This window comes from Drosophila persimilis, unplaced genomic scaffold (assembly GCF_003286085.1).
Source record: "Drosophila persimilis strain 14011-0111.01,24,50 unplaced genomic scaffold, DperRS2 tig00000804-arrow-arrow-pilon, whole genome shotgun sequence".
NCBI lineage: Eukaryota > Metazoa > Arthropoda > Insecta > Diptera > Drosophilidae > Drosophila > Drosophila persimilis.
Genome location: NW_020825356.1, coordinates 301 through 56391, shown reverse-complemented (window position 1 = coordinate 56391; position 56091 = coordinate 301). Strand labels below are relative to the sequence as shown.

Sequence of the window (56091 nt, the reverse complement as noted above, 5' to 3'; positions counted from 1 at the left end):
TTTCGAGGCCTACAACGTTACAGCCCGTTATTTTCTAAGAATGTGTGGAAAACATGCAAAGTTTTCCACGAATTTTCCAGCTCCAGCTGCCATTTCATACGATACACTGTTTTATAACAGTTCTGATGATTACTCGCCCCACGAATTAGGAATGAAGAAGCTTTCGGAAGAAGCGTACTTAAAGATGGGTGAGGTCCAACCTTGGAACTGTATCGAAATTCCCTCCTGTTCTACGTTCTCCCAGACCATTACCCATTACTAATACTAGCCATTCGATTGGAATACAGTAGATTCGTCTTTATTGAATTTGATTTCTCTGTTCAGTTTTACATGCTATATAAACTAGTTTATTAATCATATTATTAATATTTATATTTGCATTATTTCGTGCGTCTCTTCACCGTCGCCTCCATCTCTTCCTTTGCCACTTTGTTAATATAATTTTTTTTTGATAATTGTTTTTGCAGCAGTGTGGGTTTCTGTTTTCATTTGATTTTATTTGCAAAATGCTCGTTTCGGGAGTACTCGTACTTTCAATGATTCAAATCAAAGATCAATTACGATTTAGCTTAGGTTTAAAAAAAAATATGCCTTTTTTTTATTCAATGCTCGTGTGCATTTATACAAGAAATGCTACAAAAAAATGTGTGTGTGTTCGTGTGTGTGTGTATATGTCTCGTTTATGCTTATTTTTGGGTAAATTTTCTTGTTGGATTGCTTAGATCTTAGAAAATGGTATCGAGGTTTGCCAAAAATTGTTTATTCTTAAGTTTAGTTTCTATGTATGTATATATATATAATATATATATATGTATATATATCTATGTATGGTTTTCTTGCATTTAATTTCGTTTATATGTATGTATATTTTTGATATTTTTGCTGCTTTGGTTTTTGTTTTTTTGGGCACATTTTGCTAATATTCTTTAGAATCTTAATTTTTGTTAGTTTTTATTCTGTCATCATCATTTTTTATTGCTCTTTTTGTTTTTGTTTTTGGGCGGATTTCAAACTGAAAAACGGAGCTGGTTCTCGTTAAGATCATTGTTGGTGGAAAACTTAGGGGTTGCCGGCTTTCGGAGAATCGCTGTGTGTTAACTACGGTTTTATCTTTCAACTATCTTTATATGTCTATAGAGATTTGCATGTATATACTATATCGGTTTATCAGTTGGTTAACTTTATCTGGCTATATCAAGACATGGTGCCCCCATGGGTTGGGTTCTGTTTCGCCTTTGCGTTCGGTTTCGTGTCTTGTAAAATAACTCGCATATTAATCGTATTATTAATTGTAATGCTTTAAACATAATATTGATATGGTCTGGTTTTTCTGTTTTCTTCTTAGGTTCTTAGGTTCCTCTCTTTTCCGGAGGTGAAATCTCAGGTTTCACTATGGTTTCTCATATGTACAGCTACAGGGGCTAAACGCGGGGTTGAACGAGGGGGGATACTTGGCATTGATTAAAAATTGTATATCCGTATCAGTATGTGTGTGTCTATTTTTGTGTGTTTATGTGTGTGTGTATATCACCATGGGCTTAAATTCATTCATATTCATATTCATATCCGTATCCATATAGATGTACATACATATGCAACCCTCCTTAGAACTTTCTACAAAAGTTGAGCTTAAAAAACTGCAATTGCTCACAATTAATTATCTTTTCATTTGGAGTATAAAAAGTAGAGCACATTCTCTCCTGTTCTCGTTCTTGTTCTTGTTGTTGTGTGTTTTTAAATTGGAAGGATATTTTTCATAATTTCATAATTACTAAGATCGATTTGCATATACTCGTACCATTTCATCTCATCTCATTTCATCTCATATAATTTCATAATTATTTTGTATATATTTACAGCTCATGTTTTGATTTAATCAATTGTGTTTTTATCTTCTTTTCTTGCTTGATCGAGTTTAAAATTAATTACGTATGTTTCTCCCTCTGCTCTGCCTGCCTAAGGATCTATGGATCTATGCAAAAAATTTCATCTGCCTACGTGACTATACCATATACCATATACCATATGTATATGTATTTGTGTGTTTGCTTCAATATATTTTGCTTTATTTATGTATTCTGTTGCTTTAATTTACTTGGCTAGCACCGCATATTATGTATTTATATGTGACTATTTATATATATGTGTGTATGTGTATGCATTTGCATAAAAATGCTGCTCATGCATATATTTGTATATATAAACATATGGCTCAGATGGCTTGTATAGCAGGAGAGCTCTCCTATTTCCATATCCCTAAAAGTATGCTATATCTGAGCCAATCTTTGCGTGTATGTATGTGTGTGCGTGCGAGTGTGTGTTTGTGTTTATAAGGGTGGGTTGTGGGCGGGTTCAGGAAGGGATACGAGATTTATAAGAGATTGCGAGTACTTTCGTTCCTCAGCGGCATCCGATTTGCTAAGTGAAATCAAAAGGCCTTTGGATTCGGAGCAAGGATTCGTTGGTTTTTCTTGTGGAAAATTTGTGGAAAATAAAAAAAGGATTCTCGATGGGTTTTTTTTTCGTTTAATAAAACATTTTTATTTGATAAAGTTTCGTTCATGTTCATGTATTATTGGTATGTTGTTTGCTTTTGTTTTTTCTTCTTTTCTTCCTTCCTTCGTCTATATATATATATCATATATATCATATACATATATATATATTATAATAATTACAATAATAATAATAATAATAATAAAAATACAAAGACAAAAAAGTTGTGTACTACGAAATAATTAGAACTAAAAGTTGCGAACAATTTCATCGTGTCGTGTGGGTTTTCTGGGGGTGGGGTCTTCTCAGGGGTCCCGGTCCCACCATCATTGTATTCCATATTTTGTATATATATTTTATATATATATTTACTTTCATATATATTGTTTATCATATCCATATTAGGTGTAATTTATCCATTAGCTAAAGCGTATGAAAATGCAAAGTATTTAACACGTTTACTTAAACACAAACAGGAGGAAAGGAAATGTCGATTGGAAAAACTATATATATGTACATATGTCTATATGTATATATATATAAATTAAAGAAGATCTCAACAGATTTGCTGACACTTGTCTTTTGCATATTTTTTAAATATTGGCTTAATATTTTTGCTTTACGTTTTTTTTTTGTTTTGTTTTATTCTTGAATAAATTTTGTTTGGAGACGCAAATTGTATTTTTTTAGGTATCTGAAATGTGTTTGGTATATGTTGGTATTTTTTCGTTTCCTTATTTCTTTCTTCTCCTTCTCCTTCCTTCTTCAAACTCTCCAATTACTTTTCATATATATGTATGTAATAATAATAATAATAATAATAATAACGCGGCAAATTTCGGGCCTATGCAAAAATGTTTCTTATTCTTGTGTATTTTTAATTTATTTAGTTTTGCTGTTGCTTTTATTTTAATATTTTCTTTTTGGTTTTGAGAAATTGATTTTTATGCTTAAATATTTAGCCTAAGAAAAAAAAGGTTGCATTAAATATTCTTAAAAATGGTTTGGTTTTTTCTTGTTGTTGTTCGTTTTTAGGAAAACAGATTCATTTTTTTTGTGGTTTTTTCTTGCTTTCGGTTTTTATTTTTGAAATTTGTTTAATTTTACGATTACCTTGTAAACTTAGGCTCTAGGCAAAAAAAAAATTGGCTCTCTTAGATTAGGGTTTTTAAATGTTTGTTGTTGTTGTTTTTTTTTTTGCTTTTTTTTGTTTGCTTTTTTATGTAATTTCTTTAGTACGATATGCGGTTTGTGTTTTAAAGTTTTTCGTGTTTTGTTTTCGCTTCCATCTCGAAATATATGAGTGTCACAGAAGAAATTGTTGGTATTTATGCTAGGGGTTTAATGCGAATTTAAATTATCGTTAGGCTACGTTGATAAACTCCCCGATTCTCCCTCTACGCATATGATTTTTCATCTAATCATATATGTATGTATATACTATATATATATGTATACATATATATATATTTATGTATATGCATAATTATATATAGAGTAAGTAGATTATAAATAATAATTTAGTGCATTTTGCGGTTTTACTTTTGCTATAATTATGAATTATTCAATTTGTTATCATTGTGTGTGTGTGTGGGGTGTGTGTGTGTGTGTGATTTTTACGTAAATTCAAAATTTACAAAATTTATTGTTATATATTTTACGTTTCGCTCTCGCTTCCCCTCTCTTCTCTTCTATTCTTTTCCTCACAATTTTTTTCCCTTCTTCTCAATGAACTTTGAATTAAAAAAAATGTATTAAAAAAAATACAAAATTAAAAGGGAAAGGGAAAGGGGACAAACATTTCCTCGCGGCATTTTTCTTGCTTTCAACTATCTTTTACTTTGGGTTTTCTTTTCTTATTTTGCTTTCGCTTCTGCTTTATCGCTTCTCGTTTCTCCTTTCGTTTTGTGTGTTTTGCTTGAGATCAAAAGATAGTTTAACAAGTCGGGACTCAGGGGGGATCGGGAGGATCTGGTGGAGTGCGAAGGAAGAACGAAATAACGAAAGAAAGATCATGCCTCGCGAGGAGTCTATGTACAGAACGGCTTCTCCGGTTCGTTTAGTCTGTATGTACACTCAACCATTGAATAATGTGCGTAGTCCTAGTCCAATATCATCATCATCATTATTCATAATTCATTATCATAATCGTAATCATATTCATAATCGTAATCGTGTTAATAATAGATCGACAAACAAAATATATGTATAGTTATCCATCCTACCGCCTTCGCTTACAGTCTTCAAGTAGAAACAAATCAAAAAAAATCTTTGCAAGATCTCTTTCGCTATCATTGGATCTTGGCTTTTGGTTAAAGTTCTTGGGCAAGTCAGTGGGGGCCTTGTTTTTGTTTTTTGGGTAGATGGGTAGATAGGGGACATGGGGGATTGGGTGCTTTTAATACTTTTGCGCTCCTCGCATAGCGTCTCTAAACTTTTAGCTACAATTATTACAACTCCGGGCAACCAGACCTAAGGCTATCCTATCCTAAGTCCCATAGGTATTGTATTGTATTGTATTGTATGTAATATGATAAAAAAAAAACAGAAAAAAAATAGAGTTCTCTACGATCTAGGTGCTATGTATCGATATATCTAGACCGCTCGAGGCGAGTCCTGGGTCTAGGTCTACGTCTAGGTCTAAACATCCAAACTTAATCACAAGTAAACGGTCGTCTCCATCGCCATCCGCATCTGCATCTGCCTCCCCATCGTTGATCATTGCACTGTCCTAGTAGTTCCACGCGGCTGCTGGCGCGGCACTGGCTACCGCCTGGCCGGCTGCCACAGCCCCGCTGCCAGCAGCTTCTGTGGCGGCGATACAGGCCGCTGACGACTCCTCGGAGTCTGCCTGGCCTGGGGCGCCGTTGCTGCTCAGGCGGCGCACGCGCACCAGACGCAGCTTCTCCTCGTTGATCACCTTCAGCTTCTTCTCCGCCTCGCTCGCGTCGCAGTCGAGGCCACCATCCAGGTGCTGCTGCAGCTGCTGGTGCTTCTGGTCCTCCTCCTCGTCGTCGTCCTCCTCCTGCTTGATGTGCACCTCGGGTTCCATGAACCGCTGGTCGATCTCCAGCTGGGCGTGCTCGTGCTCCGAGTCGCCGCCGCCAGCCTCCACGGACTTGCCATCAGCCTCGTCCCGACCGTAGTCGGAGGAGCCCTGTTGCATCACACAGACGCCGTTGATGATGCGCTCGCTCTCGCTGCCGGCGCCAGTCTGTGCCGCTACTGCGGCTGCTGCTGCTGCCGCTGCCACGGCTGCCGCTGCAAGTCCCGCATTGGGGGTGGTGCTGCCAGCAGGGTTCACCCACTGGGGGGCCGCAGGCTTGCGGCGGGAGCTGCGCACGGCGTTGCTCATGTAGGCGGCTGCCGCCGAGGCGAGGGCGGACTTCTGCAGGATCTTCTCGTACTCGGAGACGGCTTTGTCCTCCGCCTCCTGGCCCTCCAGCGACTCGTTGTCGCTCATGTTGTGACCGCTGGCGTCCATCTCCAGGTCGTCCTGGTAGTCGTCGCTGCGCTCGCGCTTCAGCGTCGGCATGGACAGGTCCAGGCCGCTCATCTGCTCCTTGAACGCCTGGTTGAGGGCCTGCAGCTGCAGTTCATCTCCGACACCAACGCCAGCCGCACCGACGGCAGCCGCAGCGGCGGCAGCACCGGCAGCAGCCGCGGCGCCCGGCATCCCCGCCAGACTGCGTCCGAGGATAGCGGCCGCCGCGAAGTACGGTGGGTAGGGGATGGGCGCTCCGCCCAGGCCCATGCGCTCCTTGTGCAGCTCGACGAGCCGCTGCTGGAGGAGGATGCGGAACTGGACGGGATCGAAGGGGGTCGCGTTGGTGTTCTCCCGACTCGGTATGGGGTTGTCCTGGCCGGGCTGGCCGTGGGGCACCTGCTGCTTGAGCCGCATGCGGTGGTTGTGGAACCAGTTCGTGATGGTCCGTGTGGCCAGGCTGAGCTCGTTGGCCAGGAACTCGATGGTGCCCACATTGGGGTACGGGTCGAGGGCGAACGCCAGGCGCAGAGCCTCCTTCTGCTCCTCGGAGAAAAGCACGCGCTGCTTCTTGCTGGGCGGCGCACCGCCCACGGAGCCCACGGAGCCGGGTCCGGGGCTGCTGGTGTAGAAGTCGTTGGTGTCGTTGCTGGAGGTGTCGCTGCTGTTGTCCTGCTGGTTGGGCCCGGTGCTGCGGCGCCGCTTGCTCGCCTCCCGCCGCTCGTTCTTGAGAAGCTGCAGCCGCTCCACATTGTTGGCGTCGCTAAGCCACAGCTGCATCCGGATGAACGGCTCCCGGCCCTTGATCGAGAGCATGTGCCAGGGCTTCGGTTTGCTGAGAAGCTCCGACACGGAGCCCTGCGACAGGCCCAGCACCGCCTCGCCGAAGATCTTCTGGCCGATGTTGTTCGCCAGCAGAGCCTCCTTGATCTTGGTGGTGATGTCGTGCGTGTCCAGGTCCTGGGTGAGGGCGGCCATCTCGTAGACGGTGGGCGACATGTGCTGATGCAGGCTGCGCATGGCGTTGGGCGCATGTGCGCCTCCGTGCACGGGCATCAGCATGGGCTTCTTCTCGCCCACCGGCCCTGAGGGTGGTCCAGCGGGTCCACCGGCATTGCCCTGGCCCCCGGGATTGGAGCCAACGCCGACGGCGGAGGCAGCACCACCCGAGGCTGGCAGGCTGATGGCATGCTGGGGAGGCAGGCCGGGGGACGTGAGCAGCATGTTCTGGTGGTGCAGGGCGGCGGCTGCCTGGGCGGCCGCGGCCGCCTGCTGGTGCTGGTGCTGCTGGTGCGGATGTGGATGGGGGTGCTGATGGGGATGCTGGTGCTGGCTCTGCTGCTGGGCGGCAACGGCGGCGGCAGCAGCGGCCGCCTGCTGCTGCTGTTGCATCGCCGCGGACATGGCCACGGCCTGCATCTGCTGCATGATGTGCTGCGCCTGGGCGGGCTCCTGCAGCTTCAGCTCGTTCATCATCTTCTGCATGGGCAGGGCGGCGGCCTGCATCTTGCTGGCCAGGCCCTGGGGCATCTGGGGGCTGCCGGAATAGCTACCGGTGCGCATCAGCTTCTCGGGCGCGATCTTGTACTGGCTGGCAACCAGCTTGTGCACGGCATTCTCGTCCTCGAGGAACATCTTCATGCGGATGAAGGGCTCGCGTCCCTTCTGGGTGAGCATGTGCCAGGGCTTGGGGCGGGCCAGCAGGTCGGAGACGGAGCCCTGGGACAGGCCCAGCACCGACTCACCGAAGAGGCGCTGCGAGATGCTGTACTGGGAGAGAGCCTCCTTCACGCGCCGCACAATGTCCTCCGTGTTGAGGTTGTTGAACATGTCGAACTGCTGCTGGGTGATGGGCGGTAGCACCGCCTTGGTGGGGCGTTGCGGAGTGCTGTGGTGCGGCGTAACCGGCGGCTGAGTGATCAGCGAATTGGTGATGGACGCCATTCGCTGCAGGGGGCTGGCGGTGGCCGCAAACTCCTCGCCCTGGTTGCTCAGAGCTGGCGGCAGGATCGAGTTGCTCAGCGGACTGGGGGCGGCCGAGTTGCTGGCATGGCTGCCGGCTCCTACGGATCCTGCTCCGGCTCCAACGCCGTCTCTGGCGCTGGAGAGGCTGTTGGCCGAGCCGGGCACGCTGCCGGCACTGCCCGAGGGAGGGGCTGGCGGTGCTGGCGGGGCCGGGGTGTCGGACTTGCGGCCGTGCAGCGACTGCGGATAGTCGCGTGGATCCTCGCGGTCACCGTCCTTGGAGCTGCTGCTGCTGTGCTCCAGCGAGCCGCGCTGCCCGTTCAGCTTGATATCCTTGACGGAGCCCAGCGAGAGGTCCTGGGCGCCATTGAGCACCTGCTGCTGCAGGGCCATCAGACTGGAGAAGTTGGGAAAGCCGGACACCGCCTGGGCTTGGGCCTGGGCCTGGGCCGCCTGCTGCTGCTGCTGCTGGTGCTGCTGCTGCAGTTTGGCGATCTCCCGCTCGAAGGCGTGGCGCATGTTCTCGTCGGGAACTGGGAATGCATTGGCCGCCCCGGGCATGCCGGCGGCCCCTCCAAAGAAGGGCGACAACAGAAAGCTATTTTCGAGAATAGACAAAGGGTCAGAGATTGTTCTCCCCAAGGATTCTCCATCGGTACTCACCTGGGGAAGGTTGCCTCGCGTGGTGTGCGGGCTATCAGCTCCTGGTAGAGGCGTGCCATCTTGTCCTGGGCTAGATCTTCGTGGCGGAGTCGCTGCTGCTGTTCGCGCTCCCGTTCGCGCTGCTCCCGCTGCTGCTGGTGCTGTTGGTGCTGCTGCTGGGCGGCGGCCACCACAGCGTCCCGCTGCTCGGAGGCCATGTGCTGCTGCTCCCGGTGCTGGTGCTGCTGCTGCTTCAGCTGCTGCTCCACCTTGAAGAAGGGCGATGTGCAGCTCTGGGGCGGCGACTTGCTGTCCTCGTTGCTGTGCGTGTCCTCGCCGGCGTGGCGACGCTGCTGGTCCTGCTGGTCCCGCTGCTGCTGGGCGGCGGTGCTCTTCATCAGGGAGGAGGCCTCGCTCAGGATGTGGGCAATGCGGTCCTCCGACATGGAGTCATCGCCACCGCCGCCGCCAGCGCCACGTCCCGCATACTGGGGCAGGCCCGAATCTGCAACAGCAAAGGAGACACAGAGAGAGAGAGAGAGATAGGATTAGAGAGGGCGATCGTAAAGACACTGCTGGGGATATACATCCCATTAAAGGTTGTAAAGTTTATGTGGCCTCCACTTGGGCTTTGAGGGCTCTGCTCATTTATTAAGGTTCGCTCTATTGGCTGTGACAGGACATGGACACAGACCCAGACCCAGACCCAGACCTCGAACAAGACCTCGAACCAGACCCCGACCCCGACCACGACCACGACTCCGAGTCCAACCGAAAACCAATTAAGCCATAAAGCGTTCAAAAAGCCAAAGCGAATTTGTGGCCATAAAGCGGCGCTGCAGTTGAAAGGGCCACCGCTCCCCATCAAGTGTCCCACCACTGAGAGAAAATCCCCGGGCAACATGCCCATGCACTGACAGAAATTGCAAGCGGTTCGCCATCCCATCCCATCCCATCCCAGAGGAGAGACTGCGCTGGGAGTGGGAGTGGATGAGGTTGGGGGTGTGTGAGTGGGAGTGGGAGTGGGAGTGTGGGTGCTCAATTATATCCAGCAACAAAAATGCCGAACGATGAATGGTCAACAAAAAAGTATTTGTGCCCGTTCCCCTTTCCTGCCTGCCTTCCTGTTATGCTTCCTCCATCCTGTTCCCCCCCCCCGCCTTAAATAGTTGTTCGATGCAGGAGAGCATTGCGCTAATTTGGCACGCGCCTGGTCCCACGAGGCCCCCACCACCCTCTGAGGGAGCTGCTCATCGAAGCGGGAGTTTGGTCACAGGGCCAGCGCCCAGCGACCAGAAACCAGGAGTTGAATAAACGAAATGAATAAATGAATGAATTCAATTGCAATTGAGAGCGGAGGATGCAAAAAAAAAAAAAAAACAGCAGCTAAAAAATATTTCATGTGCGGCACAAAAAACGATGCACACGAAAACTGAAAAATTGTTTTGCAGAAATTCAATTGAAATGGAGAAGCGTTTTGCTTTTTGGCTTTTTACTTTTCACGTGACACAGCGACAGAGACAGAGAGAGAGAGAGGAAGGGTGAGAGGTACAGAGAATCGAGTGGTAAATTGCAAAATAATCACACAAGTGGTTCGCCCCGAATACAAGGACCATAGAATTTCCTGTGTGATGTCCTGCGGCATGTTTTGTGGCTGCCACAGCACAAACATCAATCAGCCGCACACGTTCAACGCGAACAAGGGGGCGAGGCGGGGCGCGGCGGGGCAGCAATGGGGCCATGGACGACTGTGGACTGCGAAATGAAATAACTGAAAATCGCTTTACAATTGCCAAGCATAATCGATGCCCAAAGGAGCAAACACTTGAATGCCAAATAAAACTGCAAGAATCGCTCCAAAAAGCGGAAACGGAAATCAACACATGAATGACAAATGTGCTCCCTCCCCTGCCACAACAAACAAAGAAACAAAAAACACAGCCCCTCTGGACAGAGCCATTGAAGCGAGAGATTCATAGATTCAGGGAAAGAGAGACAGTGGAAGGGAGATGTGGTAGCCCTAGCCACAGGACCACAGGACCACCGACCACACAGATAGATGGATAAAGGCGATAAAATGGCCAACTACAATAGATCGGAGCCCTCTTAACGTGGTCCAGTGTCCTGTCCAGAGTGGACTCCTCACACACACTCCGCCAATCGCTGTGAGATTCGTTGCCATGTTCTCTACTTCCATTTTTTTTTTTGGCGAATAAAAATTGGAAAAATGATTTTTGTGTGAATTTTTTCCTTATGTGACTCCTTGTCGTCGCTTCATTTGGGGATTACAAAGTGTTTTTGTGTTATAAAGTCGAAGATGACATTGATGACACCTGGAATGACCCAGGCCATAGAATACCACGGGTAGATCCGGGCCAGACCCACAGATTGGAACAGGATATAAAAGAATAGACTGAAATGGAAATGAAAGTGCGGCGTCTGGGATGGGTATCGAATGGACAGACACAGACAGCTTAAGCGGTCTTAGTGGAAGACTGTGGCGATGGGGAATGGGGAATGGGGTTTGGAATTCGGAGTTCATAGATTAAAGCATTCCCTTTGGAGTGTAGTTTTGGGTAACATAAGCCCCAAAAGAACTACTTTAAGAAACGATTGACTGTGCCCGATCGATCGTTGCTGCTGTATTGCCAAGTTTCGTTGGTGACTGCACTTTAATCTATAATTTAAGAGTCTCGTGTGGCGCATTTCCGAGCAGACAAAGCTCTTGCCCCCAGCCTTCATAACGGATTCGTCGCCCGCAGTTTTTTGGCCCAACTTTCGCTGCCTCCGCGAATGGCCATCCTTTATGGCCATCATTCAACTTTTTACTCTACCGATGCAGATATTTATATATAGAAATATATATGTAGATATAGATATGGATGGCCACTTTTTTGTCTGCGATTTACATTCTTTATTTTTTGTTTTGTTTTTTTTTGTATGCCCCAATCCCCATTTTTTTTTTGGTTTTTTTTTTGTTTTTTATTTTTTTTTTTTTTGTAATTTATTAGAGAGGAACATGTTGACCAAATTGTCATTCAAAGGGATTTCGGATTTGTGCCGGACGCCAGATATGAGCTATCATATTTGTCTACCTTCGTGAAGAGAATACAGATGTGTTGGTGTTGTGTACCAGGATATATGTATATGTATACCAATACGAATGCGAGTGTATATTATATGGATAAGATATATTTGTATTTGTATATTTTTATATATGACAATCTATCCTAACCCATCTCGGTCTTCTCCCGCTCCAGCAATTTGCCTGATGAATATTTGCCTTTTATAACAAATCAGAGAGGAGGGAAGGAGCCCGCCCAGACACATGAGTGGATGGATGCTTCAGCTTCAGCTACAGCTCCAGGAGGTACTCCTCCCACCTCTGCTGTCTTTGGCTTTCTGTCTGTGTGTGTGTGTGTGTGTGTGTGGGGGATGGGTGGTTGCCATGTGGGGCTGATTCGTTTGTTTTTTATTCTAATACAATAAATATTTGCCAGCACACAAATATGTAATCATACTTCAACATGTCGCGCCGCACCGAAAGGGTTTGTTTCTCCCATTTCCATTCCCATTCCCATATTCATTCTAGAACCGAGTCAGTGTGTGATGGTGGGACGGGGGAACGGGTGGAATTGAACGGCACATTGAAATTGGCACACGCACGCAATTTGCATTAATTGCAAGAAAAATTTTCTAATTAAAATGCCAGTCATTTGTATTTCTTTTCTCCCCATTCGAATGAGGACTCCTCCACATGCCCACATACCCCTCCACACAACCCCATGCCCCATGCCCCATGCCCCGCTCCTTTTCCATTCTCTTTCCTTTGTCAGTTATCCATTTGTTGTTGCGTGGTATTAGCAAAAGTGTCAATTAAAACAAAAAAAAAACACACGCACAGAGAGAACACACATCAAGGAAACAAAGGGCCTAGGAGAAGGATCTTGATGAGGAGTAGCTGGAGGACCAGGATGAATTGGTAGCTTCTTATCCTTCTGGGTGAACAGAGGGCAAACGTAGCATGGAAAATTGAAGAGCTTCGACAGCGTTGGGACTGGGGCTGGCACTGCACGGCAGAGTCTCACCTGTTATCAAAAAACGTTTCACCTTCAAATTCTCCATCACTCACTCTCTCTGTCCCTCACTCTTTGGCTCTGTCGCACTCACACAATGTTTGTATTGCAATTAAGCAGAAAATATGAGAGAAGGAAGAAGTGATGGCAGAAGAGTGAGAGAGAGAGCGAGGGAGGCCGATGACAGGAGAGAGTAGAAGGCAGCAGAAAGGGCAGAAGAAGGAGCTTAAGCGAGAGGGAGAGGGAGAGGGAGAGAGGGGCTAAATGAGACAACAGCTGTGTGTCTGTGTGCAGGTGGTGGAATGAGCGGAATGGCTACAACGCGTGGTTGGAATGTCGGGAATGGAATGGGGATGTGTGCAGCAGCAGCAACTTTGTCTTGCATTTTAATTTGTTTTCGTCATGATTTCGCTTTGTTGTTCCATCTCCATGCTTCCTCACCTCCCCCCTCTCCCTCTTTCTCTCTCTCTTGCGCTCTATATATTGCACTCTTTCTCTCTCACTCTCTCTCTCTCTCACTTTGGCTCTTGTCAAAGTTCATTACAAAGTAATTAGCTGCCTTATATGCAAAATAAGAAATACAAAAATCAAGAAGTAAAAAGCAAAAATAAGTAAAAGAACCGGCAACACGAACACGACATGTGCAACATTAATTTGCGGCAGGCAGGAGCCACCCAAAACTTTCCCCATTTACCTACCCCTATTTGGGGGGAGGAGGAGTGTCTGGTGCCTCGCTGGTATACATTTTTTATATATTCTGGTTTATAGTATTATTTTTTTTGTTCTTTCTGGCAACCCAATCAAATTAGCACCCCTTGATCGGAGGCCATTACTCTTCGATGTTCCCCAGCCCCAGCCACAGCCCCGGCCCAATCCTCCTCTCAGCAGACCCAATCCTCGTGCCCCTATGAAATGCCTGATTGCCCCATTTCGTTCATCACAAAAGATATCAAAGAAATGAAAAATAAAATAAATTTCACAAATTTTGTTTCCCATTTTCTATGCTGTTTTCATTTTTAAAATACGCCTTGAAGGAGGGGGTATAATGATCCTCTCGATCGGCGATATATTTCCCACTTCTACAGCTGAATCTAAGCAGCAGAGCTGCATAAATCATAGACATATCTAGGTGTTCCAGGGTATCTCATGGTTCGCGCCTGCAAGAATTTCCTTCAATCTAGCTTTTCGTACGTTTTTGGTAGGTGATCGCCAGATTTATGAAAATTGTTGAGCGAGCTTTATGCTAATTTATGCGTATTGTTTTGTCTGCCCACGCAGGCCATCCACTCCTCTTGCCATGCCGCTCTCCTGTCTCTGTCTGTCTGTCTGTTACCGCAATGAGTCGCCACACTTATGCGATGCCACTCAATGAACAATTTTAATGGCCGCATCGGGGCGTGTGAGTGTGTTTGTGTATAAATAAAATCAAATCAAATAAAATACAATAAAGATGAGGCCGAAAAATCGCGTAAAAGCAAAGGAATTGATACGCCCCGTTGGTCACTTAGTCAGACCAGATCGCATGCCTATGTCTCCTCTCTATCGAAGCAGCAGCAGCACGTGAGTGTGTTGGTAATATGCACACAGATACACACTCCTACATATACATATACTCATGCATAGCGCGCTTTATGGCTTGTGACAAATAATTTGTGAAGCGGCCGCAAATAAATGTGTGGCAGGCAGGCAGGCAGGCAGGCAGGCGGCAGGCAGGCAGTCGGACCGGCATCTTCTGGCGTTTGGAATGCTTTTGTTTTGTCTCTCACTTTTCCCGTGCCCCGTGCCCCCTGCCACAGGCCCCTACTCTCTCTTCTACTCGGCTCCCTCCCCTTCTTGCGCTTTCTTGCGGCTCTATTTTTGGCCACTCGCACTCTCCGCCGCTTTGGCCTGCGTTGGCCTGGCTAAAACAAATAGACGACAACGGCGATGTCTGCTCAGAAATTATGTGTTAATATGCTAGTATTATTAGCTGCTATAATGGCTGGCTCCCCCCTTAGTCCGTCTCCCGCCTCAGCTGTCCCCTTGCCGCAGCCCTCCATGCCACCGGCACCCCGCCCCCTTCCTGCATTATTCTTTTGTCATTACGTATACGCAGAGTAATTTTCCCTTTTTAACGTTTTTTGTGTGCTGTTTCTGTGTTTGGCTTTGAGCGTTGGCCAGGCTAAATGAGTTTCAATTGAGCACTTAACCCGGTCCTACCTCTACAGTCCCCCGTTTCCCACTTTCCCACTTCCCCTCTGTCCTCAACCGCTCTATTCCAAAAACTCCCATCCAGTGCCACTCCCAAATCCTCTGACATCGTGTTTATTCGGGCAAAGTCCTGTCAACTGGTTTTTTGTGTACTCTGACTAGAACTTTGCACTGAAGTGCAGGCACAGTGGAATGAGTTGGGTATTAAGTCATCGAATTTATATCGATAAGTGGACAGAAGAGCGAAGGCTGCAAGGCTACTATCAACAGGGAAAAGGGGCGATTAACGATCAATGGTGAAGGTAATCATGAATGATAGTGAAAGTCGATTATCGTTATCGTTGGTTAATGATGAATGAGACTGAAAATCGATTAATTATCGTTGGGGTAATCTTACATGAGAATGTAAGTCAATAGTTCGCTCTTTAAACCTAATCTTGCATCCATATTGTATTCGTTTTTCTATTCCCTTACCATTTGATCGATATGGCAGATATCAGTGCAGTGCACTAGCCCCGACCCCTGCACCGCTCACCACTTCCTTGGCTGTCATCCCCCTTCCTGTTCTCCAGTTTTACAGTTTAATATTCAACAATTGTCGTTAAATGTTACAAAAACATGAAGAACCTACAGAAAATAGAGGAAAAGCAAACCGAAAACGCAAAAACTTTTGCGTCAACCCATAGACGGGGCGCTACCCTCTCCTCCATGGCCCTACACACACACACACACACACACACACACACACACACACACAGAGAGAACCCTAGACGAATAACCATTCAACCCCTGCCACATAATCCTGCCACTGCCCCATCGCTTGGCAGTGCCTCGCGCCCCATCCTCGACCGACCACAAAGACGACTTCAAACGCTCGGCACGTCAACGTTTTGCATGCCTCGTTGAAGGCAGCGACTGAGGCAGTGGCAGTGGCAGCGGCAGCGGCAGCAACAGAGGCAACAGCAGAGGTAGCGGCAGTTGCAACTTGTTGTTGTTGCTGGTTCGTTATATATATATTTATATATATATATATATAAATACAATACTATATGGGGAGTATATATAGGAATTTTATTTTATGATTTTTTATTTCTGTTGTATTTTGTTTCAAGCCTTTCACAGACCAATTGTCACGGCAGTCGTCTGCTGCCCGTACTCCTCCCTCTTCCATCCCACTAGCCCACCCACTACTCTGCCACGACACCACCCTCCCCCCCCCACGTTTTACCGTTCGCCTCATAACGCGCTTTAAACAATTACAATTCAAAATTCATTGACGCGGATCCTGGGTTAACTTTTGCCACAATGACTTCAAAGTATTGTTAACCAACAGAGTTGACAGAAGGTAGTAGTGGCACAGCGGTACGGGTGGGGCAGGCACCACCCCCTGCAGGTGGCAGGTGGCTGCCCCTAGCAGTAGGCAAGGCTAAATGCTGTCTTCTGTCCCTTTTTGTGTGGTGGTGGTGGAATAATCCAAAGAACAGATCTGCTAATAGCTAAACCCCATATTTGCTTATAATTAGCATGGGACTGGAAAAAAGGGGAAAAAAACTGGACCCCCCCCCCCCCACACTCTCTATCAACAGAGTTACAGTTACATTTACAGTTACAGTTACAGTTACAGTTACAGTTATAGGCTACAGTTAGTTTAGCTTCCATGAGTAATCGTCATAAATTAATTGTCAACATTTGCCTGCACTTAGACCCCCTGCCAGCCCACACACCACACGCATATCCCTGTCCACCAGGTGGACGGGGTGGAACGAGTGGAATGGGCTGCAGCAATGTGTGGAATGAATGGAATGGGTATTTGAACTGGGTACGAGTATGCGTGCCCTGCCACTTTAAAAATACTTTTGCATTGACATACTCGTATTTGTTGGGAAGTGGAAATTGGAAGGGGGCTTTGGGGTTTGGGTTTCCATAAAATTGATGACTAATCAATAGCGGAACAGCGGAGTGGCCAGCAACCAAGGCAACAGATAACAAGAGAAGGCGGCTGATGATCATACCATTATGGGGATGGATGGATGGATGGATGGATGGGCAAGGGGAACAATGATATAAAAACGAAATTAAATGAAAAACGAAACGAAATTCCTGTTCATTTTCACGCCTAATGTGCGAATTTGGTGAAATTTATGGCGACAGGCAAATGGCCGCTCGAAATGCACTGAAATGTCTCTCTTCTTGTCTGCAGAGTGTCGTCCGTCTCTCCTGCCTGCCTGCCTGCTTGCCTGCCCCACCCGGTGGCAGTGGCAGCACCCCCTCCACGTCTTGGCGTTGCCGTTTGCCGCTGCGTCGTCAAGTTTGTCGCTGTGACTGTGACTCTGCGGCTGTGTTCTGTGCTGTTGGCACGTTGATTATACGCAAAAATCAAAAATAATTAAAATTTCACAATTTAATGTTTTGGCCGCGGGCCAAATGAAATGAAAAACGCCATAAGCCACGAACGGAGAGAGAGCGAGCGAGTGAGAAATGGAGACAGGGAGAGATTCAGATTGAGAGACAGATAGAGAGAGAGAAAAAGATAGAGAGAGCCAAAAGAATGAAAGAAGGAAGGGACAATGTTTTGAAGCTGAAGTTAAAGGGATTCATGCGGATGGATGGGACAATGATGGGGAATGGAACAATATTTGGCGAACTAGTTCAATGACGCCGGCACATGGAGTGGAACGGAATGGAATGGATATGAGATCACCTTTAAGTTATTTAAATAGCCTTTTGTTTGGAATACCCTTTTACCCCATTCCCATTTCGTTGGGAAAACCTGCTGTCTGGCCTAACTGACGGCTGTCAAACTTCTTAAGCCCCAACTGCAGCTGAAACTGCAACCCGTTGCTGGATAAACATGGTAGGATATAGCTAATCCACTCACCTTTCTTGGGTATCAGCGACTTGAGCAGCATGACGGCGTTATCGTCACAGGCCCAGGCATGCATTTTGCGGTAGCTGTCGCGTCCCTTCTCCGTCAGCTTGTCCCAGGGCTTTGGTTTGCTCAGGAGCTCGGAGACGGTGCCCTGCGACAGGCCCAAGATGTATTTGGCGAACAGCCGCTGGCCTATGTTATGCACGGAGAGCAGCTCCCGTACGCGTCGCGAGATGTGCAGCGTGTCCAGGGCCTGGTTGGCGTACTTGTCCATGTTGTAGCGCAGCATCTCCTGCAGCTTGGCCTCCATGGGATCGCCCTTGGGTATCAGTGACTCTCCCAGGCGACCGGCCATCGAGGCGCCGGGCGGCAACTGCATCTCCGCGTCCGCGAACCGATAGTGTCCGCGCGCATCCTGGTTGGCGGCCGCCGCGGCGGCAAACTGGAAGGCCGGCAGGCTGGGCAGGAAGCCCGGTCCCAAGGCCGCCGCATGCTGGGCGTGGGCGGCCATTGCCGCTGCCGCCGCCGCTGCATTGGCATTGGGCGTCAAGCCGTTGTTGTTGTCCTCGGCCACGGCGCCGGCTGCCACGGCTGCGGCATTGGCGGCGGCGGCTGCCTGCAGCAGGGACTTGCTGCCGTTGAGGGTGCTGGCCAGGCTGGCCGCCAGTTGGGCGGTGCTGCTGGGGGTGCTGTTGGCGCTGGAGGAGTTGGAGTCGGCGTGGTGCAGGTGGTGGGCCGCTGCCGAATGCAGCAGCTGCCCGTGCGGATGGCCGTGGGGCAGGCCGTGCGGATTGTGCCCGACCAAATGGTGGCCATGCCCGTGCGAGTGGTGGTGGTTGAGGGCGCCGTCGGTGGTGCTGCCGGGACCCGAATTGCAGCTGCTGCTGTTGCTGCTGCTGTTGGTGCCGCTGCTGTGGTGTTGCGACTGTTGCTGGAGGTGGTGCTGCTGCTGTTGCTGCTGGTGGAGCTGCTGGTGCTGATGGTGCGACTGTGGCTGCTGCTGCTGGTGGTGGTGGTGCGGATGGGATCCGGCATCTAGGCGAGAGGAGGAGGAGAAAGTGGAGTTAACCAATTGACTGAGCAACGCTGTGGACGAGGGTCCGTGCTGCTGTTGTTGGTAGTGTTGTTGTTGTTGTTGTTGTTGTTGCAAGGTTGGCGGTGGCGGCGGCGGTGGCGGCAGCAACTGTGGCTGCTGCCCCGCATTGACATTTTGATAAACTGTTGGCGTTTTGCTCCCTGGCTGTGGCTGTGGCTGTGGCATGGCAACTGTTGGGGCAGACTTTGTCGGCGGCGGATTGGGGCTCTCGAAGCCGCGTCGCCAGTAGCTGTTGACCAGCTGCTCTTCGAGTGTGGCGGGCGGCTGCAATATCGCCTCATCCTCATCTTCATCTTCATCCTCGTTTTCGTTTTCGTTTTGGTTATCATTATCGTTATCGTTATCGTTCTCATTCTCGTCTTCGAGCTCTTGCTTTGTACGCACTGTGGTCGCCAGCCCATCGTTTGCCTCAGTTGCAGCTTCCATTTCCGTTTCCGTTTCATTTTCATGCGTTACACTTTTGGTTTGGTTTTGGGACGCGGCGGCGGCTCCTGCTGCTCCTGTGGCAGGTGCTGCAGCTGCTGTTGCTGCTGCTGCTCCTGTGGAGGAGGAAGCGGAGGAGGCCTCGTCTGGGGGCGGCGGCATCGCTGCGGGAAACAACAGACAAATTGTGCGATTTGTTGCTGCTGCTTTTTGGTGGCAATATCATAATGAGGGGGGTTTTATTTTTCATATTATCAACAACATCCATGGAACAAAACGCCAAAAATTAATCAAAATTTGTATATATATTTTTTTCTTTGCTTTTTTCTCATTTTTGATTTGATTTTCAATTCGGTTTTTATCATTTTTCATCACTTTTCAAGTATCGTTCTTGTATCGCCAATTGGTGCAACAAAATAACAAAGAATCGTGTGTATATGATTATATATAGAATTATTTATACATATATATATATATATATATATATATGATATATTTAAAGAGAGAGAGAGAGAGAGAGACAGACAGAGCGTGAGACAGAGAGAGAGAGACAGTGAGAGAGAGAGAGAAGAATGTGTTGTCTGTTTTTTGTTTTATTTTGCCTTTCGATTCTTTTGGTGGATTTGACTTTCTTTCGTACTGATGGTCGGATCTATCGATAAGCATGCACAACGATAACAATAACGATAACAACAACAACAACAACATTAAGAAGAACCACATCACATCAATCGCTCGATGCAAATATTTATAGATATTATATTTGTGTTGAAAGGCAAAGAAATAAATGGAAATAAAACAGAAAACTGCAAGAAAAAAAAAAAAAAACACTGCAACTCCGACTGTGTTTGCCCCCAAGGGCCGTAAATGTTGGCGCCAGATCCCACCCCCTAGCTGCCTCTGTCCCCCTGCCTTCTGTCACGTCTTCTGGCGGCTGTTCCTCCTCCTCTGCCTCTTCCTGGGGCCTGCGATAAGGCTGCCTCAAACAAACCATAAAAGAACGACCAACAGTCGGATCAAAATCAAAGCTCGACTGGAGGTCCCATTGATAAGAAGGGCCATTGATCGACAGGCAGACAGAGGGAGAGAGAGAGAAAGAGAGAGTGGGATAGAGGGAGAGTGGGAGAGAGGAGTGTGGCAGGCAGGCGCTGGAGGCAAACAGCAGCCGTTGCACCGGAAGTACAGTCCCACACGGGCACACACGCACACACACACACAGAAACCGAAGTAGACATAGATACAGATACAGATACATTTACAAAAGAAAAGAAGACAGTTTGAGAACTCACCTTCGCTGATCGCATTGGCAGAGTCACCGCCGCTGCCGCTAGCACTGCCACTGGCACTGGCGGCACCATTCTTGAGGGCCTCGGCGGCCAGGGCCTTGGTCCGCTCCATGAGCAGGGCCTGGAATTTGTTGGGATCGTTGGCACAGGCGGCGGCAGCTGCGGCAGCAGCCGCGGCCGCAATGGCCGACTGGGGACTCAGAACATTCAGATCCAAAGGACTGCTGCGGTAAAGGAAAGCAAACACAGATAGGGATATGAATACACTGCCGGGCATACGGGGCGGATGGAATAGATGGATGGATGGATGGATGGTTGGATGGTTACTCACTGCTGTTCCTTTTTGATTTTCAGCTCGTTGCTGTCTGCATTGGCTGTGGTTTGGTTTGACATGCGGTCAGCATGATCCTGATTCTCGGCATCCTCGTCCTCCTCGTCATCGTCCTCTTCATCAATCTGCTGCTGGTGGGGAGCCAGCCGCGAGCTGGCGGAGGCAGCCTCCTCGCCCTCGTCATTGTCCACGAGCATGGCCTGGTGGTCATCCTCCTCTTCCTCCTCCTCATCGTCCTCAGCCTGGGCTGAGGCCTGGGTGGCGTCCAGATCGTTGGCTGCGGCTGCGGCTGCTGCTGCTCCCTCCAATGGAGAGGCGGCGTTCACCTTGTTGTTGTCGCTGCTCTGGTTGTTGTTGTTGTTGGTGGCAGCCGCATTGACGGCGGCAGCCAAGGCGGTGGCCTCGGCCAAGGCCTCATTGATCTGCTGCTTGTCGAGGCGTGCCTCCAGGCGCATGATGTGCTGTCGCTTCACCTCCAGATGCTCCTCCAGACGCTGGATCTGCACCAGATGTGTCTGCTCCAGGGCACGCAGGCGCTGCAGCTCCTCCAGAAGTGCTTTAATCTGGAAAAAGAAAGTTGCACGATTAGTGATGGATCATTTTTTCTTGATGGGTTCAAGGGTTGCTTGTGTTTCTAGATTTTATCGAGGGAGCCCATTATTTTCCCTCTCTCTCTCCATTTGGGGGAAAGTTTGAGAGAGTTATAAAATAATTTTTAATAAAATTAACAACAACGTCAATGTCGGTTGGCGGTGATTGCCGGCGACACACAGAAACCCCTCCCCGAAACCCGTAAAACCACCCAACAAACGCCGCCAGGTACAGTCATCCCCCCCCCCCCCCCCCCCCCCCCCCACCCACTACCCGTTCGCTTTCGCATCCTTTTGTTTTGAAGGAGGAACTTTGTTTGTTTGATGAAAATATGATAATTGGCAAATTTGACAAGGGAATTTTTCTTAAGTGCGTCGAGCGACAACGTACGATGTGTGTGTGTGTGTGTATCTCTGCGTGTGTGTGTATGTGTGTGTCGCCTCCACCCATCCTCAGTGCCTTCCGCGTCGTCTTGTTCGGCAAAAGTTGACAAGATAAAGTTTTTCGGCAGCAGTAGCAGCAGCAGCCGTGTGGCATGCAACGAAATTTTTTAATGACAGCCAGGTGGGCGTGGCCGCGTGTATGCTGTATTTCTTATTATGTGATTAAAATTAATTTTATGGCGCGGTTTTTAATTGAAGCGTATGCCCGAAAAAAGGGCCGGGGAAACTTTTGCGCGCAACTGTACCGCACATCAGGCATCGAATATCGAAGTCTTCACCGAGGATGGGGCTGTGGCGCTGTCGCTGTCGCTGTCGCTGTCGCTGTCCCATATGTTAATCAAATAAGTTAAGGGAATCAACATAATTCTAACAACAAATTTGCGTGTCATTGCGTGATTTGTGTCGAACAGAGGCATAAAACAATAATTTCATCAGCATGGGAACACATACGTGTACATACCCCACCCCGCTCCTATCAGGAGGGGGGTATTCGTGTGTCTATTTTATCAATAATTGTGGATGGGCCTGGGACTGGGACTGGGGCTGGGTCTGGGTCTTGGTCTGGGGCCTGATGATTATTGGCCATAAACAATGGCCTGTTTTGATAGAGGCAATAATACATAATTGGCATTAAAAAAGCATCATGCATGCAGGCATGCGTGTGTGTGTATGTGTGTGTGTGTTCCATGCCGCATGTTCCTTCCGTGTGCCGTGAATGGGATGGCATGCCGAAAAATGCAAAACAGCCGCCAGGATCCGTTAATTCTATTATCAATCAAAGGACACACACACGTGAAAGGGTTCGAGTCGAGTGTGTGGCAAGGCAGGCAATGAGCGGACCCCCATGCCACATGCGTGTTCGATTTTTCATTAGCATACGGGACACAAAGACGCGGCAGCAACCCCAAGGGCTGCCCGCTGCCTGCCTGCCAGCCCGCCAGCCTGCCTGCCATCGGGTCTGAAGACATGACAAGACGACAAACGACTCAAATTAATTGCATAAAAATCTTTTGGGTGCGGTGAGCCCTCGACGTATCTGACGGGGGTGCTGGCTGATGGGTGCTCGAAGGGGGTGGCTTCTAATTGCCAACTGCTCGACAGACACAACCGCCATGCTCAGGGCTCGGACAAAAAGTAAACGGAATTTTTCGCAGCTTTTCTTAAATAAACGTAATTAGCGGCAGTTCCTCGTTTGTTCATCCTTTCTTTCTACCCGGGAATAAACGTACATATGTATGTAGTCACATGTGGTGGCAACTGTACCCGCATGGGATCACAAATCATATGGAAAATCAGCTGGAAAGGCGCGCGAAAAGGTCTGGCTGCTGACATCTCGTGGAAATTGTCATTTCGATTTGTTGTATTTAGACAGAGAATTCTGTCGCTCTCTCGCTCTGGGAGCCAAAGAAATATTAAAACGATAAATCAACTTTTTGGATTTTCAACATGGATTCCCCTCCCCCTCCCCCACCCCAATCCCCCCTCACCTTTCCCCAGAAAGCAGAAATCATTTTCAACCCTTGAAGAGCAGAAAGTTTTTGCAGCTCTGTGGTTGATGAGGCTGCCTGTGGGATGGTCCCAGTCCTGGATACTGGATACTGAATGGGACAGGGATCGGAATGGTGAGTGGAGAGTGGAGAGTGGAGCCAGCAATCAAACAAACTATATAACAAATACTCGTGAGGGGTAAACTAGAGGAGGGGGGCAGTGGTGTCTAGGTGGTTGGTTTTCCCTTCCGTATTGACTGTAAAATTATGAAAATTTACATTTTTCATGGCCCCCGCCCCACGTCGTGAGAAATGTGCTCGGACAAAGGCTGGACAGCCGGCAGAGCAACTAGAGGTGGATCAGAGGTGGAGAGACTGGGTCTGTCATATGGGCTCTCTTGGCACTCTGGCTTAGTTTTTGGGGTAAAAATTGTTGCAGAGAGTGGCGGGCTGAGAGAGCGAACATTAGCATCGAGCGAAAAGCAAACGATTTGTAATTAACAAAATTGCCAAGCAGCCAAAACCATCCTCCAACCCTTTCGGCTTTACCCTTTGCATAACAATTGACAAAGCAGTCAATACACAGATACAGATACACACACACACACACACACACACACACACTCATATGTATATGGGAGGGGGATGTGGCAGAACAATAACAAACACTCGAAGGCAAAAGACGAGAAACGTCGCACAATTGGCAGCAGCAGCAGCAACAGCAGTGGCAGTGGCAAGAAGCAGCAGCAGGTGGAGGCAAGCAGGAGAAGCTGGAGAAGAAGGAAGCATAAAATGCCAAAAGGAATTAAGGTTATGCGTCTGTCTCTTTCTCTTTGAGAGAGTGTGTGTGTGTGTGTGTGCCACATGAGGCAAAGGGTTTTCCACACAGCGCTTCAAGGATTGGGGTCTCTCTAAAAAAAGGGTTTAATCAGCGAACAGCAGAAGTAGAAGCAGCAGCACCATCACACACACACACACACACACACACACAGATTCACCAATCTACAAATACAAATTAACAATAAGCAATCAAAGACACACACACAAAGACAGAGAGAGAGAGAATCTCTCGCCTCAGAAGGGGGGTGTCCTTTTTTTCACCAAACAGCAAAAGCATCATCAGACTTTTAGGCCGTCAGCTGCCAGGCAGGCAGGCAGGCAGCAAAAACCGTCAAAGGAATTAAAATTCATTCGGGCATAAAAATTTTAAAATATATATATTGTAGATATACGAGTGGGCGGGGGGAGTGGGTGATGGATAGAGATAGCGCATATAAAAAGGGGTAACTTTTGCCAGCAGAAGGAACAGCAGCAGCAGCGGCAGTGGCAGCGGCAGCAGGTGGGGGGTGGGGCAGTTGTGTTGTTAATTTCCAAAAAGCCAAAAGACAAATGAGTAAAAAGCAACAACACAGCCGAGGCAGTGGGATGCACAGGCAGTGCCACCAGCATCGATTGTCTCAATGTCGTCAAATGTTTTTCTTTCCTTTTTTTTCGTTGGCAGAAGTACCCCCTTTTCTAGGGTATGATTACTACTCTTCAGCAAATATTATAACTATTCTTGAAATAGGATGGAAAAACTAGTCGAACAAGCGGAAACTGCAAACGAGAATGCCCGAGAATGCAAAAACAAAATACATGCCGTGTGGTTGAAGCTCTAAAGAAACAATGGATCAAGGGTATCCAAAACTCGATCATCCCTTAAAAGCGAGCACATATCTTTTCCATATTTGGATTTTTTGTTGTTTTTTTTTATTTGTCATTGATTTTTGATTGCTTGAAGTGCTGGCCGGACCCCGTCCCACCGTCTCTGGATCCGTCTCCTGCCAAGGAGTAGCTCTTGCCAGTCCAGGGATGGGTGGTAGTGGGGTGGATGGAAGCTTTAAAGTCTGCCAAGTGCACCCCAGAGAGCCTTGACGCCGGGGCTTTTGTGTTGGTGGAGCATTGCCCGTCGCCGGCAGCTGCCGTGGCTCTTGCATTTCTTTTGCATCTGGCAATGCCCAAGTTGGCAATTTGCAACAAAAGATAACAAACAGCAACGAAAGGAACAAAAAATAATAAAAGCAGAAAAGCAGAAACAAAAGACCCCCGAAAGAGGTCACATATGGAGTCCCTGTCAGAGCGGAAAATGATTAATTTGCTCTGATCTTCAGTGAGTGGACTCGTGAGTGTGATCTATGAGTGGCAGTGCAACTTTTACTCCATACACTCACCTATTCAATCACCGATTCATTTATTCACTTAGCCATTCATACATTTATTCATTCGCCCCAGCAGCCAGACCGACAGACAGACAGACAATTCATCAGCTTAAAGACCTTAAATCGCAGGTAATTTCCCCCGGAATTTTTGCATTATTTGTCAATTGCCTCAGGGTGGGCGCAAAAAACGTAGTGCGGGGGTTCTGTGGGGGGCAAGGGTGGGGGGGTGGCTGTTCGATAGATGGGGGAGGTGCGGGCTGCGGGTTGCGGAGTGGTGGCAATGGCAATTTACAACAATTCAAAGGCATAAATCAAACATTTTGCAAGTTGAAGTTGGCACGGAATGGCCCCTCCCAAAACCGAAAAGGGGTGGGAGGGGGAGCCCCAGTCAAGTTTTCCGTTCTTTGGCGATTGCTCCGTTTGTCAGTCAGTCAAACAGCCATTCATTTAGTCAGTCAGTCAGTCATTCATTCATTCATTCAGTTACTTACGCACACACGCACAGGGAATGGTAAAGTTATTGAATTGATTCGGATGTCTGTTTTTCGTGGTGGTGCCCCCTGGGGGCACGCAATTCGTTCGCGAATTCGTTCGACTCCGTTGTCTTTGTGCGTCTCTCTCTCTCTCTCTCTCACTCTCTCACTGGCGGACCTCTCTTTCGCTCTTGCAGACGGGGGGCCTCTGCTGCCGCTTGCTGTTGTTGTATTTTTTGGATTATAAAGTTTTGTAATTAAAATTTGACAGCTTTACAATTCCCAGGACCATCCCCCTGCCCCCATCTAGGGCACCACCAACTCATCTTGCCCCACCGACCCTGCCTCTCCTGCGTCCCGCGCACATTTTCTTATTAGAATTTTACAATTTTCGATTTATGTTTCGATTTTATTGTCTTCCCCCAACCCGCGAAAGGAGCAAGCGTGGAGCGATGCGGAGTGGGTGGCCCGTTCGTTGCTTTGGGGTTTAACCCTTAAGTGGGGGCTGGCTTCTTCTTCCTTCCATCGCTCACCATCTATTCTTCCATCCGTCCAACCTTCCATCATACATGAATGACGGCACATTTGCGTATATTTTTAATCAAAGCGCCCACCCCTCAACCTCAGCCCGTCCACTTCGCCACCCACTCACTCGCTTACTTTTGTTTCTAATTCGTTAAACTTTTGCTTAATAATTGTCTGGCTGTCCCCCCCATCGCCCCACCCCCCGGCTCCATGTGAACTTGACTTTTATTCATATTGCCCAAAAAAATATCCAAATTTTGTTTCAATTTTTGGCTGGTTTTTTGGGTTTTGGTGGGGCGGGCGGTTTTTTTTTTTCGATAAGCACTCAGCGACGTCCACGACGACCCAAAAAATGTTGGTCCTTGAGTGGGTTGTGCCCCCTGTGGGGAGAGGGTGGGTGGGGGTTGTATTCGGGGCTCAGTCACATGTCTAATCCTTTTGCTTATTGATATGATATCTACACACGCAAAAAGCACAGGAACAGGAACAGGATAAAAAAAGGTTATAACCCACCGATTTTTATTTTATATATTGCGGACAAGGGTTAAGGCAGAGCGGGGAGGAGTGGGTGGAGTGCTTTCATAATCAAAAAACGTTAAAATCATAGTCTAGACAATAATTTATGAGCACGGAGCATTGCTCATGTGTGTGCCCGCATCCTCCTCGACATCCAGGACTTCTCCTCCAACAGCAGAGCAGAGCAGAGCAGAGCAGACATGGACCCTGGACTGTGGATCCTGGATTCCCTGGATCCCCATCCACGCAATGCCAATCAACATCTCTCGAGCAAACATTCGTAAGGCAGCGGAGGCAGTAGTACCGTTCGGATCCTGGTCCTTGGTCGTCCTTCGTCCTGGCTACAGGTCTGTCATTGTTGTGTGCCTTTTGTGTGGTGTTGGTGTTTTTTTTTTGTGTTGTGTTGTGTTGTGTTGTGCTGGGGGTTTTGTATTTTTGGGGATATAAAAATATGAACGGATGTTCGGGTTTCGGGATGGTATGCCACATCATGTTGAAAGTTGGACAGAGCCAGATGCAGGGGCAGAGGCAGAGGCCGAGGCAGCGACAGAGACAGTGCGGCAGACAAAAGAGAGAGTGCCGCAAAACACCTTAATATGCTCCAACCTCCAGCCATTTCGTGGGTTTGTCAGTTTCTAATGGTTTCAACTTCCTTCCGCTTGCAGTTGTCCTTTTTTTTTTTTTTGATTTTGGTATTTCTGAAATGTGGTGCGGGTTCATTGGTGGGTTAAGCAGGTGTCTGCAAGTGCAACACATAAAGCTACTTAAGCAGTGGGTCAGGGTCTGGGGGCAGAGCGTTACTGACGACAGCTGCAACTCGGAGCCAACAGAATGGAGGCCCCCAATTCGATGTCTCTCTGTGTAAAAGCCGCCGAGCAAACAGCAACAGACATTCTGTTCTGCCCTGTTCAAACCAAAGGAAAGTCGCGCACAGGAAGGGCTCTGGGAAGGGGACTCTAATTTGATTTGAACATCAGCGTCAACTTCTAATTGAATTTGGCCCCTCATCGCCATCGCCATCGCCATCGTCATCGCTGTGTCTGTGCATCGATTAACTCGACTGCGTCTCGGGCTCTAAGCTCAATCTTCATTTGATGACAATTTCATTTCTATTAAGCGGGCGGAAAATGCCGCTGGAAATGCATAAAATCCACGACCACGTTCCCTCCTCCACCATCCACTATACGCCATCCGAAAAAAGAAGTCGGAAAAAAATACTTAGATATGGCAAAAGCTTATTTTAATTGCCTGCCTGGTTGGAGCTGGTACTTCGGAAGGAAGGCAGGAAGGAGCGCAGGAAACGAAATGGAACGATGGAATGGAATAGAATAGAGTGAGGGTAATAGGGATGAAATGGGATGGACAGTGGGTCAAGCACTGAACTATCGATGAGTGCTTTCGACAAATCGAAAGGTAAGCAACGATAAATGATTAAAGATCGATTAAATTGGGAAAAAAGAATCGATAAAAAGGTACAGACAACAAGATAACTAATCAGGAATCGATTAAAAATCGATAAAATTATCAATCGAAGGCAGCAAATTCGATCACTTATCGTTCTATGCGCCCCACTGTGGTGGTCGCATTTTGACCGAGCAAACGGCAATTATTTTGACGACGCTTAATTTGCGTTGAGTTGGAGATTTCTCAGCGGATAGCGGATAGCGGCTAGCGGATGGAGGATGCGGATGATGACGATGGCAACGTCGCGGTTAGCTTGCATCAAAATTGAAGCGACAGCATAGCAAACTAATTAAAGTCAAGGCATTTACCCCCGGCCCCCCCGCCCATATCCTGGGCATCTCCAGTCGCCCCCCAAATTGAACGATTTTTATGCCTTAGCCTTTTTTAATTGTTCAATTTGGGTGGTGGGAGGTGTCTGAAGACCTGCGTTTGATGGCCGAAACTTAAATGCAGGACCTTAGGGCGTCAATAATGACATATTTTCCTCATTTTCTGCGAGAGTCTTTTTTTATGAGGGGTTTTTTTAATTTGAAATCAATTGTCTAAGTAATTGCTCTCCCTCATTCTTCTCGACTTAATCTAGGGGAAATCGCACAGAAAAAAAAGAATTCTTCATCAAGAGATTGTGGTCTCTGTCACACGTACAAATACACGACTGGCTGGAAGGCTGAAGGTTGGGCAAACAACACGCACAACACAAAACGAAGAGCGAAACAAAGGCTAATCAAATAGCAACAGCAAGCAGCAAGCAACAGCAGATACTTTGGCTAAAGAGCAGATACTTTTAGCCATGACTGTGGGCGAATACGAGGCACAAGTAGGAGTATCTCCAGACTCAATTTAATGGTAAATTAATAAAAAAAAAAAGAAATAAATAAATAAAATGAAATGAAATTTGATTTATTGACAGTCTGGAGAGATGTCTTCTCCTTCTTCTAATTGGAATATTTCGAATTTCCGCTCATGCCTGTAATTGACTTGAAGTCCGAGACACGACTCCCGAGTCCTGAGTGTCCGGAGGTGCCACAAGATGAAATCGAAATTGACAATTTTCACAGATTTCCACCTACATATACATAGGCATACGCAAGCACACATTTATACATATATTCAAGGGAAATTGATGGCTACATGAGATTTTGGGGCCCAAAGACTTGGTAGATTATTCATTTAGCAGGCAGGCAGGTCCACTCCACCCCCAGGTGGTGCAGCCTGGCTGTTGCTGTTTCTGTTGCTTATTTGTTGGCCATAAATCAGGCGGTGGGTTTTCCAATTTGGACTTTTTGCCAATTGCATTTCTCTGCTTGTCAGGGATTTAATGGCCTCTAATTAGATAGGAGTCGCTGTCGCAGTCGCTGTCGTCCAAGCCAAGAGCTCATCGAAAACTCATGTTTATCATATTTCTTGTTGCACATTTATGAGGTGGCAAATGGATTTTTAAGCAGTCAGTGGATCTGGCTGCTGTTGTGCCCTGTCATAGCGGGGCAAAGCGTTTTTTCTTGTCGTGGGGAAAGTTTTTCAATTCAGCCTCAATCAGCAATTGCTGATCCGCTGATGTCCACTGAGCGACAATACTCGACAATGGCAGCAGCAGCAGAAAATACTCGTAATTCAAATTGACTACTGAACTAACTCACGCAACACAATGCCAACTCTGGGGCAGGGGGGCAGCGAGGCGGGGAGGCGGGGAGGCAGACCGCAAACGAAAATAAGGAAATAATCAATTTAAAAAAATCAAAATCACACATTTACCCACATTTTCAAACAAAAAAAAAACACACACACAAACACACACACAAATGCCAGAGAGAGAGGGAGAGAGGGAGTGGAGCAGCAGCATCTCATCCACTAGAGCAGCAGCAGTAATCATTCAACAGAAAGAGAGCCAGATAGTGGCACGGTGGCCTGCAGAAAGGGGGGAGGGAGCACTCTATATAGAGTGCAATCTACAGTCTCTCGCTCGCTCTGTCTTTCTCTGATCAGAATCCATATGCGATAAATAAATTGAATTTATCCGCAATTGGTCGAAAAAAAGACAGCAGCTGGCCACGAGGCAGGGGGCTGTTGACTTGTGGGGCATACACACACGGAAAGTCAGAAAGAAAGAGGGGATACAGAGGGGGGGTGCCGTGTACGGTGTGCTGTACAATATAATGACTGGTTTTTTTTTTCACTTTAATCAGAAATTGCTGTGACAGGCAGCAAGCAAATACAAATACAAATACAAAATACTAGTAGACGAATGTGAAAACAGAAATCATTGCAGGCAACGACAGAGAGATAGACAGACAGACAGTCGAGAGAGTCCCGAGCGTCCCGAGCGTCCCGAGCGTCCCGAGCCCAGTCCTAAACTAAGCTCAATGTCTCCAGTAATCTATCTGCAAGAGTGTGTATCTGCATCTGTAAGTGTATCTGTATCTGTATGCTGATTGATTTGAATTGAATAATTGCAATTGTGTATTCCAGTATTCCCTCTATTTGTATTTGCGCACACACATTACGAGTATCCATACTGTATGTGATGTATTTGCTCTTTGAATTGAAACTAATGACAAGAAAATGGTGCTCTTTTGGGAGGGGGCATGAATCAGTGATCCACGAACCTGTAACCTGCTGTAAGGCTCCTCATAAGCCATTCTTCTTACCCGCTTCATTTCAGCAAAATCCGTACACGACTTTGGGCAGCCGTAAACGAAATTGAACTTTTGCTTCGATTGGGAAAAATCATACTAAATTCGAATAATCGCCAATAATTTCGGTTCGGCTTCATTTCAATTCAAGTTCCGGACATTCGACAATCAAACAAAAAACAATAAAAACCATCCATAGTCATTCACCAAACAAAAATATGGGAATCAAAACATGAAATCTATTCTATTTTTGCGGTTAATCATAATGAGATTTAAATTAATAGAAATCCAAAATAATTGGGGGGGCCTTGCCTCTTGCCTTGGCTTCTAATCAAAGATTATGACGAGAGCGGGAGCGCCAGAGAACTCAATAAAAGAGAGAGAGAGAGAGAGAGAGAGAGGGAGAAATTTCTCAGGCATAGGGATCGGATCGATGAGATGTTTAAACAGTTGCTGTGTGAAAAAAAAAAAAAATTAGACCTGATCTGGTTTTTGGCTTCGCTTGTCTGAGTGGTTTTAATTTTAGACTATTTGCGTTAGACATTTGATGGATATTCCGCTTGATTTGCATTTAAAAATAACATTTCATTCTCCCACCGCATGGAGGGTGTTTGCCTTTTGTCCATTGTCTTTCGGCATGTCGCCATGTCGGCATGTCGGCATTTTGGGCATGGAGCGTGTGTCCAAATATTTAGATCTGTCAACGAAAACCGTGACATATACCGAAGAACTCCTTCACTCCCCAGCTATCGCCGCCCCGCTGGCTGTTGCTGCGGTCTTCGAAATTCCTGCTGTGGGGTTTTGCCTATGACGTAGATTGGCCGAGTAAATAATAACTATCTTTGAAGTACGAGATACTCGCATATGCATTTCCATTTCCATTTCCATTCGCATTCCCATTCTATTTCAATTTTAATTAGTTGAGGAACACCATCCATCCATCCATCCATCAATGCGTGTTATATTAATTTTGATAGCTACTCATCATTGCTATCGAATCGAATCGAATCGAATTGAATCGAGTGTTCCGATGGAGCAGTCGGGGTCGGAGTCGGAGTCGGAGTCTCCGCAGTCACGCGATGATAAGCACAAAATCGAATTTTGTGCATGAGAAATTATGATTATTTCTATTATTATTATGATTACGATTATCTATCTATCTATCTTTAGAGAGGGGTCGGGTCGAACAATTATGCTGGTCCGCTGGACCCATGTCGGGCCATCGATCTGTGTGTGAGATGCGGGACGGAACGGGAAGTGCGTACTCGACCCTCTCGATGCTTATCGCCCGATCGCCTATAGGGTGGGCAGCCCTCTGTTTTAGAGTGTTGACCACTTGTCCAAGAGGTTCGTTTGGGTCTGGAATGAGAGCACTGTCCACTCCAAGGACTATCCACTTGCTGAGAATGTTTCTTCCGGCCAATCAATCGTTTCCCAGGGCTCTGGACTTATCAATAAACAGAGGAATGTGCCTCAATGGCTCTCCACTTGATGGATGTGTGTATGCTCTGTGGTTTTTTCAATGCTAATCGGATATGAATGAACATATATATACATATATACATGACTATACGACTGTGTGTGTGTGTTTTTTTTTCATCGCGTGTAGTGTTAGGATAAACAACAAAAATCCTAACCACAAAACAAAGTCATAAAAAATGTATTTTCGCTTTTCTGTTGTTGTTCTTTTTTCCTCATTTAGTGCATAAAATAAATACATGTTGAAAATATGTGTCGATAAAGAACTTCTATAAATATATGCAGATAACAGAAAGAAACTGAAATCGAAACTGCGGTTGCAAAATGTTTAATATATTTTTTGCTTTGTTTCCCCTCTAGTTTTTTCTTGTTTTTGTTTTTGTTTCTGTTTTTGTTTCTGTTTTTATTTTCTGTGTGTGTGATTCCGCATTTTGCTGTTTGTTTTTTGTTTGCCGCGTGATAAAAACAATCATTTTTTTGGCCCACGAACGTGCCATTGGGGGAAATTTTGGGAGACCAAGTCCAGATACGAGCATAATATATGTATTAGCGCACAAATCGAAGCGGAAGTTTAGCCACTCGTATTTTGCTAATTTGTTGTTCTGCTTTTTTAAGCGTTTAATTTTGTTTGTGCATTGTATGTTTTTGCGATGCTTAATTTTAGCCCTGGCCAAATGGAGGCGAGCACTTTGTCTATAAAAATGCACTTCTGCGAAAAAATAAACACATGCCTCATAGCCAAAACAAACGGGAGAACCAGAAGCCACAACGAGATGCCAGAGATCCCCGTCTACGGCGTAGACTGCAGACGGCGGATCCGGCCAGATGGGATCCCCAAGAGAGAGACAGAGACAGAGAGCGAGGCGTGCGGGACGGGGGGAAGGGTGTGGCGGTGTGGCACTCTCGTGACTCTAACAACAAACAACTGTTGCAATTCCATTTAACATAATTTCTGTGGCAGCCGCACTGCACCGCTCTGCCGCCGCCGCTCCGCTTCTCATTCCTGTCGATCATCTTTTTTGGACGCTCGAGGACACAGAAAATATTGTCGCATATTTATGAACATGTGTAACAGATAAATCTGAATCCGAATCTGTTGCTTATAGACAGACGACACTCATGGACACACTCTCTGATGCACTCACATAAGTGATTTAGTTGTCAGGCGAGTGCATTTATCACAGCTTGCATGTGAATGAGGGAGTGAATGCTGGATGCTGCGACTGTGGTTTGGGGGATTGGACCTAGGACTAGGACTAGGACTGGCACTGGCACTGGCACTGGCACTGGCACTGGTACTGGCACTGGGACTGGGACTAGGGGATGGATGCCAGAGGTGGCACTGGCAGTGCCACTCGCAGGGGTTGGGTTCGGGGCGCCAGTAATCAAACTAATGAGCTTGGGCCCACCAGCAGGCTGGCAGACAGCAGGAGCCAGCGACGGAGCGGCAAAAATAGCTTTTAATGGATTTCAAATAAGAAAACGCGCATAAAACACAAACAAAACGCAGGCTAAAAGCAAAAGCCGCGTCACGAGTGGGCTCGGGCAGGGTTGGGTGTCTGGCCAAGTGAAGTGATAAAACATTAAAGAAATGCTCTGCTGCTGCTGCTGCTGCACATCTTCTTTGGAGGCTTTAGACTCGACTTTGGGCTTCTTATTTTTCTTCTAATTTCTGTTGCAGCAACACCTAGGGGTTGCTAATGGAAGCTGCTGCTGCAGCCTCTGCCGCTGCTGCACTTAATGGCAAATGATAATGATTGATGCTGAAATGCATCCTCCTTCAGCGCTACCCCAAATCCTCCTTCAAATCCACACAAAAAGCCACACAAAACACTTCAAGTCGCAGCTCTCCTTCAAGGGTGCAGCACGGAATGAGGATGGGAATGGGGTTGTGGATGTGCTCTTTCAAGGCGATAAGCAATCATTCAATGCGGTGTGGCAAGTGCACACCGCGCGGAGACGCGGTGCCACACGTTTTGCATTAGAGAAATTAGAAGGAAAACCGGTTGGGGCCCTGGCTAAGGGTTGGAGATCAGCAAAGGGATGGGCTGCATATCCGGAGAAGGAGAGCTTTCGAGGGCCTTCATCTTGGTGTCTTGGTTTAAGTTAAAAAATGCAGCGAAAGGATCATCAGGGAGTGTTCAGGATTGCATGGTATTTCCAGAGTAGCATCCCATGTCCAGGGTTGCATGGCAGAAGTACAGAGATGTCCGCTGATGGAAGGGGACTTCCTTGTGCAGCCAACAGCCATTCCAATGGCCTCCCTTGGGGGACTCCATCTAGCACTCTCTCCCCTCTGTCTGTTGCACTCGTTTTCTGTCTGTCCTTCTGCTGCCTCTCTTTTCATCAGTGTAAACAAAGGCATTCAACAAATTTGTAGGCGTAAAAATTGTCTTGTCAATATTTTAATGATATCACTTTACACCCAACCCACTCCCTACATTGTCCCTGGTCCTTCGTCCTTCGTCCTTGTCCATGTCCTATCCTATGCTCTTCACTCTCTACCCCTATCCGGCACGTCCTTCTCTTAAATCCTGTGAAAAAGTTTCGTTTTAGCTTTTTTTTGTTGGTGTTTTTTGTGTTGGTTTTTGACTCCCAGATCCACACGGACTGCCAGTATTTTCCCCTTGTTTTTTTTTGTTTGTCCTTCCTTTTCCTACTCTCTTCTCTTTCTCTTTCTCTTTCTCTGCTCGGCTCTTCTTGTTCTTGGGCGTGTAAAGAAGAAGTCAAAAGTCCCGTTACTTTCCTCTCTCTCTCCCTGTTTCCCTGTCGCTCATTTGTTTGCCTTGTATTTTGTTTTTTTTTTCCTTCTTTTTTTTTGTGTTTGGGTTTCAGTTTCGGTTTCTGTTTCTCTGTTTCTGTTTTTGGGGGCAACATTTTTACTGTTTGGCTAGAAAATTACAAGAAAAGTGTTCTGCCAAAGGGGAGTGGGAGGGGCGGTCGGTTTCCCTGAAGGGGGTGTTTGCTTATTTGTGCAAGTGTTTTCTCAATTGTGCGTGTTTGTCGGTCAGGGGGTTGGTGGGCTTGGGGGGGGGAGCGAGATGGGCAGGAGAGAGGGTCAGTCGTGCGTCGTCGTCTGCGGTTGGAATTTCTCTCCCTTCGTTTCCCCCCGTTCTTTTTGCATCCTTTTCCCCTCCAGGAATTTCCCAGCTGTGGGCGGCAGCGTTTGTCTAATCTTAACGGTTTTACATTTCATTGCGCTGGGTAATTGTCTGCAGGAGGAGGAGCGGTACGATGCTGATGACGATGAAGGAGGGGGGTGGTTGCATGGGGCAGACGGACCTCTAGTTTATTAAATTAAAAAGTCACTTAAAGTTGCTCTGCGAGGAGAGTCCTGCCAAGGGAAGGATTGTGGCTGGAGGTCAAAAAGGATCCAATGTGTATATTGATCCCAAAGATGATCCAGAGGATGAAATTCCATCCCGAATCGGTCATTTCCTTTGAAATCAATTCATCTTTTCGCTTATGGGCACTTTAAACTAAACATCTACGACATTTGGAACAGTAAAACTGGAACATTCCACTTTTTGGACTCCATCTCGTGAGTATATTTCGATATGCGAGGCACAGCCTCTGAGCATCAACAACCGAACAATTTTTTCCTGCAATAAACGGGTCGCGCGTCATGCAGCAGCACCCCTCGGTCGCTGTGCACTGCTGCTAGGGATCTCGCGCGTAACGAGGCATCGGCTTGCCAATACATTTCTTAACCCAGAGATGACAAGAAGCCAGAGGACTGACAACTTGCCGAAAACATAAAAACGGGACTGACAACTTATCGTAAATGCGTTGGAAAAGGGGGGGTGGGGGGACTACCACTTACCTCTTTGTCTTTGGCAGCAAGTTGTACAGCGGGCTGATTGTTGCTGTTGCTGTTTGTGTTGTTGTTACGCTTCTTGCGCTTCTCGTTGGTGTTGTTGTTGCTGCTTCCCCCATTGTTGTTGTTGTTGTTGTTGTTGCTGGTATTGGTATTGTTATTGGCGCAGTCATCATCCTCGGCACTATGAACCGATGTTGCCACATGTGGATCATCCATATCATCATTGCTATCACGCAGTGCCACACCTGTGCCGACGCTGTTGTTGCTGCTGCTGTTTTTGTTCTTTCGACTACAACTATTATTGCTATCGGTATTGTGATTATTGCTAACATTTAAACTAGCTTCCTCATCATCTGGATCTGGATCGGTGGCAGCCGCAACAGCCGCCACAGCAGACGCCTCCTCCAGATCACCTGCATCGCCGGCCAGATGCCTCAGCCGCTGCTGCTGCTGTTGGTGTGGCTCAGTTCTTGCCGCAGACTCGATGGCCTCCAGGGACTGATGGGGCTCCAGCTCCATGTCATCGTCATCGTCGTCCAAATGCGCTGCATTCGACTGCATGGAGGCGTTCTCCTCCTCATCGTCCTCATCATCATCGTCGTCCTGCTCCTCGTCCTCGTTGTGGTGATGGCTGCCACGGCTCCTGCTGCCACTGCCGCTGCTGTTGGTGGTGTTGCTGCTGCTGGTGGTGGTGGCTGTGTGGGTGGTGGTTGCAGTGGCCTCGGCTACTGTTTGATGATCTGTGGGCCCCACAGCCGCCGCTGCGGCTGCTGCCTCCGCAGCTGGGGAATGCAGGGGCGAGTGCTGATGCTGCTGCTGTTGGACAGCCGCCGCCGCTGCTGCTGCTGCGGCAGCTGCCGCCGCCTCCATCATCATTTGCTGGGCGTGATTGAAGAAGAGCTTCGGATTGAGGCAGGCGCCGCCGACACCACCACCGTTCTGCTGCAGGCTGCTCTGCAACTGTTGCTGCTGCTCGGCGCTGAGCAACGGCGGCGAGGGCGACGGCGTATTGGTGTTGGCCAGCAGATTGCCGCCGTTCTGCTGCAGCGTGATGGCCGCTGCAACAATGGAGCTATTCAGCTGATGGCCAGATCCAGATCCTCCGCCTCCGCTGGCCAGTTCCAGATCCGAATCCTCGATCTCCTGAGCTCCTGCTTCCCCTTCTGCTGCTCCTGCGGCGGACGCTCCGCCTGTGTTGTGGCTGTGGTTGTCGCTGTCGCTGTGGATGTTGCCGCTGGCGGGATCCGTGTTGCTGGTGGACAGTTGCTCCTTGAGTGTGTTCACTTCCTTCTCGGCAAGGGTAGCGCGCTGCAAGGAACAGAGAGGGTGGAAGAGGGGGGATGCGGAGATTAGTTATGGAGCTGCCACACATATGTTGTTGCACGAACGTAGGCGAAAAAGTTACACCGTACAACTATCGACCCTCATTAATTTTACTTTTAAAGTCATTACGGGTTAAATTTAGCCAAATTAATACGTTGCAAAAACTTTTGTTGCAAGCCCCAAAAAGCGGCCAAAACACCCACCAATGGACACTCCAACATTACACCAAACACACCCACATACACACACACACACTCACACACACACACAGTCCAAGGACTCAGACGGAAGGAAGGCTTAAAAAACATTCCAGGGGTAATGCCGTCTGCATTAGCAACCCAAAAAAACAAGGAGAAGGAGCTCCACAAACAGGACTAGGAAGAGGAGAAGGAACAGAAACAGCAGCTCCAGGAATGGGACAAGGAAGAAGAAACCGTCGCAGGAGCTCCAGTAGCCAAGAGAAGCAACAAATTTATAGTTTATCGTTTCGTATCGATAAGCCTTGAAACTTGAACATTGGACGGGGGATGTCCTGACCTTCAATGCGCCACGAGGAGGCACCGTAGGCATCGAGGATTCTAGGGGGAAGGAGAAGTCCTTCGCCATCAAGGATACACGGAGAAGGAATCGAAAATTAAAACAAACCAAAAAAAAACCAACAAGCACAGAAAAGAAGGGCGGGGGAAATGAAGGTTACAAAAATATGCGGTGTAAACTTTTTTGGCAAATTAGTCTGGGATTCCAGGACCCTCCGGCCGTCCCCACAAGTTTTAAGGCTTCCTCCAGGGCAGAGCCCAAAGCCAGAATCTAAGCCCCACAAATGGCAATGACTTTTCGGCTCTTTGGCTTCGATTTTCATGTTGATTTGTACTTGTTGTTGCTGTTGGGGTATCCCCACATTCGAATGCGGCTTGGGTTGGGGTTCTGTGCAATTTTATTTGTATAAATACCGGAAGCTAACAAAAAACAAACCAACAGAGAGTGCGAGAGAGGAAGGGCGAGCGGGGGGATGACAGTTTTTGGGGTCTAACAGGGCGTTGCAGGCAATAAAGAACTTTGGAAATTAGTCGATGGCCCCCCCAAAATGCTGCCGCCTCTTGCAACTCTTGCCACTCTGGCACTGCCACTGCCACTGCCACAGCCGTTCTTTGGCCACAAGTTTCTATTCCATATCGATGAAGAAGTTAAGCAGGAAGTCGTTACATAGCAAAGGGTGAAAGGACCCCACTCTTTTCGGAGCTATAAGGATAGTCATTCCCATTCCCTGAAATCAAATAGTTTTGCAGTTCAAGTTGGAAAATATGTATATCTAATGCCGAGTCTTGACTGCTTTTAATCTATAAGTGAAGAAAGAAGCGTCCCTTCTTTCAATTTCCCCCTCGCTCCTCCCACATGACACATGCGGAACATTGATGGTCGAGACAAAAAAGCGAATGCTGCATACATGTCGTGGGCATGACTGGGGCACAAAGCGATTTCTGCATACGAGAATCGCCAAGAATAGTACAATAAACAACATACATGTCGTGTACACATTTGTTTTCCCTCCATATTTACTAAAAGTCCTGCCCATCGCTTTCCTAAACAATCGAAGCATTTGTGGCGCGGTGAGGGATATTTTGTGCTGTCGCTTGATGACAATATCCCTGGGAAAAGCAAATCATTTTTCTTATGCCCCTCCAGGCATGTATTTGTCATCGTCATCATCATTACGGTTGTGGTGGGCCCGTAAGGAGTGGAGTGGTTCTGTGGAGTGCAGATATATATTTATGATATTTAAAAGCTCTTAAGTACAAACAACAGACACAAGCGGTTGCCTCTCCCATGGAAGCTGCTGCAGTTTCGTGTCCTTTCAAATGCCAGACGTTCGAGAGCCCAGACAACAAGCAACAGACAGGGAAGAGACAGGACACCAAGGGCCTGGGTCTGGGTCTGGGCCTGGTCCTGGGTCTGGGGTTCCTTCCCGGTGGTTGGAGGACTTCTGGGCTTGTTTGTTGCCATTCCATGAGCTGCTTAAGCTTGAAAATTGTTTTCATAATGGCTGATGATGACTACGACGAAGCGAAGGATACTTTTCCACATTTCTTTTGGGTTGACTTTTTGCCCGTAGAGGAATCGATCAATGGCTGTCCAACTGCGTGGGGCGGCGACACGACGACTCTCAAACTGCGGGTCGCCCCTGCCCTGTTCTGGGCCCCACTGAACTGCAATCCCCGTGGGAATGCCGACACTTGTTCTGGACATTCCTGCTCTTGGAAAATAGTTCGCTCTCCTGTCTGGGAGCCACTCGTCTTTCTTGCTTTTTTTTTTTCAAATCAATTAATGGAAACTTTGGTGAAAGGTTTGCAGCAAGAGGCAGGAGCTGGCTCTTTTGTGTGCCCCAAATTCGAGAGGTCCGTTGGTCCTGCCACTGCTGTACGGCTTAGCAGCCAGTACGCCAACCAAATGAGTTAATTAACTAAAATGCGGGTGGCTTTGGCCAAAACCGAACCAAACCGAACCGAAGCGTTCCCTTTTTTTTTTTGGTTTTTTTTTTGGGGCCCACTTCAATGGCTCTCGTGCCCCATGGCCCATGCCTCGTATGTGTGGTCAGCTTATGGCAGAAAAGGCTTTTCCCCGTATTGAGCACCCTTTTAGCGTCCACTCCTGGAACATTTTTTGTTGGGTTTCATTTAATATTTTTTGGCCTGGTTGCCACTTCAAAGGAGCAGCACACACACACACGCAAATCTCTCGCGCGCACAAACCCAAAAAATGTTAAGTGAAATGTTGGGACCCCATCCCAGCGCCAGTAGCCAGCAGCCAAGAGCCAACCGCCATTTGGCATTACTTTAACTGGCAGCAAGAGTTCAAATGCCAGAGATCTTTCGATGGGAACTGTATCAACTATTGGCTCTGGCGGGAGCCTCCAGTTTTGTTGCTGTTACTGTTGCTGTTGTTTTTTTATTTTTTTATTTATTTTTTTTGTTCCTGTCGTCGAGCTGTTTGTCGTGTGCTTGGCACATGTCAACTCTTGCGCTGCTGCCGCTGCCCCTTTCCACATGTGGAGTTGCAGCATGCGGCATTGTCTCAAGCTGTTTGTCTGAAGTGAGTTTTCTGTCGTGTGTACGTGGCTGCCTCAAGACTCGCGCGCGCAAGAGCTCAGGGGCGATTCCAGGACTCCAGGACTCCAGGAGTCCAGGAGCTTCAGCTTCCAGCAGCAGCTGTCAGGACTTCAGGGGGTAGAGCACTTTTTGTAATTAGTACGAAGGCAATGTTATGAATTGTGTGCTTCAGCTTAAGCTCTCGAGTGCCCCAGCGAGCCTTCTTGTTGCCGCAGGGACAACCCCTTTTTCAGTTTGTTTTTTTTCCCGTGCTGCGGCAACATTCGAAGGGGTAACGACGGCAAAGGCGATTGCAGCGCATTGTGCGGTTTTTGGACAATAAATCAAAGCAAATCAATGCTGCAACAAATGATGTTGATGCAGCCAGGGGTTGTGTGTTCGATCTGGGAGGTGGTTGGGCTTTCTCCCTTTGAAGCCCAGTGTGGGGGGCTTCCCCTGGCCCCTGGCCCCTGTCCCCTGGCCCCTGCCACTTGAACGCCTGCATGACATGACATAATGGGACATGGCAGGGAGGGGTTGGTTTGGCCCCAATCCGAAGGAGAACGGAGGAAGCATTTTCACAATTACACACACATTAAAGCGGCGGCCCCAAAAGAGTAAGAAAAATGCCGAGAAAGAAAAAACAGATAAGCAAGAAGAGCACAGAATATGCGAATAAAGGCAGGAGGAGAAAAGTGAAGTGTTGGGGGTGGCAGAAGGGGTTTCAATATGGCCATCTGTGTGCGTGTGTAAGAGAAAAATCTGTAGCCTGACATTAGGCGCAGAGACAAAGCCATGGCATAGCATACCGTTTAAGCAGCAGGATGGAGGGCTGTGTGTGTGTGTGTGTGTGTGGCAGGAGAGCTTATGCCCCTGACAGCAACAACAAATGCAAGAAGAAAGAGGATATATATCTTTATGTTTGTGAAGGATACACATGATAGGCAAATGACAGCTGGAAGAAGAGAGAGACCGTGGAGAAGGAATGGATACAAAGAGCGAGAGCACAGCCATAAGATGGGAGTAGAGAGAGGGAACAGATTCAAACAGAATGAAAGAAGAGCATGGAAGGGAGCGATCGCTGTTTTACTTCGTACTTCGATCATTTATCGATTGTTTTGGAGGTAATTAGCGATTATTATGGATAAATATCATTTATCTATCCTTCATTTCCTTTCAGCTATATCTATCAAGCACTATTTCTTCTTTATCTATCGATATATCTATCGATAATTATGGCGTCTATCTGTTATTGAATTCACGTATAACTATCGATCATTCTTATTTATCATGTATCTACGCATGTTTCCTGTTTTTGTTATCGGTTCTGCATCGATAAATCATCAAAACTGATTACCAGACTGATTTCTTTCGTTTTCTACTCGTTTTCCATCGGATTTTGTCTGGAGAAGCACAGGAGCACAGAGCCCAGAGCATATGCACTTTGGGATGTACCCTCCAGAACCTCTTTAAAAAACCCCATAACAGCACTTGATTAATAATCCCCTCCCCCACGTTGCATATTTACTGGTAAGCTGCTCAACTGTTATCCATTAATTACTGTACCTCCTGCAGCTGCTGCTTCTTCCCCACTAAATACGAATCCTTCGTCGAAAGTGCGCTTCCTGCCCCATGTCTGCCCCCAGTATTATTCCTTGGATTCGGGGCATGCCTTTGCATTTGCTTTACAATTTCAAACATCATTAGCAACGCACACACACACACACACACACACAGAGAAGAGGGACTGGGGGCAGGCCCCCCACACACAAACGCACACATGCTTATGCACACAAACGAATATACACACACACACACACACATTTATATATGTATATATGTATATATCCCTTTTTGCTAATTATTTATTTAAATATTAAACAAAAAATACCCAAAATACACACAGAGCCCTTCCCCAAAACAAAAACAAAAAAAAAAACTGCAACAAAAAAGCAGTAAAAAAGAGTGAAAAGAGTGGCATGAAAATCAACACAGAGAGGGGGAGAGGCCAGAGAAAAGACGAAACAAAAATGATGTATTGATGCTGCTGGAAGAAGAGGCAAGAGGCACACACACACACACACACACACACACACACAGGGGCTGGAGTCTGCTGTAGCAAAGCAAAATAAGAAGCAGCTGGAGAAAGGCAGCCAGGCAGGAAGGAGGGCAGCAGGAGGAGGTGGAGGCAGCACAAGATAAAGTCAAAGTACAGTTGAGTGCAAGGGAAGGAGTGCGGGGGTGATGGGGATGGCCACAGGACACACAGGCATCCTGACAGACAGACACACACGCAAATACATAACTGTACATTCAACTGTGAACCGTTCGCTCTTTCCCTATCTCCCTCTCCATTTTTTGTTGCTTCTCTGTTCTTTCTCTGTGTGTGTGTGTTGTTTTTTTTTTTGGCTCTGGCTAACTAATATTTTCTAATTTAAAATTCTGTTTCTTTTTTTTCAACCCCGCACACAGAAACACAAGCAGCTCCCCCGTCCTCCACCTCCCCCCCGTACAAATACTCTCCCACTCACACACACACACATGTGTATGTAAATTTTATAAAATTTTCTATTTACTTATCAAAAATCAGGCAGTGAAACAAAAGAGCGACTGGGTGTGTGATAGAAAGATGGTGGGGGAGGGGGGATAAGAGATGGGGATCTAAGAGTGTGATAGAAAGGGGGTAAGAGAGGGGATTTTAGAGTGTAATAGCGAGGGGGTGTGTGTGTGCGCGGGGCTGGGGGCGGGGGGGGGACGTGTGTGGGCGTGTGTAACAGAAAACTGCGTGCACGCCCAAATGTATGCTATACAAAATATAAATTAGCTTTGATATGCGAGAAGCTGCTGACGAAGATGAAGCGTCGAATGAGAAATGAATGAGGGGATGAGAGGGGGGGGGGGGGGGGGCTGTAAAAAAGGATTATATACACGCGTGCCTCCCATACATATACATATGTACACATATGGGTGTGCGCGTACGTCGGGTGTGGGGAAAAGATGCTGGAAAAAAGGATTAATGCGTGCGCCAAAAGCACACGAGAGGCAAAAGAAGATGACACAAAACCCCTCCCCTGGAGACAGACAGAGAAAGAGCCAACTGGTGGGGGAGAGGGCAAAAGGGGGCGGTGGGGGGGTTGGCTTCGATTTTTAATGCGTCATATGACAGGCAAGAGGGAAAGGGTAAGAGTAAGGGGCAGGCAAAGGCAAAGGCAACGGCTTCTGGGGGATATACTGTAAAAGTGTCAAAGAAAAATTCGTGTCTGTCTCTGGCTTTTTGTGTGCGTGTGTGTGCTCCCCTTTTTTGTTGCGCCGCTCCAAAAAAACAAACAGCTACACATTCCATATGTGTGTGTGTTCGCGCATCAAATTAGACGATTTCTAATTGCTAGAGGCATTGGTGGCATGGGGCCAACGCCGCTTCGAGCCCTGTCAAAAGTTTTCGACAGTCACGACAGACAGACAGACCGCTGCACTATGGTCCGAACGACCACTTTTGTTGGCCAAAATTAATAACTCCCGAACGGAACAAGATTTTTTCATTTAGTTTTTTGTATTGGATACATATAATCAATAAGAAATGGATTTAAATGGGTGTGGCACCGCCCCTTTTTTTAATAATGCATATTTAAATTTTTAGTTATAGTGAAAAAAAGTATTAAGCATATTTTATTTCAGAAAACGGCGTTGCACGACTAAAACAAATTTTGATTTTAATAAAAATAAAATCGTTTAAAGGTTTCCGTAAATTATTGCCGAAATCCTTGTCTAGAAGCAAGGTTAACGCCTCGTTAAGTGAGATATGTGCCGGCTTTCCGACTGGGTCCTGTACAGCCTTACGAACTTAGTTAGCATATTTGGACATAAATATAAATGTATTATAACAAAGGCTTGTGGCCAATCCACATATTTTCGTTCAAACATCTTTGAATTTTACCGGCATTTGTCCCGGTATGTTGCCAAACGGTAACAAATTTTCTTGCTGGTATCTTCAAAAGCTTTATTAATTTCATATGATATGTCGCCTTAAGATCCGTTTTCAAATAATTGATAATTTTACCCTTCTCTGAATTCCATTCGGCAAACAAATCTGCATTTTCGAATTTGAGGTTATGCTCTATTAATGCAAATTCCAAGAATTGTGGTAAAAAGTGGCATTTCTAACTATATACATTTCAAAAAGAATTTATTAATCTACGACACAGAAAAGGTTTCAGGGTGGGACTAGGTAGGACTCACTTTGTACACCTTTTCAAAAATTAGTTTTCATTACAAGTTGGCACATGTTGAAGGCCTCACTTTAACCTTCAATTACGAAGACATCAGAACTACTAGAGACAGTTAAAAACTCAAAACACGTAGTAAGAACCCGACAGATTAAGATTCATCAAAAAAATTTAATCACGTCTTGGCGTTTTTCAATTTTTGAGATATCTAAAGTGGTTATTAATTTGCCACTTTTTCCCTTCACGTGCTTTACTATAAAAACAGTTGGGTTGCACAGCTGATTTTGCGAATGTGGCGCCATCTATGGAAATTTCTGGTACGCAGATTTAATGGTCGATCTTTTTCTAATGCAGAGCGATCAAAACCAGGTTTCAGTTTTGACTTTGAAAAATTAGGTTTTGGCCAACAAAAGTGGTCGTTCGGACCATAGTGCGCTGCCCCAAGGGAGGCTTGCCACTTGAGGCACCAATTAAGCTGACAAATAGATCCTGCAGGATCTTTAAGGGAAAGCACAGTGTGTCTTTAAAGGCAGCAAGGGATCAGTGCAGAAAACTATACAAAATATATGATAGTGATCCTTGAAGATCCTTTAATACTCTACTTCATCATCGATTTCGTCATCGATTACGAAACATTGTATTTGTAAGCTCTGATTTCCCCATTTCCATCATTAACAATGCTCGTATGCCATTTGCCATAATGTTTTTGCTCTGGTTCTGGTCAACCCTTTTTTTTTTTTTGGAATCCTGTTGTTCTTTCAGTAACGCCATGCCGCATGCCGCATGCTCCATGCCCCTCCCTCAATGAGTGACCAAAAGTAATAATAATTTTTTGGCTTATCCTTATTATTACATAACGTATGCATACCTTTTCCCCCCCTCCCACCCCACTCCGCCCAGAACGAATCGTACATCAAAAATGAACGCACATTCACATGTGGATGACCCTTTTTTCTGTTGTTGGAGGATGATGATGATGGTCTGTGTGTGTGTGTGTGTGTGTGTGTGTGGGTGTGTGTGTTTATCCATTGTTCTGTCTACCCTTCGGCCCCTCACCCCTCCACCCTTATTTTTTGGTCACTTTGTTTCGTAGGCCTTTTTCGGCTGCTGGCATTTTTCCTGTGTGTTTTCTTTCCCTTTTTTTTTGTGTTGTTGTTAAGTAAATAATTAAGCATTACACTGACCAAATAGCACTAGGATATCAGCGGGGGAGGGAGGGAGTGGGGCATGTGGCATGCCCCAGACAAATACAAATAAATATAACTCATATATGTGGGTCTCTAGCCCCAAAAAAAGGGAGGATGTGTATGGCGGTCAGGCCATACAAATAATGATTAGAAGAGGTCCAGCCCCAGTCCCTGCCCCTAAAAAGGTTTCCTTCTTTTGTATTTTTTGACATTTTTATGCGGGCCACAAAGGGGAAGGGAGCGGGTGGGGGGTGCAGCCACATAAGGGTTGTGTGTGTGTGTGTGTGCTACATAAATTTTGACATTTTAAAATCTAAACGAAATTAATGATTCTTCAGTTTCGCCCATGCCAAAAGAAAAGGGAAAACAAGGTACAGTTGTGCCATGAAAAGCCTCATTAAAATATATGAAAATTAGCTGCCTTTCTAGGAGCTGTCTGTCTGTTGTCCTTTATCCATTTTAATCAGACCAAAGCATTAATATAAATGAACGAATTAATGTTTGAATCAATATTGTTCCGCCCCAAAAACGGATCTATCTCTCTTTTTCGGCTTCTCTATCGAGAAATCTCTTAATTAAACCGAAAATTGTAGCAATTTATTAAACACAAGTTTTCGTCAGCGACCCTTTTTCAATCAAAATTTCCAATCAATGTCAATTCATTATGCTCCCCAGTTCCACCATAGCGCCATAGCTTCACTCCTGCTCTCGCTCCCGCTGCCGCTCCTTCTGCAATCAAAAACCAAGGCAACACCAAGGACCCAGTTCCTGGATCCTGGGCTGGAAGCATGCCAGAGCAACCCCTGAAGACACTGAAAACTCAGTTGGCATTTTTAATGAAAAGCCATCGTAGAGCCAGCCCAGCTCCCTCACCCGTCCGCCCAGTCACCAGTCACCAGCCTCCAGCCCTAGAAAGTTGCCTGTCAAGTTTGCCTAATCAAAATCGACAACATTTTATAGTTTGCCAAGGGTACCACTCGGCATGGGGGGGGTGGCAGAGTGGGTGGATGTTCTGTTCGAGTGATAGATAGCAGGACCGCCTCCCCAGACCCTCACCTGCCTGCCATCCATCCACCCATCCACCCATCCAGCCATCCATCCATCCATCCATTGAAGAGTGTGTGACAAACAAATATTTGAGAACGTAAATCAGAAATCTCTTCTTCGCTTTCATTTGCCCAATCCTTTTGTGGCACATCCCTTTGTGGGGGGGAGTCCTTTAGCAAAATCGAAAAACATTTCGTGTATTAAAACCGAAACGAATTAATTTAATTAATTACAATCATGTCTTATTAGAGACGTATGAAGACGGCGCGGCACAAACGAGGACCGAAAGACGAGTACGAAGACGAAGACGTAGACGGAGACGTTGGTTGTCCTTTGGCTCTGATGGGGCATGATTGGCCGGAGGGTGGGGGACTGGGGATTGGGTTGAGAGACAGTTTTGTTGGGAAAACAACAGCAGCAGCGCGTGTCAGCTGCCAAAGAGTTGCCATTGCCATTGCCTTTGCCTTTCCCGCTTTGCCTTGGCCTTTGTTTCAAGTGCTCCAGAGTCCTGGCTTAAGCATCGAGAGTCCTGTGGCAGGCAGGCAGTTCTGCGGGGTGGCATTGGGTTGGGTTGGGTGCCCCGAAAATTTTATGCTCACATCATTTATAAATGCCTGATTTGTTATTTACAAAACGAGACAAGTTGCGGCATTTTGGTATTTCGTTGTTTGGGAGGTGGAATTCGCTTTTTGGGGCTTGGGGCATGCTTGGGTGCATATGTGTGTGTGTGTGTGTGTGTGTGTGTGTGTGTGTGCTGCCACTTAATTTGAATTTGAGTAATTGCCACAGGAGAGAGAGACAGAGAGAGAGGCTGAAAGGCAAGAAGTTTCCTTTTGCCATAGAGGAAGGGCGTGAAAAGTCTGGCTTTATTTTTGTGTGTGCCCAACAGTGGTAGCTGGGGGTCCAATGGGGCAGTACGAGATCCCAAACGATCCTCCTGATACTCCTGATCGTAGACCCAGCAGATACTCCCTCCACATCGTGCTTCATTCTCGTTCAACCAACAGCACTTTTCTGCCGCTGAAATACTAGGAATATCAGCAAGAGAGTGCCCTTTTCAGCACACACAGATCGAACATATGTACACAGATGCATATATGGACAGAGATATATAGACCCGATATATGGACAGAGACTTCTTTCAACACTTTGTTGCCCATTGTTGCTGCAGCTTCTGTGGCTGTTAATTAATTTCTGTAAAAATATTTATTATTATTAGTCGACCCGCAAATGGCGATGGCAATGCACTCAAGACACACACAAGAGCGAGGGGGACAGGGCACCACTCGATACACATATATATGCATATAGAAAAATGCATGCCACTGATTCGCACTGTTCCCCGCTCGCTGTGCCCCGTTCCAACGACTTGACTGTCACTAAACGGCTCATCTAACTGCAATGCTTCATAGAAATTTGTTTGTATGCCCGGAGGCACATATCGGGAGAGTGGCTATAGACAGAGGGGGGAGGGGGTATACGGGGCTGTGGCTGTGCAACTTATTTTTGCAACAACAATGAACCAGAGCATAGAGGGGGATAGAAGGAGAGCAAGCGAGAGAGAGGCAGAGACCACAAATCACAGAAAATGAAAATCGAAAAGTGCATGGTTTTTTTTTTTTGCTCCCTATGTAAAATATCAGAAAAATGAACAGACACAGATGCACACACATATGAGCAGATCTAAAACGTGTACTTATGTGTGTATCAAAATACTATATACTTTGTATCCCAAACAACAAATTTACACTCCAACAGACGATGTCGTCGTGCCAGTCACACAGTCAGCCGCAACGGCTGTCTATAATGTGGCAGCCCCCCATCTCTCGCTCTCGCTCTCTCTCTCTCTCTCTCTCTCTCTCTCTCTCTGTTACCCCCAACTGCCACATTTGATAGACTCCCCCTTCCACCGCCCCACTATATGGTGCATCTATCTCTCTCTCTCTCTCTCTCTCTCGCTCTGTCTCTCTGGCCCATCTCTTGCCTCTTGTGTCGCTGCCACGACTATAAAAATAGGCAAATAATTATTTAAGAATTTCTTGATTAATTGGGAACGTTGTTGCTGTTGTTGTTGTTGCTGGTTGGGGCATGCAAATGTTGCCGCCGTCGTTGGCAAGAGATGCAACAACAACAACAACAACAACAACAATTATTGTGGCAGCACCAGCAGCAGCAGCAGCCCCATTTTGGCCAACACTTGATTGCATTTTCAATTGTTCAGCCGTTATGCATTTTTGCCAATAATTTATATAAATGCCACAGACAGCCAGAGAGATGAGGAGAAAGTAATAGAGAAAGAGGTACATAGAGAGAAAACGGGCGGAAGAGATCTGTCTCAAGGAACTTCATTCCCATAAATATTTATCGATTCAGCACTGCCTCCATCGATAAGTACATCTGATGACACCTACATTCCTTCTATCTATCTTTTCCGCGCAATTAGCATATTTCATATCCATTCTTGTCGGAACACACGCATTCCACAACGTGCCACAAGTCGAGAGGGTGTCACCGCCCCAACGATTGACAATGTTGCAGGAACACACAAAAAAGGGCTAACACACAGTTGCCCCCCCCCCCCCCCCCCACTGCATGTTGCATCTTCAACTCTTTCCCTTTACATATCTACACTTCACTCCTCTCAATCTCTACCACTCTCGCTGCTATCTCTGTCTGTGGATGCCTCTTCGTTTATTTTTATAAACTTTAGTTTCTGTTTTTTTTTTTTGTTTTGGGCTTTTTGGCGGAGTGGCAGACAGACAGAAGAGACATTCGCATATTCAGATTCATCTTGTCGTTTGCGCATAAATAACTGTCGCCTCCACTCGCACTCGCACTCGCACTCGACGCTCCACGCGCCATGCCCCGTGCGGCATGCCCCTCTGTCTGGCATGGCATGCATTATTTCATTAAAGTATTACAATATTAATTCGATTTTCACTAATTGACAACGGCAGACAGCAGAGCAGCAGAGCAGCAGAGGCAGTAGAGTGGAGGGGACAGTGGAGAAAAGAGTAGAGAAAGATGGAGAAATCGAATGAGAATGAAATGGAATGAAGGGCAGTGCAAATCGAATTGAAGTGCTCTTTGAAGGAACCACTTTTTAGGCCATCGAAATGCTTTCCTTTTGACCTGAACTTTGAGATACATTTAAGCCAGTTGCAGATAGAAAATGAGGGATCCACAGCTTTCGTATCTTAAAGCCTCTTTTTCCATGATCCGCCCTCTCCCTCTTCCTGTGGGGAGAACAACAGACTTACAGGCGGCAAAAAACTGGCAAAAAGGATGGGATGCCATGCCACATTATGACTGTAGGTGGGTGTCCTGCTGCTGCCCCCGGTGCGTGAGTGTGTGTGTGCAAACGTTGCGGCTGTTCATGTTGCAGAGGCAAAAGGAGGCAGGGAGTGGAGGGCCTTCGACAAACTGTTGATACCCTCGCTCTTTGCTCTTTTCGCTTGTTGCTGCTGCTGCTGCTGCTGCTGTCACTGTTGTTGGGGGCCTGACCCCAAAGTACAAATCAATTGCATGTGTATGCTGTGGTGACTGTTCGTCGCACACAAACACAAGCACACGCACACGCACACACAGATACAGATCCAGATACAAATACAGCGATGGGGTTGACCGTTTGGTGGTAAGGGGGTAAGGGGGCTGGCGTCGAAACCAAAAACCAGGCCACGTGCTGTGCTGTGCTGTGCTTTGCTGTGCGTTTGGTCAATGCCAGCCGGCCGGCCTTGTCTCCCCACTCCCTCTCTGTCTCTCCCTCTCTTTGTGTGCAAAATTGTGTCAATTGCAGTTGCCACTGGGAGATGCCCCTTGCTCCACCCCGCCCCCATTTAACGCAATGTCAACAACATGCGCAGGTTGCGCGAATATTGTGGGAGGAGTGGCAGCAAAATTTCGGTTTTTGGTTCCTTTCTGTGAGTGGAGCGGAGAGGAGGGGAGCTTCCGATGTCGATCAAAAATAGCACTTGCCCATCCAATCTGCCTAGACAACAACGCTGAGGAGCAGTGCAGACAGGTTCAAGGAATGCCCCTGCTTAACGGTCCACCGTCCCTCCTGCCTCTCGTCTGCCTCCTCAGGCACTGAGCAGTCGATGAGCCGCAGGCCACAAACTGTGACCTTCATATGGCCATAAACCGAAAGCAAATCAAAATCGAATGCTCCCACGCATTCAATGAGCGAATTGCCTGCCTGCCTCTGCCTTCTGCCTTCTGCCTTCTGCCTGATGATCCGCAAACAACAAAAAAGAAGTAGAGAGAAAGAGCGCTTCATTAAATTTCCTCCAGACACAAAAATGTGAAATTCGATCGAAAGAATTATGTATGCCAAAAGACCAGAACAAAAATCCCCACAAGGCATCAGTCAAAGCGCAAGTTTTATTTTGTTTTCTGTATACCCTTTCCGTGCGAGAGGGTGTTTTGATTTGCAAGAAAAGCTGCAAGTCTCGCTCTAAGTTGTATTAGTTTTGCTAGAGATAAATGTTTCCAAAGAGAGTGTGAAAAACGTAGAATTTCATGGTACATCGAATAACTCTAGGGATCTGCAAGAGTATCAACTGCTTCGACGATCGGCCCGCCTCCGAATACTGAATGTATTTCCACTCTCTCGCGGGGTTTTGTTCTGGGTTTTGCATATCGACAAACGGGCAAACAGGAAATCCATGTTTATGTTTAAATTAATAATAAAACACAGCACACAAAATGTAATATAAGAAAAAAGTTTGGCATTTTTTTTTGTTTTTTGTTGTTGGTGTTGTTCGAGGGGTATCAATGAAATGTGTGGATCTCCATTGAACGACAAAACTCTGACGATGACGATGATGGTTCCATCACGATGATGATGATGATGATCACCATGATGATGACGACGATGCTGGCAGGCAGCAAGCGTTATGCGGGACGCTGCTCCGAAAGCATTAATACAATAAATTATATTATGGCCTCTTCCTGTTTGCTCCGATAAAGCGCGACCGAACAGAGAAAAATGTTCGAAATTGAACAATATTTCTGCTTCTTCTGTTGGGGATCGGATCGGGGTCGGGGGTGGGAGCGGGGGCGGGAGCGGGAGCGGGGGCGGTGGATCGAACGGCGGGTGTGCAGTGCCAAAGGGGTTGATAATAATGCGTCGTTGTCGTTGTCGTCGTCGTTGAGGCCTGAAGAGATCTTGAGCGTCTGATTTGTGCAAATAATTGAAATTTGCATATAATGAAGGAGACACTCGTATATAATATGGGGGCGTTCAATGCCAGAGAGGGGGAAAGAGAGAGGGAGAGAGAGATTGGGGAGGGGGGTGAGAGGAAAATCTTCTTTTTTTTTGTGAATGAAGCAAGGCTCTCCTCTTTCGCCTGCACAGTAGCCGCAATCAAGTCGTGTGCAACGGTTGGTGCCCCCAAGGATCAGGCGTCGCCTCTATTGTGAAATGGCACATAAATTACATTTAAGGTGAAGCTCTCCCCCCCCGTCGTTCCCACCCGCTCCCGCTCGTACTCCACCTTTTTAGCCTTGAACAAAATACATACAAAAAAAGAAAAAAAAAGTGTAAAAATCTTTAAACCCAAAAAACGGGTCTGCAAATTGAGGTTCTTCGGCGGCCTGACAATGAGAGGATCATCATGTGGTTGGGTAATGAGCATGATGACGTTGTTGCGCCTACTTTTGTGTGGGCGTTCCGCAGTGTTTCGTTGCTGTCTGCCAAGGGCTGGCCGCCTCTGCTGTCGTGGCTGGGCTGCTGCTAATGGCAGACAGACGAGACAAGTTTTGACATATTTTGTTGCAGGAGAGCATAAAGCGAATGCGAGGCTAAGAGGAGGCTGCTGGCTGCTGGCTGGTGGCTGGAAAGGACAAGCAGCAACAGCCACAGCCACACGACGACAACGACAACGACGACGACAACATGAATGAAACGCAAATGAATGAAATGTGCGGCAGAAAACTAACAAAAAAAAACCAAACCGATTCTGAATCTGAAAACAGAACCAGGAGGAGCCCAAACCACCGATTCATATACATATATGTGTATGTGGGTGTGTGTGTGTGTGTGTGTGTGTGTGTGTGTGTGTGTAGTTATCATTATAGGGCCCCGTGGAGGCCTCACAGCCTTTCAGTCGCGAGTCGCGAGTCGCGACAAACATCATTAGTTGCTCTCTACCTTAAAAGTAAGTGGAGCAGAGTGTCTGGCCACAAAAAAGTTGTCGTTTTGTTGTCTGTCGTTGATTGAGATTCGGGGGAACGGAAACAACCAAAAAACTTACGAATTTCGAATGAGTGCAAAAGTAGTTGAGGGCGTATTGGTTGATTGAAATTACCTGCAATGACAAGAGAGTAAAGAAAATTTGTTAATTATTTTATTTAACGAGGAAAATAATGTACAAAAAACTCCCAAAATATATTGGAAAAATACTTATTTCACAAGGAATTTAGGGGCAAAAATATTACAAAAAAATACAATTACAAATTTATTGGTTATGCAACTTGGTACAAAAAAAAAAAAAAATAAATAAATACGAAAATATACTGAAAAAATACCTACTAAAAAATTTAAAAAAAATAGAGCACAAAATGATTAAAGCCCTGTGGTTCAGTAGTCGTGTAAATTGAGTTAAGGCCACCACAAAATATTGAATAAATAGCAAAAGAAAAAAAAGTAATAGCTCTCACAGTTAAGATGTAAAAGGCAGCACTACTAGATAACTAGGGAATCACATCCGTGAGACACTTCCGCTTTGGCTCTCCCTCGGGAGTACAGTCACCGCAGAGAGGCTGTCCCGGGATATCGACTATCAATGGGAATTCGAAGGGGAAATGCCCGAGCATTGACGCGGCCTTTGGGGGCTCCGTTGCACTTGAACTCTAGATGGAATTTGCGGTCTTCGGTTCGTGGAGCAGCAAAAAAGAAGTCTGGCAGGGAAAATACGTCGGTAGCCGATATAGCGCGTCAAATAGCAATTAACAACTGATGTAGATAATCACTGGACAAAAAATTCTGAGCGCGAAAATAACTTCAGCCACAGACAAACAAATATATTTCACAAATATATATACACAGATTTATATATATGTACATATATACGAGTATATATATGTCTGTATGTACATACATATGTATGTGTATGAGCACACGCAATGGCCGCAGCATTTTGTGATAAACGACAAAATAAAATCAAATCTAAAGCTCCCAAAAAAAAAGAAGAAACGAATGAAATAAAATAATCGCAAGGCGGCTACTGAAGCTGTGGCCCTCTCTCTCTCTCTCTGTGTGCTTACGAGTATCTATGTGTGTGTGGAATTAGTTAGAGGAGGGGAAACGAATATTAGATGGAGCCAAAGAAGAAGAGCAGCGGCAGGCAGGCAGCAGCAGCAGCGGCAGCGGCAGCAGCAACCATTTCTAAACAAATACATCATCATCATCATAATTATAAAATTAAATTCTTGTTGGTTTTTTTATCAATTTCCAACAGCAGCCCCATCCGCCCGAGAGGGGGGCTGTTTGGGTGTGGGGGAATCAGGTGTTATAATAGCCATAATACACACGGAAAGACTCTCTTGTGTGTGGCAATCCGGCAATCCGGCAATGTTTAAATATTGCTAAAGATACAGATACAGCCAGAGAGATACAGAGATACAGGGATACAGATACATTGCAGGAGGCAGATAAAGATAAAAAGTTAGAGTCGAATGTGTGCTTAAGATATCTAGAGAGAGACATATAGCTGCCATATTTATATAGAGACGTAATCAAGTCACTCAAGTGGAGACCCTCGAATGTCGTCTATTGGTCGGCCAGCGAAGCGAGGCGAAGCCCCAACCAACAACCGTCTTTAGATACAGATACAAATACAGCCATCGCTATGGATATTCCATATACTATACGCACAGATAAGATCTGTGCTTATCTCCCCATGATATATATGTATGTATATCTCGCTCTCCACCGCCTGCTTAGTGGACAAACAAATAGGTGTATAAATAAAAAATGAATTACAAAAAACGAGCAGAGACACCCACAGATAAGAGCCTCCAAAAGGCAATTCAAGAAGTGGCAGTCATATCTGGCTGACGAGCACGAGATATAGTACGTATATATAGATATAGATATAGCCATGATATCAGTTAATCGGCGTGCCATATACCCGCACACACACACACACACACACACACACACATACAGTCTTGCCGAGTGAGAGACAATCGTCATAAATTGTTTAGTTGTTGGCTAAACATGTTGAAAGATTTATGGGCAGGGCTATACGCGATCATATAATGATTTGTAAGAAATCGGCCAGATATATGCACAAGTATACGGCGCTGTGGCTCCGTGGCTCCGTGGCTCCGTGGCTCCGTGGCTCTACTATGTGGCCCGCTGTGATTAGGCAATGGCGTCGGTTAGCTCTCTCTCTGGCTAGTTAGTTGGGTGTGAAAGCCTTGAGCTACTTTGGTGCGTAGTTTTCTGTGTGTGCTCTGTGTGCCGTGCTCTCGTTTCGTGTAGAGATTGCCCTGGAGCTCGGTGGAGCTTCGGTGGGTGATGGGGCGCTTGGCGAAGGTTGCACAAAGATTTTGTAGAGTGGAGAATAGTAAAATGTATCAAATAATCATAGGATTCGATCGGTGGTTATACATTTTTGAAGGCCAACGAAAAACTATTGATGTGGAGAATTGGAGACTTTTAGTGGAGAGTTTGTAGATTCTAGTTTTCAAAGTTAAAACAATAAAATTATGCATTTAACATCGTATATGGGCTCTCC

General features: G+C 46.6%; 1 protein-coding gene across 1 annotated transcript; it reads right to left on the bottom strand.

Annotated features, from left to right (window-relative positions):
• Positions 1-4278: 4278 nt before the first annotated feature.
• Positions 4279-53655, bottom strand: LOC6597479 (homeobox protein cut; the record flags this gene model as incomplete). The annotated part of the gene is made up of 9 exons (XM_026993112.1): positions 4279-8543; positions 8609-9092; positions 17732-18644; positions 18708-19275; positions 19342-19405; positions 20531-20751; positions 20859-21421; positions 36488-37792; positions 53602-53655. Coding segments are annotated over 9 exons (7488 nt in total), but the record flags the coding sequence as incomplete, so codon positions are not given.
• Between the last annotated feature and the right edge of the window lie 2436 nt (positions 53656-56091).